We start from the raw sequence: 72,089 nt of genomic DNA, 5'->3' as shown, positions 1-72,089 counted from the left end.
TGACTATTGACCTCACCACATATACAGTGGGTACGGAAAGTATTCAGACTCCTTTTCATTTTTCACACTTTGTTTCATTGCAGCCATTTGGTAAATTCAAAAAAGTTCATTTTTTCTCATTAATGTGCACTCTGCACCCATCTTGACTGAAAAAAGCAGAAATGTAGTAATTTCTGCAAATTTTTAAAAAAAGAAAATCTGAAATATCACATGGTCATAAGTCTTCAGCCCCTGGCCCCCTTTGCTCAGTATTGAGGAGAAGCCCCTTTTGAGCTCGTACAGCCATGAGTCTTCTTGGGAAAGATGCAACAAGTTTCTCACCCCTGGATTTGGAGATCCTCGGCCATTCTTCCTTGCAGATCCTCTCCAGTTCCGTCAGGTTGGATGGTGAACGTTGGTGGACGACCATTTTCTGGTCTCAGTTGGGTTTACGTCAGGGATCTGGCTGGACCAGTCAAGAATGGTCACAGAGTTGTTCTGAAGCCACTCCTTTGTTATTTTAGCTGTGTACTTAGGGTCATTCTCTTGTTGGAAGGTGAACTTTCGGTCAAGTCTGGGTTCCAGAGCACTTTGGAAGAGTTTTTCATCCAGGATATCTCTGGACTTGGCCGCATTCATGTTTCCATCAATGACAACCAGTCGTCCTGTCCCTGCAGCTGAAAACCACCCCCATAGCATGATGCTGCCACCACCATGTTACACTGTAGGGATTGTATTGGGCAGGTGATGAGCAGTGCCTGGTTTTCTCCACATATACCGCTTAGAATTATCACCACAAAGGTCTATCTTCGTCTCATCAGACCAGAGAGTCTTATTTCTCATAGTCTGGAAGTCCTTCATGTGTTTTTTAGCAAACTCTATGTGGCTTTCATATGTCTTGCACTGAGGAGAGGCTTCCGTTGGTCCATTCTGCCATAAAGGCCTGACTGGTGGAGGCTGCAGTGATAGCTGACTTTGTGGAACTTTCTCCCCTCTCCCTACTGCATCTCTGGAGCTCAGCCACAGTAATCTTGGGGTTCTTCTTTATCTCTCTCATCAAGGCTCTTCTCCCACGATTGCTCAGTTTGGCTGGACGGCCAGGTCTAGGAAGACTTCTGGTGGTCCCAAACTTCTTCCATTTAAGGATTATGGAGGCCACTGTGCTCTCACGAACCTTGAGTACTGCAGAAATTCTGTGGTAACCTTGGCCAGATCTGTGCCTTGCTACAATTCTGTCTCTGAGCTCCTTGGCCAGTTCCTTTGGCCTCATGATTCTCATTTGGTCTGACATGCACTGTGAGCTATGAGGTCTTATATAGACAGGTGTGCACCGCTCCAAATCAAGTCCTATCAGTTTAATTACACACAGCTGGACTCCAATGAAGGAGCAGAACTATCTCAAGGAGGATCACAAGGAAATGGACAGCAGGTGACTTATATATGAGTGTCTGAGAAAAGGGTCCGAATACTTATGACCATGTGATATTTCAGTTTTTCTTTTTTAGAAAATTTGCAAAAGTTTCTACATTTCTGTTTTTTTTCAGTCAAGATGGGGTGCAGAGTGTACATGAATTAGAAAAAAATGAACTTTTTTTTTTTAATTTACCAAATGGCTGCAATTAAACAAAGAGTGAAAAATATAAAGGGGTCTGAATACTTTCTGTACCCACTGTACACTTGGGTTGCTGGGTACAGGTAATATTTGGTTAAAGTTCGCCACTTTCTTGCTAATTACTCGCCTTTGTCGTGTTTCTGCTTATTGCGCTGCAGATCATGGAGTTACATTCGGTGATGCCCGGCTTGTTAGGAGCGAGCCGGTGATCGAGCACCTGACCGCGTCCAGATGTGGCGCTGTCATTCTGGAGACATGAAACAAATGAGGCTCCTCTCCCTCCATATGTGGCATCTGGCTCACCTGCACATGCAGCATTTCGCTGCTACGACAGACCCTCGTAAATCTACAATTTCCCAGACGCTCCTTCATCACAAACCTGTGTCTTATCCTGGTGGTTCCTGACCTGCCTTGGTGGGGTGCAGACAATCTTGTACAATCTTGTACAGTGTCGGTGTGGGGTGACAAAGGCCCACCAATAACATTGACTGTGGGGGCAAATATTATACTACCTTCGTTCACAAATTTACCTATATTTCTATATAATAATAAACTGGGTAGCGTGGTTAATGAATGCTGAGATGCTGATTTTTTCTGTACAATCAAGTGAATTATGGCAAGTAAGGCCCATACAGTGGGGTTGGGGGCCCAGATCTACACAAGGGCCCACCGAGGGATTCCCCTGTTACCCCGTGAGCCAGACCGAGCCTGATCTTGTATGTCTTTCATGGTTTGGCAAGATAGAAATGTACTGAAACATACAGTATTGGGTGTCACACACTGAGAGCTACATCGAGATAGGAGCAGGACTCTTAGCAGCACAGAGTATTTCAGGAGAGGAGACTTTTCATCACGTAAATGGTGTTCCTGCTCACCCCGAGGTGCCAAAGGGTCCAGCCCAAAAAGCAGAGTCCTTATAAAGTTGAGGCTTATTTGCAGAAGAACTAGCTGTTATGATGTCTCCCATACACAGCACATGCAGACATGAGGGAAGCATCAGCATGTACTAAGCAATCTAGCTGTGAATCCAGCATTGGAGAGATAAAACACTTGCTAAGAATCAGCATCATGGAAGATATTATGCAGCAGAACTGAGGAATGAAGATGTGAATGCAACACTCGGTTACAGAAAACACTAACAAGAAAGCAGCGTCATAGAGAGCAGTATACAACAGTACTGATAAGTGCCTTCTCCTCTCATATCAGCTAAAGTCTGTGCCTCATTCTTCCAGCAGAAGATTGACAACATCAGAGAAAGCTTCAGCCTACAGTCCCCACAGCCCTTCCTCATAACTACTCAGCCCTCTTCCTACAAAACCAGAGTCTCCGCCATTACAGAAAATCAACTTTCCTCTCTCCAAATCACATCTCACCACTTGTTCACTTGACCCGATCCCGTCACACCCCATCTCAAACCTCACCACAGTCCTCATCCCAACCCTAACCCATCTCTTCAACCTATCAACTGGTGTTTTCCCATCAAGCTTTAAACTTGCCTCAATCACACCCATCCTCAAAAGCCCTCCCTTCACCCAACCTCTATGTCTAGCTATCGCCCCATATTACTTCTCCCCTATGCCTCAAAACTACAGGAACAACATGTCCATCTTCAACTGTCATCCCACCTCTCCTCCTGCTCCCTCTTCGACCGCTTACAATCTGGTTCCCAACTGCATCATTCAACCATAATTGCCATGACTAAAGTCAACAATGACCTTCTAACCACCAAAGCCAAGTGATACTACTCTGTCCTCCTCCTCCTCCTGGAGCTTTCCTCTGCCTTCAACACAGTGGACCATTCCCTATTGCTACAGACCCTCTCATCTCTTGGCATCACAGACTTGGCCCTATCCTGGATCTCGTCATACCTAACAGACCGGACATTCAGCGTCTCCCACTCACACACTACCTCCTCACCTCGCCCCCTATCTGTTGGTGTCCTCCAAGGTTCAGTTTTAGGATCCCTGCTCTTCTCCATCTACATTTTCACCCTGGGACAGCTCATAGAGTCCCACAGTTTTCAGTATCACCTTTATGCTGATGACACGCAGATCTACCTCTCTGGACCCCATATCACCTCCCTACTAGCCAAAAAAAAACCAGAGTCTTTCCGCTATTTCATCATTCTTCTCTGTTCTATTTCTAAATCTCACTCTCCCCAGTCCCAAAAGCTGGCTGCCTCAGGGTAACCCTGCACTCTGATCTCTCCTTCAAACCACATATCCAAGTCCTTTCCACCCCCTGCCGACTACAACTCAAAAATATTCCTTAACCAAGAATCTGCAAAAACCCTAGTCCATGCTCTCATCATCTCCCACCTTGACTACTGTAACCTCCTGCTCTGTGGCCTCTAACACTCTCGCACCTCTCCAATCTATCCTAAACTCAGCTGCCCGAGTAATCCACCTGTCCCCCTCTATTCCCCGGCCTCTCCCCTCTGTCAATCTCTTCACTTGCTCTTCCTTACCCAGAGACTCCTGTTCAGAACACGAACCATAACATACAAAGCCATCCACAACCTGTCTCCTCCATACATCTGTGACCTCGTCTCCCAGTACTTACCTGCATGCAACCTCCGATCCTCACAAGATCTCCTTCTCTACTCCCCTCTTATCACAATCACATCTAAGACTTCTCCCATAGATCGCCCTTACTCTGGAACTTTGTACCCCAACATATCAACCTTGTATTGTTAATGATTATTGTCCTTGTTTTTTATTATGCACACCCCTCCTGACATATAGTCTCTAGCTCAGAAACAGGGAGGCCACACCCCGGCTTGCACAGAATGCAACAATATACGTAGAGAAAAAAAAACACAAAAATTGAACTTAACTTGAGTTGGTACACATGGAGAGTTTAAACGCATGTTCACATTGGCCACAAAACATTAAAACCTACAAGAGAAAAGAGAAAAAAGTAAGCAAAAACCCTGATGTAACTAAGTAAAAAAGCAAAAGTGCATTTAAATAAGAGTTTTTAGTAATACTGTTTTTGATTAAAAAAATAGCAAAAAAGCCATCCCACCGCGTCAAGGTAACTCTGATAGGGACAGTCCTATGTGACTAATATTAAAACCTTATGTATCAATGTTGACCTCAGTGTGAATAGGGGCAGACAAAAAGGACTGGGCCCAACCAGTGACACACCAGACTGGGGAAGCCTTATATAGTCTCTAGCTCAGAAACAGGGAGGCCACACCCCGGCTTGCACAGAATGCAGCAATACAGAGATAGGACTATCCCTATCAGAGTTACCTTGACCACTCCTCACATGTAAAGTGCCATGGAATAAATGGCAGCAGGGCCGTATTTAGAGTTTCTGCTGCCCTAGGCACTTTTAGTGCTGCCTCCCCCATTGGTGAGTATGACACTATCGGCAGTGACTTTGGCAAAAATTGCTGATGTGAAAGTAGCCTTTTGCAGCAGATCCGGCAATTTTTCCACATCTGCCACGTAACAAATCACTTACGGCAACTACGTTCAGCCTCATTTATTCCCTATGGCACTTGCGGACATGTGCGGCACTTGCGGTTTTGCCGTGATCCTGCAAATGCGGTACTTACAGCAATGGAAAAAAAACACTGCTAGCAGTGTTTTTTGTCTCACCGCAAGTGCAAAACCACAAGTGCCGCACATGTTCGCCAGTAGCCATCACTACCTGTCCCTGCACCTTGCTAGCTCATCCCTAACCATCCCTCTCTGACCTAAAACTACACTATAAAGCTTTACAAAAACAATTTACTAACTGACATATTCCTACGATAATAAGGCTCCAGGCTACGGTGAAGACTGGGACGGGCCGTCTCCGGGTCTCCATTTTCTTGCTGTGCACACCCTCAGTCCCTGCCTCACTGCCTGTGCACAGACCTCCCTCCAACGGACCCGGTAACCACCGCTCGCAGTAGCAAACCGGAAGACATGTATCTAGGTTTTCTGGCACCAGGGGCAAGAATTCATTTTGGCGCCCCACTTCCCAAGGACATATGCGATTTGCACACTTAGTCATGTACCCACGAGCTCCTCTCCCTAATGCTCTCAATGTTCAGTGAAAAACAGAGAGAAGCGGGAAGAGAAGCTCGTTGTCACAGGACCAGAAGTATGAAAGTCACATATGAGTGAAGGGTCCAATGATGAGTACTGGAACCTGCAGAGCTGAATCCTGACATCGCAACTTCTGAATTCTCACAACTCATGCACTGCACATGGAGCGCCCCCAGACACAGGGCTACGCGTTTCGGTACCGGGCCTCTCTGGTTCGGTTCTGAGGCTGTCACGGTGGCTAGACCCGGTCCGCGACCCTGCTAAGGGGCGTCCAATAAAGGTGGTGCAGTCCGTCAGGGGTTCGTTACGCCACCTGTGGTGTTCGGTCAGGGTGACCGACGCTGCTGTGGGGTCTGCTGGGGTGATGGAATGGCAGCCGGATGGTATACCTTCCCACAGGTGAAGTATGTCCCCAGGGCTTCCCAAATAGGTGGATGGTGATGGTGTGAGGTGCGGGCAATAACGAGGACACAAGGTTGCAGTCTCTTTACCTCTTTACTGAAGACTTCAGGATCCTCAATCCAGAGCATGTTTAACAGGGCTATCAGAGACGGGTCGGTCCGATGGGCACTTCCAGAGTTTCCCTCGCAGATGGAAATCGTTGCCCACCACTAGCGCCTGTGTGTTGTAGTTCTACCCTGCTGAGCATTCAGAATAGTCTTCACAACTGCTGTTCTCGTTTGTTCGTTCTCTACAGCTCTCTCTCTCTCGTTAGTTCCAGATGTTGCTAGTTTCTTGTCCCCCAGTATGTTTTGGCTACGACACACCCGTATGACGGGAAGGCTTGGAGGTCTTCCGGAACCCTAGAGACGCCCCTCTCCCAATGTTGCCCCCTATGTCTTCTTAGGAAATTTAAGGTAGACAGCCAACCTATAATTAACTGTCCGGCAGAGTTTGAAGTAAGGCCTGGAGTCAATTACTCCCGCGGTGTTCCGGCCACCGGCTACGCGCCTCAGTAGGATGTTGCCTCGGTCTCACGGCACGACTCCTACTGGTACTCCTTTTTGCTTGATCTCGTTTACACTGTTCCACAATATCCTTCCCTTCGTGTCTCTTTCTTAGGATACCGCCGCAAGGTAGTGCAGGCGCAGTTCCGTTACGTTCTGCTCTGTTCGCTAGGCACCTGCCAGGTTCCCACGACTGACAGGGACCCCCCTGTGTCTTCTCCCTGCAACACCCCCTGCCACGGGATGTTGCCTCAATCCAACCCAGTCAGCTTCTGACTAACTTCCTCCCCAGCCCCTAGTTTTACCAGTGTGAGGAGTGGCCCAATAAATAAAGCCTTTTTCTCCCCCTAGTGGCCGGAGTATGAAGTGTAATGTGTTCTGGTGATACCTGGTCAGAAGAACTCCTTTAGTGCCATCAGACGTACCCTCACTCCCCTTAGTGGCAGAGTGTCATACTGCAACGACCAGATCTCTGGGGCGCTGCACACACTTTTAGGATTCTCCCTTGCCGGTGGACAGTCATGTCAGCACAAGCATACGATTTGTATACTTCTGCCCACGTTCCGACTAGACGTGCCTGGCCTCACTCAGTTCATTTTCATTGAGTGAGGCCACACATGTCTAGTCAGCACGTGACCGCATGTATGTAAATCACCTGCACGAGAGAATCCTGACAGCGTGCAGGGCGCACTGTGAAAATTCAGAAGTCTGCAGTCACAAAGAACCTGCAGCCTCATTACAAACCTGGACATCCCCTTTAATGCTCCTAACATAAATAAAAACACGAGAGTTAGTCAGTATCACAAATAACATTTACATCCAGGTACCTTATAGATGATGTTGTCTCTGGAGCCGTTCTTCTTTTCTTCATCTTGTCCAGACCCCATGATGAGTTGTCTCATCCACAGCCGTCTCTGCAGACTTCCATCTTCTCCATTCTTTTGCAGAAAATCTCCACATGATGCCCCTAAAGATATAAGTGTCATTATAATGCTCCTGAATAAAAAATTGCCCCTCTCTATATTGTCTGCACAAAATATGACCCCCACATTGTCCCTCTTATGGTACATGCTCTTCACACTGACCTCTCCTTTCCATACCGGCCCCCTCTTCACACTGTCCTCTCACACTATGTGTCCCTTATAGGGCCCAGTATTTATACTGTTCTCTCATCACACTCCTCCTTGGTATACTATCCCCTCCTGGCTGTGCCCTTACACTGTCCCTCCATGCTACGCCCCCACTACTCAGTTTCTATTCTGTGCCCACTCACTTTTCTGCCCCCATACTGTCTCCTCACACTGTCTCCTCTCACATACCCCCTGTTCACCATACTGTCTCCTCATATATTTACCCCTTCACTTTCTATACTGCCTGCTCACCTGACTACCCATACTGTGTCTGCACACATCCCATCAAACTTACTCCCCGTACTCTGCCCACATCCATTTTTCACATCGCTACTCATACTGTGTCCGCATATATTCCCCCATTCTCTCCCCATACTGTCTGCACCCATCCCCCCATATTGTTTCCCCATATATGCTCCCCATTCCCCCATACTGTTTCCTCATACATGCCCCCCATTCCCCAATACTGTATCCTCATACATGCCCCCCATCCTCCCATCCTGTATGCATGGCTCGGTTCCCTCATCCTCCCATCTTGTATGCATGGCTCGGCTCCCTCATACTCCCATCTTTTATGCATGGCTCGGCTCCCCCATCCTCCCACCCTGTATGCATGGCTCCCCCATCCTCCCACCCTGTATGCTTGGCTCTCCCATCCCCCATCCTGTATGCATGGCTCGGCTCCCTCATCTTCCCATCTTTTATGCATGGCTCGGCTACCTCATAAGGGCAGGGTCCTCGCCCCTCTGTATCAGTCCGTCATTGTTAGTTTGTTTACTGTATGTGATATTTGTAACTTGTATGTAACCCCTTCTCATGTACAGCACCATGGAATCAATGGTGCTATATAAATAAATAATAATAATAATACTCCCATCTTTTATGCATGGCTCGGCTCCCCCATCCTCCCACCCTGTATGCATGGCTCCCCCATCTTCCCACCCTGTATACATGGCTCCCCCATCCACACACCCTGCATGCATGGCTCCCCATCCTCCCACCCTGTATGCATGGCTCCCCCATCCACCCATCCTGTATGCATGGTTCCCCCATCCTCCCATCTTGTATGTATGGCTCCCCAATCCTCCCATCCTGTATGCATGGCTCCCCCATCCTCCCACCCTGTATGCATGGCTCGGCTCCCCCATCCTCCCATCTTGTATGCATGGCTCGGCTCCCCCATCCTCCCACCCTGTATGCATGGCTCCCCCATCCTCCCACCCTGTATGCTCGGCTCCCCCATCCTCCCACTCTGTATCCTCGGCTCCCTCATAAAGACTATTGCAATTTGAATTTTACTGGGGTGTCGGGATGGGATTATGGGCTCATGTCATGATCTATGGACTTGGACTATAGTTAGTGGGTTGACATTATGGTTCATTGAGTGGGATAGGGACTGCCCCTCGGACTAGGACTATGGCTCATACACTAAAGGCTGTGTCTTATGACTTGACACTGGGACAGCGTTTGGACTATGGATTATAGAGTAAAAGCTGTTAATAATATAATAATTGTCACGATTCACACCGTGACTGTCACCCCTACGTCACTGATCGGGGTGACTTTAGGCCAACAGATGGCTATCACATGTGCAGGGGGGCTTATCTTAGTTATCCCTCCACTGCTAACAATGTGATGAAAGCAAACACAAGGCTATTGGCCTATCAGTTTACAGCAGGGGCTTATTTTAGTTATCCCACTGCTCTGCAATATAACATGAACTTCAGGGATTTATGTATATCCCACTTTACAGTTCCGCTTGAAAACTTGCAGCTCTCTGGCGCCCCCCTTACCCTCAGGTCAGATTAGGTATTGCACCTAGGGCAGGGGTGTCAAACTGCATTCCTCGAGGGCCTCAAACCATGCGTGTTTTCAAGATTTCCTTAGCATTGCACAAGGTGCTGGAATCATTCTCTGCAGGTGATTAAATTATCACCTGTGCGATGCAAGGAAATCCTGAAAACATGACCTGTTTGCAGCCCTCGATGAATGCAGTTTGACACCCCTGACCTAGGATAATTAGTCGCCAGAAAGGCTGCCTGCTTTGTACTGGCTATTGGGCACGCTGCGATATAACTACTCCCACTCAGGCAGGAACAATAATTATCAACGTCGCCGTCGCTACAACGACTCCCAAAGGCACAGAACAAGGTATGCTGCCACCAGCTTCGATTAACGGGTCCGAAGCTAACCCAAAACAGTAGCGTAGTTCCCTTCAAAAGACTTAGGGTACGTTTTAGAGCAGGAAGAACGAAAACTAGTAATTTGAATACTTTACTCCGAAATATTAGGCAGTGTTTTATCAAAATATTACAAGGATGTTACAAAAGAGACAATTGAAAATATGTACCAGGTAATTATAAAATAACAGGGGTTAAATGAGAAGTTAACACTTACATGTGGTCAGGTCATTTCAGGCAAAACCATGCTGGTAGGCGGAACCCCAAATGTCCTAGGGCATCAGGAGGTCTGGATAGGAACAGCTCCTCACGTAAGACTAAAGGCTGGGTTAAGTGTAGAGACTTATAAACTGCAGCCTCGTGACATCACTAAAGGGGTTGAGTTAACGTTGCCCTCCCCTCTCAGTTGTACAGTTTTCTCCAACAATTCTTATAATTCTTGTATTTTCGTTCTCGAACATGTCAGAATCATCACACACCCAGCATCCATCTTATTTTAAAATTGGCTTTCTAATGAGACCCAATTTGAGCTCGTTGGGACACCCAGTTCCAGAGAAATCCGTACTCTGTACCTGTTGGAATTAGAAGCTCGCGCTTGCAGTGGCTGACAGATCCGCCGATGGAAATTCGCAACATGGACTTATTATTTTCCTAGCCCAAATCGGTGGCCCAATATCTCACTATAACAGGACAAAGAACCGCATGTCTTGAGAGGGATATCAGACCAGTTTTAGCTGGTACAATTGTCTATTGCAACCACAGCGGTCGTATAAATTCTTTAGGTGGGGGGAATGAGTAAGTTGCCCAGAGTCAGGAATTTGAAGCTAGAAGCAATAAAAACCTCTTCTACACACAGCAGAAACACAGAGATGGTTTTTTTTTAGCCCGCAGCATGGCTGCTCACAGGCAAAGCTACAAAATCATATTACATTTCATACAATATCGTGACAATAATATTAATAATAATGATAATTTTATTTATATAGCACCAACATATTCAGCAGCGCTTTACAAATTATAGAGGGGACTTGTACAGACAATAGGCATTACAGCATAATAGAAATCACAGTTCAAAATAGAAAACAAGAGGAGTGAGGGCCTTGCTCGCAAGCTACAAACTATGAGGAAAAGGGGAGACATGAGAGGTGGATGGTAACAATTGCTTTTGTTGTTCAGACCAGCCATAGTGTAAGGATCGGGTGTTCATGTAAAGCTGCATGAACCAGTTAACTGCCTAAGTATGTAGCAGTACAGACACAGAGGCTATTAACTGTATAAAGTGTATGAGAACATGATGTGAGGAACCTGATTATGGTTTAAGTTTTTTTTTTTTTAATGGGCCAAATGGCTGTTGCTTATTAGCTGGTACATCGACGATGTTTTATGGATTTGGACTGTGGCTCATAGACTGACTTGAGACTTGGACCATGTGCCTTGAGGACTCGGTTTAAGGAAGACTTTAATCTCTTTCTTGCTAATTATAGCACGTTAATCTTTGCGTAATATTGAAATTGTAACACTAAAATGGAGAAGTTGTGGAATAATGGAGATAACAGGATGGAGACATCACCGAACTTCAAATGATGGAAAATGAAAATAATATTTCTAATGCTCTGGATGTCTCCAGTCTGGAGTCCAAGCCTCGTGCATAAATCCCAACACTTCCGGCCTCAGATGCTATCACTGAAGTTACTAATTGTCATCTCAGGAAGGTTCTGGCTGAATGTACAAATAAAAGGGGCCCGCTGCTGGCAGCTCCTGCATAATCACAGCAATGACATCTCCGATGTGCCTGCTGGAGACCAGTCCGGACACACGGCTGCCACGGGATCAGATTTTGGGTAGCCTGCATCGAGAGCAGCTATACATACCTCGCATCTATACAGACCGAGTGCCCAAAGCCTAGAGATAGAAGCAGGGCGGCACCGACAGACATACAAGCCACAGGAGAACAGACTGTGCCACCACTGCCAGCAGGTGGCCCTGGAGGAAAAGGCACACTTCCTGCAGCACTGCAAGAAATACTCAGCAGTGAGGGCCTCACATGTCCAGAGACTCTCCACTCACTTCCTGGACATCCTATCCATGAATGAGGAGAGGAAACTCTGCATCCTACTAGGGAAAGGGGAATCAGTGGTGGAGATGACCGCCTCATATGTCACCACATGTCATAAGCTGAGCGGAACACAACCCTCGAATGGACTATTGCTGCCCAAAGTGTGCCCGCCAACATCCCATCCCCATAACCCCAGTCCCCTACACGGTATCACTTATTTTTTCTTGCTTTGGAAACACTATTTGTATTTTGGTCCTGAGAATAAAGACTATTGTAATTTTAATTTTACTGGGGTTTTGGGCTGGGATTATGGGCTCATGTCATGATCTATGGACTTGGACTATAGTTAGTGGGTTGACATTATGGTTCATTGAGTGTGATAGGGACTGCGCCTAGGACTAGGACTATGGCTCATACACTAAAGGCTGTGGTTTATGACTTGGCATTTTAGACTATGGATCATAGAGTAAAGGCTGTTAATAATTGTAACAACTCTGCTGGCATCACGGCATAGCCTCTCATCTCTCACACTATCTTACCCACTGCTCCAGGTCATGATGTGGTTTCTGTTTCTTGCCAGCTCCATATTCTGTGCCTCTGCTCTCTGCATGCTTCTTGGCTGTGTGCATAGGGGGGCAGCGCCTGAACTCTCTGGTTCTTATAGGAATCAGGTGCACCTGTCTAATCTGTTCCTGACCAATTACCAAGAGGCCTCCAGTATTTAGTGCAGCTCCACCCAGTGGACTGGGCCTGTGCAATGTGTTAGCTCAGTTTGTGTTTAGTTTCTGAGTTTGCCAGGCCTTGCTCTGTGTTACTCCCTCTCTAGAGGCTTTTCTCAGTGTTCTTGCCTTGATCTTGTTGTCCGCCCTCCAGGAGGCAGAATATCCCGGTCCCTGTGTATTTGTTCTTGTACCTTGTCTTGTTCCACTACCTTGTCTGAAATTTGTCCTATCTCTGTCTCCTCGTCTGTGGCTTCCTTCCCTGCTGTGTCCTTCCTTGTGTTCTCAGTCTGCTTATGCTCCGCACTCTTGCGGCTCTATCTGCTCTGTACCCTTGTGACTTTGCCTTGGCTCCGCTCTCTTGCAGCTTTGCCTCTGCTCCACACTCCTGAGGTTCTGCTCTGTTCTACTCTACTCTGCTGCTGCAGAGACCTCTTGCTGCAGCTCCTCTCCGCATTCCTTGCAGTTCTGCTCTGCTTAGTTTCTGTTGCTGCTCCATCTCCTGCTGCTCTACCATTCCTATCCGCAGCCTTGTGGTTCTCTCCTGTGTGAACAGGTCCCAACCTGTTCCTTCCCACTCCATTCCTTCCTGCTTGTTTCCGTACCTGCATATTTTGTGTGAACAGGTCCCAACCTGTTCTTTCACTCTCCATTCCTTCCTGCTTGTTTCCGTACCTGCACCTCCTGTGTGAACAGGTCCCTACCTGTTCCGTCATACACCACACAAACCTGCCCTGTGTCTATGCAGTTTCTGCCAGCCCTGTGTCTCTGCTGTGCCTTCCAGCCCTGTGTCTCTGCCCTGCCTGCCAGCTCTGTGTCTCTGCTGTGCCTGTCAGCCCTGTGTCTCTGCCGTGCCTGCCAGTCCTGTGTCTGTGCTAGCTCTGTGTCTCAGCCGTGCCAGCCTACTCATCTGAATCTCATCTGTGCTCATCTGCTAGTCTTGCCTGATGCCCGCACCAATCCTGGTGTTCCTGATTCCAAAGTGGGATCAGCAGCCACAGCCAGACCCCACCCTGGAGTAGCACCAGGCAGCTGCCTGCCGCACAAGCCTGACCTCACCATCAGAGGCTCCAGTGAAGACCAAGGCAGCTGTCATAATCACGCCCCTTCCAGGGTAGTCTGGTTTGTGGCAAAGTGGGGCCACAAAGCCCCCGAGCTCACGCCCACCAATCAGGGCATGAGCATGACAGTTTGCACAAGCCATGGCCTCCACTGTATCCCATGTCCAACCGCTCGCAGAGCATGATGAACTTTCTTTCTACCCATATGAGCAACCTGAAAAATTTGTTCCACCAAGGGTGGTTCAGATTGTGGAGACTTCTGACTCAATCATTGTCTCTAATGCTCTTTTCAAGCAACTTCAGGCCTATGAGGAGGAGCACGACCCAGCAGACCCGCCTAGATTCTATGGGAATCCTGAAGAATGCCAAGGGTTCCTGAAACAGTGCTTGCACTACATCCTGCAGAATGCAGCTTGTTTCCCCTCTGACCAGGTCAAGGTGGGTTACATCATGTCCTACCTGGCCAAAGATGCTCTAATATGGATCACTCCCCTCTGGGAAGCAGGGGATCCTATCGTCATGAACCTAGGGGCCTTCCTGTTGGCGTTCCGTATAGTCTTTGACATACATCGTCCTTCTGCTCCTGTGAGGTCTTCCCATTCTAGATCCAAGAGGTGCTCCAGACGGGCGAAACCCGTGAAGAAACCTCCACGTCAACCATGATCGTCTGTGATCCTCCAGTTCCTCTACTCGTTAAGGCAGCTACCCGAGTGAAGCCTAAGAAGGTTGTTGAGAGTGGGCTCGCAAAGCAGCAGCCTGAAATCAGCCATAAGAAGGGCATACGGTGTGGCTGCAGCTGTGAGGAACACTTGGATGGCCTCTGTCCAGGGGATTCAAAGCTAAAAAAAACCTTGGGTCAGTAGGAGAGGCTGCCCATGGTGAGAATAACTCCCTTCCGTTCAAGTCTGTGTCTGTTCCGGTGCCTTGTGGGAGCTTTGGCCCTGCAGATGTAGTCAAGCTGCTAACCAGATGGAGTCTAAGTGTGGTTCCTGTTCCACTGCTCCAGAATCCTGTGAAGGTGATTGGTGATTGCCGAGCCCTACTTATGAACAGTCCAGTGTTGAAGGGACAACTACAGCCCCAAATTGGAGCATTATATTTGAAGAAATTTCTTTTCCACTTGTTGACCAGCCTGACACATCAGTCGTTTTGAGCTGGATACTCTGCTGCCCGTTCCGGTCTGAAGACCCAGCATGGTTCTGCGTTTGGAACTGTCAAGTCTCCAGAGTTTTCTTGTTCCTGAACTGCAAGGTCAATCTACAGTGTTGACATTCTCTCCACCTAATCAGCTGGCTATTGAGTCACAGTATGCTGACCTTACTGAAGTAAACGAAGCAGTGGTACCCTCTCCGCACACCTCCAGTGACAATACCAGTGACCAGTTCCCAGGAACATCCCCGTTGCTTAAAATTTTTTCTCTGAACTATGGGTAGAAGATGCTTCTTGTAAAGACGCCTTCAGACTCCATGTGGCAGGTAGATGAAGAAGTTGAAGCAGAAGCTCTTGTATCTCTATTTTTCACCAATCCAGAGGAAGAGATGGTCCAGTTTTGTCAGAGTAACAGGCTGATGGGGCTTCCTGAATGTATGCCTTCTGCTTCCAAGTGGCTACTTGATACTAAGACAGAGACTTACTCATCCTCTAATCCGGAAGAGGAGGTCCAGTTTTTTCAGGGTTCCAGGCTGAAGATGTTTTCTGTATGTATGCCTCCAGCTTCCATCTGGCTATTGGGTGAAGATCCCAAGACAGAAGTGTTCTCATCTCTGCTTTCCACCAGTCTAAAGGAGGAGGTTCAATTTTCTTGTGATGATGGGCTTAAGTTGGATCCAGTGAAGGTGTCTTCAGTTTCCAAAGAATCGGATTATGTTGAGGTCAATTCAGAAGCTTCCAAGTCCCTGCTTTCAGTCAACCAGGTGAAAGAAGCCCTGTCCCTTGTATCTTCTGTGTGGGAAGCTGATCTTGCTGGACTCAAAGAAACTGGGCAACCTGAGATCTATAATGTCTCATCTACCTCATTCTACCAGAGGAATGTTGTGATGGTTCTGACTATGTGTGCTCCTATCCTTCTACAAGTTATTCTGGCGGGCTTGAAGAAGAGGGGCTGTAAAGGGGGGGTACTGTAACAACTCTGCTGGCATCACGGCATGGCCTCTCAGCTTTCACACTATCTTACCCACTGCTCCAAGTCATGATGTGGTTTCTGTTTCTTGCCAGCTCCATATTCTGTGCCTCTGCATGCATCCTGGCTGTGTGCATAGGGGGCGGCGCCTGAACGCTCTGGTTCTTATAGGAATCAGGTGCACCTGTCTAATCTGTTCCTGACCAATTACAAAGAGGCCTCCAGTATTTAGTGCAGCTCCACCCAGTGGACTGGGCCTGTGCAATGAGTTAGCTCAGTTTGTGTTTAGCTTCTGAGTTTGCCAGGCCTTGCTCTGTGTTACTCCCTCTCTAGAGGCTTTTCTCAGTGTTCTTGCCTTGATCTTGTTGTCCACCCTCCAGGAGGCAGAATATCCTGGTCCCTGTGTCTTTTTTCTTGTACCTTGTCTTGTTCCACTACCTTGTCTGAAACTTGTCCTATCTCTGTCTCCTTGTTGGTGGCTTCCTTCCCTGCTGTGTCCTTCCTTGTGTTCTCAGTCTGCTTATGCTCCGCTCTCTTGCGGCTCTGCCTGCTCTGTACCCTTGTGACTTTGCCTGTTCTCCGCTCTCTTGCAGCTTTGCCTTTGCTCCGTACTCCTGCTTATCTGCTCCATTCTACTCTGCTCTGCTGCTGCATAGACCTTTTGCTGCAGCTCCTCTCTGCATTCCTTGCGGTTCCGCTCTGCTTAGCTTTTGCTGCTGCAGACCTCTTGCTGCAGCTCCTCTCCGCATTCCTTGCAGTTCCGCTCCGTCTAGTTTCTGTTGCTGCTCCATCTCCTGCTGCTCTACCATTCCTATACGCAGCCTTGCGGTTCTCTCCTGTGTGAACATGTCCCAACCTGTTCCTTCACTCTCCATTCCTTACTGCTTGTTTCCGTACCTGCATCTTCTGTGTGAACAGTTTCCTACCTGTTCCTTCATACTACATATCCGTGCCTGCACCTCCTGTGTGAACAGGTCCCTACCTCTTCCTTCATATACCACACCAACCTGCCCTGTGTCTCTGCCGTTCCTGCCAGCCCTGTGTCTCTGCCGTGCCTGCCAGCCCTGTGTCTCTGCCGAGCCCGCCAGTCCTGTGTCTCTACCAGCTCTGTGTCTCAGCCGTGGCAGCCTACTCATCTGAATCTCATCCGTGCTCATCTGCTAGCCCTGCCTGATGCCCGCACCAATCCTGGTGTTCCTGATTCCAAAGTGGGATCAGCAGCCACAGCCAGACACCACCCTGGAGTAGCACCTGGCAGCTGCCTGCTGCACAAGCCTGACCTCACTATCAGAGGCTCAAGTGAAGACCAAGGCAGCTGTCATAGTCACACTCCTTCCAGGGTAGTCTGGTTTGTAGCACAGTGGGGCCACAAACCCCCCGAGCTCATGCCCACCAATCAGGGCGTGAGCGTGACAATAATATAATAATAATAATTTATATAGCGCCAACATATTACGCAGCGCTTTACAAATTATAGAGGGGACTTGTACAGACAATAGACATTACAGCATAACAGAAATCACAGTTCACAATAGATAACAAGAGGAATGAGGGCCCTGCTGCTCGCAAGCTTACAAACTATGAGGAAAAGGGGAGACACGAGAGGTGGATGGTAACAAATGCTTTCGTTGTTCGGACCGGCCATAGTGTAAGGCTCAGGTGTTCATGTAAAGCTGCATGAACCAGTTAACTGCCTAAGTATGTAGCAGTACAGACACAGAGGCTATTAACTGTATAAAGTGTATGAGAACATGATGCGAGGAACCTGATTATGGTTTAAGTTTTTTTTTTTTTTGAATGGGCCAAATGGCTGTTGCTTATTAGCTGGTACATCAACGATGTTTTATGGATTTGGACTGTGGCTCATAGACTGACTTGAGACTTGGACTAGGTGCCTTGAGGACTCGGTTTGAGGAAGACTTTAATCTCTTTCTTGCTAATTATAGCACGTTAATCTTTGCGTAATATTGAAATTGTAACACTAAAATAGAGAAGTTGTGGAATAATGGAGATAACAGGATGGAGACATCACCAAACTTCAAATGATGGAAAATGAAAATAACATTTCTAAAGCTCTGGATGTCTCCAGTCTGGAGTCTGAGCCTCGTGCATAAATCCCAACACCTCCGGCATAGGATGCTATCACTGAAGTTACTAATGGTCATCTGAGGAAGGTTCTGGCTGAATGTACAAATAAAAGGGGCCCACTGCCGGCAGCTCCTGCGTAATCACATCAATGACATTTCCGATGTGCTAGATGGAGACAAGTCCGGAGACACTGCTGCCACGGGATCAGATTTTGGGTAGCCTGCATCGAGATAGTGGAAAGAGAGTGGACAAAGAGCATACAGATAGGGCTTATCGAAGCAACAAGTTCAATAAATAATGTTCATGTCGGTCTATAAAAGGACTCAAACTGCGGATGCTGGGAATTAACATATTAGGTGGATTCATAACTGGCTTAGTGATCGGACTCAAAGAGTGGTTGTAAATGGCTGCACATCCAGTTGGAAGAATGTCTCAAGTGGTGTACAACAGGGCTCTGTCCTGAGCCCTGTATTGTTACACTAATTGTTACATTATACACTAATTAAATTTGCTGATGACACAAAGCTAGGAGGGATAGCTAATACTAGAGAAGAGAGAGAGAGGATTCAAAAAAATATAAGTAACCTGGAGCAGTGGGCAGCAACTAACAGAATGGTTTTTAACAGGGAAAAATGCAAAGTACTACATCTGGGCAATAAAAAAGAAAAAAGCATATGCAGAATGGGAGGAATAGGGCTAAGCAACAGCACATGTGAAAAAGATTTGGGTATACTAATAGATCACAGACTGAACATGAGTCAACAGTGTGATGCAGCAGCAAAAAAGGTAAATTCAATCCTAGGATATATTACCAGAAGCATACAGTCTAGATCACGTGAAGTCATTCTTGCCCTCTACTCCTCTATGGTCAGACCTCATCTGGAATACTGTATCCAGTTTTGGGGACATTTTAAAAAAAGACATCAACAAACTGGAGCAAGTTCAGAGAATAGTGGTCTGCAAACCATGTCCTATGAGGAACGGTTACAGGATTTGGGAATGTTTAGCTTGCAAAAAAGAAGACTGAGAGGAGACTTAATAGCTGTCTACAGATATCTCAAGGGCTGTCACATTGTAGACAGGTCATCTTTATTCTCATTTGCGCAAGAAAAGACTAGAAGCAATGGGATGAAACTGAATGGGAGGAGACACAGATTAGATATTATTAGAAAAAACTTTTTGACAGGGTGATCAATGAGTGGAACAGGCGGCCACGAGAGGTGGTGAGTTCTCGTTCAATGGAAGTTTTCAAACGGAGGCTGGACAGACATCTGTCTTGGATGACGTAGTGAATCCTGCTTTAAGCAAGGGGGTTGGACCAGATGACCCACGAGGTCCCTTCCAACTCTACCATTCTATGATTCTATGATAACCTGATTGGGGCCGTGCATTCAAGGGAACTAGAGCAGCACAAGAGAAATCTTAGAGACCAAAGTGGCGTTTTGGATTATGAAGGATATTAGTTTTAGATCTTTAGCAGAAAATATAGCACAGGCAGGTGGTAGACAGAGACAAGGAGCAGATATACGGGGTTCAACATTGGGGACAGCTCTGTGGGCAATGGTGATAAGATTATACTGTATCTTATAGTGGACAAGCAAGGAATTCAGTGACAGGCACAAGAAGGAGACAGTGCAGTGACTGTCATAGGGTGGAGGCAGTACAGTGACTGGTACCTGGTAGTGGCAGTGTAGTGACTGGCATAGGGTGGAGGCAGTGAAGTGACTGGCACACAGTGGGGGCAGTGCAGTGACTGGTACAGGGTGGAAGCAATGAAGTGACTGGCACAGGGTGGTGGCAGTGCAATGACTGGCATAGGGTGGAGGCAGTGCAGTGACTGGCACAGGGTGAAGGCAGTGCAGTGACTGACACAGGGTGGAGGCAGTGCATTGACTGGCACAGAGTGAAGGCAGTGCAGTGACTGGCACAGGGTGGAGACAGTACAGTGACTGGCACAGGGTGGAGGCAGTGCAGTTACTGGTACAGGATGGAGGCAGTGCAGTTACTGGTACAGGGTGGAGGCAGTGCAGTGACTGGTACAAGGTGACAGCAGTACAGTGACTGGCATAGGGTGGAGGCAGTCTACTGACTGATACAGGGTGGAGGCAGTACAGTGATTGGCACAGGGTGGAGGCAGTACAGTGACTGGCATAGGTTGGAGGCAGTGCAGTGACTGGTACAGGGTGGAGGCAGTACAGTGACTGGCTTAGGGTGGAGGCAGTGCATGACCAGTACATGGTGGAGGCTAGGAGTGAGTGGTACAAGGTGACAGCAGTGCAGTGACTGGTACAGGGTGCAGTGACTGGCATAGGGTGGAGGCAGTGAAGTTACTGTCACACAGTGGGGATAGTGCAGTGACTGGTACAGAGTGGAGGCAGTGCAGTGACTGGTACAGAGTGGAGGCAGTGCAGTGACTGGTACAAGGTGACAGCAGTGCAGTTACTGGTACAAGGTGACAGCAGTGCAGTGTCAGGACATGGTGTGCCTATGAGGGGGTAGTGGGAAGATAATGTGTATTTATAGAATATAATTGGCACCATTTATCGGTGTCCTTTCGTGCCCGTTGCTTTCATCATCAGCAGAATACGGGTTGGTAGAAAAATGTAAAACATTAGAATCCAGAATCTCATAGAAGAGATAAGACGTAATAACGAGCGCTCGGCTAATTATCCAGCGTTGCTTCGTTTACAACCACTTTCCCTTTTTTCTCCTTTTTTTCTTCTCTCTTTTGCTCATATCCCCCACATTAATATCACCGATACAAAGCCATTAAGAATCTCCCCCGTTCCCTCCTCGATATCTCCGCAGCGCCGCTCTTCATTATCTCAGAATGGGAAAAACCGCGCAATTTCCATAGATCACCAATACAGAAAAGCGCCTCGTAAACAGGCAGGACGTTGATGGAGTTAATTAATACCAAGGGTAAATGGAAAGCCCTCGGTCCGCGGGAGACGTGGCGACAGCGCGGGACGTCGCCGATCTCAAGGTGCATCATTATCCCTATAGATCACGTCGTATTTATCGGCGCCGTCCGCTCTCGCCTCTGTCTGCGGTAATGAGGTGAGAACGTCCTGACAACATCCTCCATCATCAAAATGATATTAGTATTAAATAGTCAATCAAATAATTTAAAGTGCTCGTCGCGGCGGAGGAGACATTCATTTCTTTTATTCCTGCCCTTAAATAATAATAAAAAGATGAAGTCAATTCCTCTGGGTTCTTTTCATAATGGCGTCCCCTCTCCTGGCAGCCCACCTCACCCCGCTCCTAATCTTCCCTCTCCCCCCCTGCGGCCATTAGCATCTCTCCTTGTCGGCGTGACAGTTACCTTTTATAATGAAATTATCAGGAATAATGGGGGCGCTCCGGGAGAATGCTGAGACGCCTGAAATGAAATGCTGCGCGGTTATGAATTTTGATAGTTAGTCAATACCTGCGCCTGTTTCAATTAAAAACTAGCAAAATAAATTGGGGTCTGATGGGCAGTGTTTCAGAGCCCATAAAATCCAGGCAGAGGGAGCGCAGCGTCGTCGTACCGCCACGTCTTTATGTCTTTCATTAGGACAGTAAAAAAAAAAAACTTCTGTAGTGACTTTACAATGATCTGCTAATGTGCATCCAACAGGGAAGCGTCTGATGGTCCGGAATGAGAGAAACTGTGGAGCGTGGTTAAAGGGGTTTCCTGAGGGGTTCAAAATTGGGATGATAAAATAAGCATTTACAAATGTAGTTATAGACACATGCCAATGCTACCATAATAAGGAAACTGACCAAGACAGCTATAAAACCAGTGATTCCAGAAAGTTTCAACTGATGGTGGTCCTGGTACTGTATTCATGTACTGATGGTCTTATTGATGTATTCTTGTACTTGTGATGGTTCTGGTGATGCATTCCTGTTTTGATGGTAGTTCTGGTGATTAATTTAGATATTGAGTGGTTCAGGCTATATATTTATGTACTAAGTAGTTCAAGTGATATATTCATGTACGGATGGATGTTCTAGTGATGCATTCCTAACTTATCATGGTTATGTTAATGTATTCCCGTTCTCATTATGATTCTGGTGATATACAACTGTATTGATGATAGCTCTTGTGCTGTATTCATGTACTGATAATGGTTTTAGTGAAGTATTTCTACTTAAGATTATTCTGGTGCTGTATTCATATATTGATGGAGGATTTGGTGATGTATTCATGTACTGATGAAGGTTCTGGTGATGTATTCATGTTGTGATCATGTTATGGTGATATTTTACACAAATAAACTGAGTGCAATAGCGAGCAACAGGTAAAAAACTAACCAGGCTTGTACCTGCCCGTGCCTGCCTTTATACCAACCGTGTTTGCCGTACCAGCCTGCACTTGCTGTGCTCCCTGTATAACAGCCATACCAGCCTAAACCTGCCATGCTCACTTGTATATCAACTATACCAGACTGCACCTGCCATGCTCACCGGTATATCAGCCGTACCAGCCTGTACATACCACTCGGTACCTGCCATGCTCACCTGTACACCAGCCTGCACTTGCCATGCTCACCTGTACACCAGCCATACCAGCCTGCACCTGCTGTGCTCGCCGATATATTAGCCATACAAGCCTGTACCTGCTAGTGCCTACCTGTATACCAGCTGTACCAACCTGCACCTGACGTGCTCACCGATATATCAGCCATACCAGTCTGCAACTGCCAGTGCCTACCTGTATACCAGCCTACACCTGCTGTGCTCACCTATATACTATCCATACCTGCCATGCTCACTTGTATATCAGCCTGCACCTGCCATGCTCACCTGTATACCAGCCTGCACCTGCCATGCTCACCTGTATACCAGTTGTACCAGCCTGCACCTGCCATGCTCACCTGTATACCAGTTGTACCAGCCTGCACCTGCCATGCTCACCTGTATACCAGTTGTACCAGCCTGCACCTGCCATGCTCACCTGTATACCACAGTATACCAGTTGTACCAGCATGCACCTATTGTGCTCACCTGTATAGCAGCCATACCAGCCTGCACCTGCCATGCTCACCTGTACACCAGCTGTACCAGCCTGCACCTACTGTGCACACCTGTACCAGCCTGCACCTACTGTGCACACCTGTATATCAGCCGTACCAGCCTGTGCTCGTCAGTGCCTACCTGTATACCAGCTGTACCAGCTTGCACCTGCCAGAACCTGCCTGTATACCAGCCGCTCCTACCAGCACCTTCAGTTCCTGTGTCCCTGCCTATGCCAGCTGTATTCTCCTTCTGGGCTGTTCCAGCTATCAGTCCCTTGGGGGGTCAGATGCCGTACGTCCATGATCTGTCCTGGTGCCATACGTGCATGATCAGGTGCTCTAGCGAATAGTCAGATGCTCACCTAGTTACACCTGTCCGAGCTCTCCTCGGACCACGGCTCAGTGGTTCCACCACACCCGTCACATCCTGTACTGTTGCACCCTCTATAGGAACCTCTGCTCCCCCATTGATACCTCTACATTTTTGATAACTACCTTTGCATCCCTATATCTACATCTTCTCCCCGTTATCCTTGTCTTGACCTCCAATGTCTGAACCTGCAACATGTGGTAACCCTTCATTAAGTCTTCTACAACAAGAGGAACGACACTGGTCAAGGATGTGACAATATTGGGTCTACGGGGTGTGCAGAAGACATCTCTATGGAGGACCGTCCTGGGCACAGTGACTTTCGGCAGTGGCCGTGTCCTCCAGACCTCGGCACATGTCTGTCGGGGAGCAGATCAGATAGTGGAAGCATTGAATGACTGGACGCTGGATGTGTTGTGTCTAGACTGAGAGGCTGATAGACGCGGCTGACAACAGAGAATTTCTCCTCTTCCCGCTTAGAGATGAGACGTATCCAGAAGTGATGCTTAGCGGAAAGACCCTCCAGGGAGGAACCTGACACCGCTGATAACGAGGGGGCACCAGCGCTAAGTGTTTGGGTGCCGCTCGCTCCTAGAATTCAGTGTATTGAGCAGATCCAGAGGATAAAACAAGGAACCCAAAACTTTCTTTTCTCAGGGCTGAAATATTTTAGGCAACTTTCTTATTGTAACAACATAATTCTATGAGATTAACTCCAAAACCAGAAAAGCAAATGCAGACGAATACCGTTCCCTCACAAGAACATCGTTATCGTCCATCCTGAATCTCTGCAACAACAAGATTCTACAAATTACTCATTTCATGTTACCAGATGATCCGAGGGCAAGTCTGTACACAAAAGTTCATGCAACAAATGGCACAAACAATGAAGAGCAGCCATTAACACCCTCAGTTAGGGCCGCGAGGTCACATGCAAGGGTCCAGCAACAATGTAGCATAATGATCATCACAATAAGATAATAAATCATCAGGTACAAGGAAGCAAAGGACGACTGCCGGGAAGAAAATACATCAACCATACATTGTCTCATTGTCCAGTCTAATAAAGGTGCAACCCTGTGTAAACCATAAATCGTGAAAATCACGCTGAAGTCGTGAAGACGGACGCCACCCCACCGTAGATCTGGAGTGTGAGCTAGATCTCGCGGAATGATGCTGATGCCATATAAACACACCATTATTCTGATCGCCCTGCCCAGTCTTCATTGTATATTGCTTGATATCATCCTCAGTCATTAGTCGTTTCCATCTCCTGTGCTCCATGGGATCCCTAGATCATTGATGTTTTTGGTCAACTTACAAGAATTCACTATCACGTTCTGATTCATCAAGATGACGGTTATCTATACCAGGGAGTCTCCAGTCCACGGGCTGTTTACGTCATTTGCTCTGGCTCTAAGGCAGAAATCCAGGGGTCATAGTGCTTGGGCCACCAACTCTGGTTTTCTGGTTGCCGGCCCTTTAATTATTCCGTAGAGTGAGCACACACTCATGCAGCACTACTACTAAACTCTGCGGTATAAGCAACGCTGGATGATATTCGTCAAGACATTCTTTGTCTGTGAAATTAGGGTGCTGTGTGCTCCTTCGTTCCTATGATGGATGCAGCTGTGACGTTGACTCCTAGGTGATGTAAATACAGCAGTCTCAGTGTCTCCCATGTGACGTATATACAGCTGTCTCGATGTATCCTATGTGATGTAAATACAGCAGTCTCAGTGTCTCCCATGTGACGTATATACAGCTGTCTCGATGTATCCTATGTGATGTAAATACAGCAGTCTCAGTGTCTCCTATGTGACGTATATACAGCTGTCTCAATGTATCCTATGTGATGTAAATACAGCAGTCTCAGTGTCTCCTATGTGACGTGTATACAGCTGTCTCGATGTATCCTATGTGATGTAAATACAGCAGTCTCAGTGTCTCCTATGTGACGTATATACAGCTGTCTCGATGTATCCTATGTGATGTAAATACAGCAGTCTCAGTGTCTCCTATGTGACGTATATACAGCTGTCTCGATGTATCCTATGTGATGTAAATACAGCAGTCTCAGTGTCTCCTATGTGACGTATATACAGCTGTCTCGATGTATCCTATGTGATGTAAATACAGCAGTCTCAGTGTCTCCTATGTGACGTATACACAGCTGTCTCGATGTATCCTATGTGATGTATATACAGCAGTCTTGGTGTCTCCTATGTGACGTATGCACAGCTGTCTCGATGTATCCTATGTGATGTAAATACAGCAGTCTCAGTGTCTTCTATGTGACGTATATACAGCTGTCTCGATGTATCCTATGTGATGCAAATACAGCAGTCTCAGTGTCTTATGTGATGTATATACAGCTGTTTTGATGTATCCTATGTGATGTACAGTGGGGGAAATAAGTATTTGATCCCTTGCTGATTTTGTAAGTTTGCCCACTGACAAAGACATCAACAGTCTATAATTTTAAGGATAGGTTAATTTTAACAATGAGAGATAGAATATCAAAAATAAAATCCCCCAAAAATCACATTTTATAAATTTTAGTACTTTAATGGCTTAAAAAATAAACAAAACCAATTCTTCACCTGCTGTTGATTTGTTCATTCTGCCTCCCAAAGATCGCAGTAAAACTCATTGCACGTTTCTGCTGCGCTCTGCACTGAGCGCTTACACCGGTGTTTCCGTGTAAATCTCTGAAATTTGTGATTCAGATGGAACCCCTGGCAGGAGATTCCTTATAATGATGCAGATCAAGTAACTGTGGACGCCATAGGACCTGTGATCCGGTGGTTTCCGCCTTTTTAGGATTGCACAAAAGTGCCGTCGGCCAGTTGTGTGCACTTCTGAAAAGAAGGACACCGCGGAATAGAGGCCAGACAGAGTCCAGAGTAATTCTTCTGCCTCATTATAGTGAATGGATCCCTCAGAGTTTCATCTGAATCATGTCGCTCATAGATTGAGATGAAAACCCCAATATAAGTGCTCAGCGGATAAATGTGATATCAAACGTTATGTAAAATGTTCTTAACAAAAGCGTCAACTCAGTCCTCGCCCCTTCAAATGGCTCCTCAAGAAATTCTGAAAATTCTGCACTCCCAAATCCAAATGCCACCTCTCTTCTGAGCCCCAGTGTGCCTAAACCACATATAGCGTCCACATGTTTGGCATTTTTGAAACGATGAGAGCCCGCCTAACTTACAGGTGCATGTCTCCAGAAGTATGAGCTGGGCACAATGTACTGGTCACTACAACGTACTGGTCACTACAACGTACTGGTCACTACAACGGCAGTTTGCAATTTTCACTCAGCAACATTCATTGCTGCTTGTTTCTGGAAAACATCCATGGAGTCAAAATCATCACTACACCTGTAGATAAATTCCCAAAGGGGTGTAATTTCCCAAATGGGGTCACTCAAGAGTGGATTCTGCTCTTCTAGCTATTAGGAGCTCTGAATATGGAGTCCGCAAACTCTTCAAGGAAAATCTGAGCTCCAAGAGGCAAATAGCGCTCTGTTCCTCCCGAGTCTCTCCATTTCGCTAAGCAGCACTATACAGTCACATATGGGTTATTTCCACTTTCAATAGAAATTGCGGGACAAATTAAGGTGCCACTTTTACCCACTTCTTGTGCGAAAATGCAAAATTTGGGGCTAAAACTAAATTTTGGTGGTAACAGTGTAATTATTATTTTTTCTTCTTCCCAATGGTATACAATTCTGTGTCATACCTGTGGTGTCAATATGATCACCGCACCCCTAGATGAATTAATTGAGAAGTGTAGTTTGTAAAATGGGGTCACTTATGGGGGGTTTCTGCTGTTCTGGCACCTCATGGGCTCTCTCAGTGGGTCATGGCACCTGCAAATCATAAGAGTAAAATCTGGCGCTCCTTGCCTTCTGAGCTCTACACTGCGCCTGAAAAATATTTCCAGATTAAATGTAGGGTATTGGCGCCCTAGATGAATTCACTGGGGAGTGTAGTTTGTAAAATTAGTTCCCATATAGGGGTTTCTGTTTTTCTGTCACCCCAGGGGCTCTGCCAATGTGACATTGCCCCCTCAAAACATTCCAGCAAAATCTGAAATGCAATATGGCACCTATTCTTATCTGAACTTTGAAATGTGCCTCAAAAGTAGTATTCCCCCACATATGGGGTATGTGTGTACTCAGGAGAAATTGCACAACAAACTGTCTGGTGCAATTTCTCCTGTTACCCTTGTGAAGATAAAAAATTGGGGACTAAAATAAAATGTTTGTGGGGAAAACATGATTTTTTTATTTTCACGGTTCAACGTTATAAACTTCTGTGAAGCATCCGGGGGTTCAAGGTGCTCACCACACATCTAAATACATTCTTTGAGGGGTCTAGTTTCCAAATGGGGTCACTTGTGGGGGATTTTTACTGTTTATGCACATCAGGGGCTCTCCAAATGTGACATGGCGTCCGCTAATTTTTGTAGCAAATTTAGCATTAAAAAAGTCAAATGACGCTCCTTCACTTCTGAGCTCAGCCGTGTAACCAAACAGTAGTTTTCCCCCACATATGGGGTATCAGCATGCTCAGGAGAAATTGCACAACAAATTTAGTGGTCGATTTTTTTGTAAAAATCAAAAAATTGGGTCAAAATTAAATTTTATGTGAAAAAAAGTTAAATGTTCCTTTTTTTTCTACATTCCAAAAATTCCTGTGGAGCACCTGAAGGTCTAATAAACTTCTTGAATGTGGTTTTGAACACCTCGGGGAGTGCTATTTTTAGAATGGTGTCACTTTTGGGTATTTTCTATCATATATACCCTTTACAATCACTTCAAATGTGAGGTGGTCCCTAAAAAAATGATTTTGTACAGTTTGTTAAAAACAAATTAGAAATTGCTGGTGAAATTTTAACCCTTATAACTTCCTAACAAAAAAAATGTTTCAAATATTATGCTGATTTAAAGTAGACATGTTATGTGTTAACTGTTTTGTGTGACATTTCTCACTGATTTAAGGGCATAAGAATTCACCGTTTGAAAATCGCAAAATTTCAGTTTCAATAAATTTTACCACTAACATGACGTACAATATGTCACGAAAAAAATCTCAGAATCAGTGGGATCTATTGCAGCGTTCCAGAGTTATTACCTCATAAAGTGACAGTGATCAGAATTGTTCAAATTGGCCTGGATATTAACGTGCAATCCACCTTGGGGGATAAAGAGGCTAAGACTAGTGAAGAGCGAATATTTCAATGTTTGGTTCAGATAATGATCGCCCAATTTGCAATATTCGACGATTAATTCATCAAATATTTGCCAAACATTACCAAACGCCATTCACGTCAATGGGAGGCAAAAACAAATGAATGCACAACACCTTATAACGGCCCCAAATGCTGCCAAAATACATCACATGAGGGACAGACACCAGGAAAGTGGCCTCAAATCACCCACAGTACAGATTGTAGCATGGCACTGCAGCAATCAGCCAGGCATGGGGTATCGGGGTCTGGGACAGCATTTACAGCTTTCAATTGAATTAAAAATCCCCCTAGTCCACCTCAAAAATGCAAAGTTGGGGGCCTTAGAACAATGATGGGTGGCCCGCATGGCGAAATATTGGTACAAGATCGCCTACCAGGCCAGGGCTGAGAACACCCACGCTGATGTCCTCTCGAGGGTAACTCATTAGCGACCCGAACGTGACTGAGATGAAGAGCTGGAGGCGGAAGAGATTCCTGGTTTTCGTGACTTTGCCAGATCATTGGTGGCAATTCAGGGACAGATCGAAGGGGCATCTAGAGAACAGGTGCTGTGGCTGGCCCTGGGATGACTGGGTGCCTGTTGTGAATTCCGTTCTTGGTTGTAAGTAGTATATTTGCGAGTTCTGCTCTTGGGCTCCTTCTGTGGTCTTTAGTGGTATGGCTGCTTCTTGGATTTAGCTTCTCTGAGATTATCAATCCTGTGTCTTTTCGTTTGGCCCTTCCAGCTTCTTTTTCCATCCACAATGTTTTCCATAGATCTTTGTTGCGGAGATATGTGAAGCCCGTTGTTCCATCTGTTGATCCTCCTGCCCCGGTGTTGGTTGGGGGGGAGTTGGAATATATGGTTGAGAAAATTTTGGATTCTCGTTTTTCAAGGCGGAAGCTTCAGTATCATGTCAAGTGGAAGAGTTATGGCCAGGAGGATAATTCTTGGGTTGTTGCCTCTGATGTTCATGCCGCCGAGTTGGTTCGTGCTTTTCATTTGGCTCGTCCTGATCGGCCTGGGGGCTCTGGTGAGGGTTCGGTGACCCCTCCTCAAGGGGGGGGGGGTACTGTTGTGAATTCCGTTCTTGGTTGTAAGTAGTATTTTTGTGAGTTCTGCTCTTGGGCTCCTCCTGTGGTCTTTAGTGGTATGACTGCTTCTTGGATTTGGCTTCTCAGCTGTTTCCTTTGATTGTCTTTTGGACTCGGCTATATTAGGCTGGCCTTAGCCCTCATTCAATGCCAGTTGTCAATTGTCTCTGCCTGGAGTCATTGCTTTTTGGATTGTCCTGACACTCTGACCAAGTTCTGCAAAGCTAAGTCCTTCCATGTCCTTTGCAGTTCACTTATTGTGGACTTGTTGTTTTGTACTGTCTTGTTTTTGCTCATTTGTCCAGTTTATCAGTATGGATCTATTTAGCTAAACTGGAAGCTCTGGGCAGCAGAGTTTGCCCTCCACACCTTTAGTTAGGTGTGGAGATTTTTGCATTTCTCTGCGGTGGACTTTTTCTAGTTTTTTCTACTGACCGCACAGAGCTCTTTTCTGTCCTTTCCTTTTTAGCTAGAAGTGGCCTCCTGTGCTCAATCTTGTTTCATACTACGTATGTCATTTCCTTCTCCTCTCACAGTCAATACTTGTGGGGGGCTATCTTTCCTTTGGGGATTTTCTCTGAGGCAAGATAGTTTTCCTGCTTCTATCTTTAGGGGTAGTTAGCTCTTAGGCTGTGACGAGTTGCCTAGGGAGCGTTAGGAGCAATCCACGGCTGCTTCTAGTTGTGTGTTGAGCTTAGGGTCTGTGGTCAGTATAGATACCACCTGCTCAGAGCTGGTCTCATGTCGCTCCATAATCACTAGATCATAACAGTACAACTGGCCAAAATTGAACTGAATGCCTCTCAAAAGAAGGAAAAGAAAAGGAATTTTGAGTCATTTTTTTTTCTTGGGTTTGTTTTGTGTTTTTTTTTCCTCTTTCTGGGTGATTCTGGATTTGGATGCAGGCATGGATGTTCAAGGGTTATTTTCTCGTGTGGATCAGCTTGCTGCAAGAGTACAGAATATCCAAGATTTTGTTGTTCAGACTCCGGCCTTAGAGCCTAGAATTCCTACTCTGGATTTGTTTTACGGGGATAGATCTAAGTTTCTGAACTTTAAAAATAATTGCAAATTGTTTTTTGCTCTGAAACCCCGTTCCTCTGGTGATCCCATTCAGCAAGTAAATATTGTTATTTCTCTGCTACGTGGCGATCCTCAGGACGGGGCATTCTCTCTTGAGTCAGGGAATCCGGCATTGCTTAATGTAGATGCATTTTTTCAATCGCTCGGATTATTGTATGACGAACCTAACTCTGTAGAGCATGCTGAGAAAACCCTGTTGGCCTTGTCAGGGTCAGGAAGCGGCAGAATTATACTGCCAGAAATTTAGAAAATGGTCTGTGCTCACTGGATGGAATGAGGACGCTCTGGCAGCAATTTTCAGGAAGGGTCTTTCTGAAACCCTTAAAGATGTTATGGTGGGGTTTCCCACGCCTATTGGTTTGAGCGAATCTATGTCTCTAGCCATTCAGATTGATCGACGCCTGCGCGAACGCAGGGTGGTGCACCATATGGCAGTGTCCTCTGAGCAGAGTCCTGAGCCCATGCAATGTGATAGGATTTTGACTAGAGCGGAACAGAGGGGATACAGACGTCAGAATAGGCTGTGTTTTTACTGTGGTGATTCAGCTCATGTTATTTCTGATTGCCCTAAGCGTATTAAGAGAGTCGCTAGGTCTGTTACCATTAGTGCTATACAGCCTAAATTTCTCCTGTCTGTGACCCTGATTTGCTCATTGTCGTCCTTTTCTGTCAAGGCATTTGTGGATTCAGGCGCTGCTCTGAACTTAATGGACTTAGAATTCGCCAGGCGCTGTGGTTTTTCCTTGCAGCCTTTGCAGAGTCCCATACCCTTGAGGGGTATTGATGCTACACCATTGGCCAAGAATAAACCTCAGTATTGGAATCAGCTGATTATGTGCATGACTCCTGCACATCAGGAAGAATGCCGTTTTCTGGTGTTGCATAATTTACATGATGATGTTGTGCTGGGTTTTCCATGGTTACAGGAACATAATCCGGTGCTGGATTGGAAATCAATGTCTGTGACTAGTTGGGGTTGTCAAGGGGTACATAGTGACGTTCCTTTGATGTCAATTTCCTCTTCCCCTTCTTCTGATGTTCCTGAATTTTTGTCGGATTTCCAGGATGTATTCGATGAGCCCAAGCCCAGTTCCCTTCCTCCACATAGGGACTGTGATTGTGCTATTAACTTGATTCCTGGCTGTAAGTTCCCTAAGGGCCGACTTTTCAATCTGTCTGTGCCAGAGCATGCCGCCATGCGGAGCTATGTTAAGGAGTCTTTGGAGATAGGGCATATTCGGCCGTCTTCGTCACCATTGGGAGCGGGATTCTTTTTTGATGCCAAGAAGGATGGCTCCTTGAGACCGTGTATTGATTATCGTCTTCTTAATAAGATCACGGTCAAATTCCAATACCCCTTGCCTTTGCTCTCTGATTTATTTGCTAGGATTAAGGGGGCTAGTTGGTTTACCAAGATTGACCTTCGAGGGGCATATAATCTTGTTCGTATTAGAAAGGGTGACGAATGGAAAACTGCTTTAATACGCCCGAAGGCCATTTTGAATACCTGGTGATGCCTTTCGGGCTTTCTAATGCTCCTTCTGTGTTTCAGTCCTTTATGCATGATATTTTCCGCAATTATCTTGACAAATTCTTGATTGTGTATTTGGATGATATTTTGATTTTTTCCGTTGATTGGGAGTCTCAGGTGAAGCAGGTCAGGATGGTGTTCCAGATCCTTCGTGATAATGCTCTATTTGTGAAGGGGTCTAAGTGCCTATTTGGAGTTCAGAAGGTTTCTTTTTTGGGGTTTATTTTTTCCCCTTCATCTATAGAAATGGATCCTGTTAAGGTCCAAGCCATTCATGACTGGATTCAACCCACATCTGTGAAGAGGCTTCAAAAATTTTTGGGCTTTGCTAATTTTTATTGCCGTTTCATTGCTAACTTCTCTAGTGTGGTTAAACCCCTGACCGATTTGACTAAGAAAGACGCTGATGTGACTAACTGGTCCTCTGAGGCTGTTGAGGCTTTTCAGGAACTTAAACGCCGATTTACTTCTGCCCCTGTCTTGGGTCAGCCGGCTGTTTCTCTTCCTTTTGAGGTTGAGGTTGACGCTTCTGAGATTGGGGCAGGGGCCGTTTTGTCACAGAGGAATTCTGATGGTTCCTTGATGAAGCCATGTGCCTTCTTTTCTCGGAAGTTTTCGCCTGCGGAACGCAATTATGATGTCAGCAATCGGGAGTTGTTGGCTATGAAGTGGGCATTTGAGGAGTGGCGACATTGACTTGAGGGAGCCAAGCACCGCATTGTGGTCTTGACCGATCATAAGAATCTGATTTACCTTGAGTCGGCCAAGCGGCTGAACCCTAGACAGGCTCGGTGGTCCCTGTTTTTCTCCCGTTTTGATTTTGTGGTCTCGTATCTTCCTGGATCTAAGAATATTAAGGCGGATGCTCTCTCTAGGAGTTTTTTGACTGATTCCCCTGGTGTCCTTGAGCCGGTTGGCATTCCAAGGGAAGGGGTGATTTTATCTGCCATCTCCCCTGATTTACGGCGGGCGCTTCAGGAGTTTCAGGCTGATAAGCCTGACCGCTGTCCTGTGGGGAAGCTGTTTGTTCCTGATAGATGGACAAGTAAGGTAATTTCTGAGGTCCATTGTTCTGTGTTGGCCGGTCATCCTGGAATTTTTGGTACCAGAGATTTGGTTGCTAGGTCCTTTTGGTGGCCTTCCTTGTCGCGGGATGTGCGTGCTTTTGTACAATCTTGTGGGACCTGTGCACGGGCTAAGCCTTGCTGTTCCCGTGCTAGTGGGTTGCTTTCACCTTTGCCCATTCCGGAGAGGCCTTGGACGCATATTTCCATGGATTTTATTTCAGATCTTCCGGTGTCCCAGAGGATGTCTGTTATCTGGGTGGTTTGTGACCGGTTCTCTAAAATGGTTCATTTGGTACCTTTGCCTAAGTTGCCTTCCTCCTCTGATTTGGTTCCATTGTTTTTTCAACATGTGGTTCGTTTGCATGGCATTCCGGAGAATATTGTGTCTGATAGAGGTTCCCAGTTTGTTTCCAGGTTTTGGCGGGCCTTTTGTGCTAGGATGGGTATTGATTTGTCTTTTTCTTCGGCGTTCCATCCTCAGACAAATGGCCAAACTGAGCGAACTAATCAGACCTTGGAGACCTATTTGAGATGCTTTGTGTCTGCTGATCAGGATGATTGGGTGACTTTTTTGCCGTTGGCCGAGTTCGCCCTTAATAATCGGGCCAGTTCGGCTACTTTGGTTTCGCCTTTCTTTTGTAATTTTGGTTTCCATCCTCGTTTTTCTTCAGGGCAGGTTGAGCCTTCTGATTGTCCTGGTGTGGATTCTGTGGTGGACAGGTTGCAGCGGATTTGGACTCATGTGGTGGACAATTTGACGTTGTCCCAGGAAAGGGCTCAGCGTTTTGCTAACCGCCGTCGGTGTGTTGGTCCTCGGCTTCGTGTGGGGGATTTGGTCTGGTTATCCTCTCGTCATGTCCCTATGAAGGTTTCTTCCCCTAAGTTCAAGCCTCGGTTTATTGGTCCTTATAAGATCTCTGAGATTATCAATCCTGTGTCTTTTCGTTTGGCCCTTCCAGCTTCTTTTTCCATCCACAATGTTTTCCATAGATCTTTGTTGCGGAGATATGTGAAGCCCGTTGTTCCATCTGTTGATCCTCCTGCCCCGGTGTTGGTTGGGGGGGAGTTGGAATATGTGGTTGAGAAAATTTTGGATTCTCGTTTTTCAAGGCGGAAGCTTCAGTATCATGTCAAGTGGAAGAGTTATGGCCAGGAGGATAATTCTTGGGTTGTTGCCTCCGATATTCATGCCGCCGAGTTGGTTCGTGCTTTTCATTTGGCTCGTCCTGATCGGCCTGGGGGCTCTGGTGAGGGTTCGGTGACCCCTCTTCAAGGGGGGGGGGTACTGTCGTGAATTCCGTTCTTGGTTGTAAGAAGTATATTTGTGAGTTCTGCTCTTGGGCTCCTCCTATGGTCTTTAGTGGTATGGCTGCTTCTTGGATTTAGCTTCTCAGCTGTTTCCTTTGATTGTCTTTTGGACTCGGCTATATTAGGCTGGCCTTAGCCCTCATTCAATGCCAGTTGTCAATTGTCTCTGCCTGGAGTCATTGCTCTTTGGATAGTCCTAACACTCTGACCAAGTTCTGCAAAGCTAAGTCCTTCCATGTCCTTTGCAGTTCACTTATTGTGGACTTGTTGTTTTGTACTGTCTTGTTTTTGCTCATTTGTCCAGTTTATGAGTATGGATCTATTTAGCTAAACTGGAAGCTCTGGGCAGCAGAGTTTGCCCTCCACACCTTTAGTTAGGTGTGGAGATTTTTGCATTTCTCTGCGGTGGACTTTTTCTAGTTTTTTCTACTGACCGCACAGAGCTCTTTTCTGTCCTTTCCTTTTTAGCTAGAAGTGGCCTCCTGTGCTCAATCTTGTTTCATACTACGTATGTCATTTCCTTCTCTTCTCACAGTCATTACATGTGGGGGGCTGTCTTTCCTTTGGGGATTTTCTCTGAGGCAAGATAGTTTTCCTGCTTCTATCTTTAGGGGTAGTTAGCTCTTAGGCTGTGACGAGTTGCCTAGGGAGCGTTAGGAGCAATCCACGGCTGCTTCTAGTTGTGTGTTGAGCTTAGGGTCTGCGGTCAGTATAGATACCACCTGCTCAGAGCTAGTCTCATGTCGCTCCATAATCACCAGACCATAACAGGTGCCACTTCAACAGACAGATAAGGAAATCGCTCAGCTGCAACAGTGGGTGGCCCTGAAGCAACTTCCCAGCCAGCGAGAAAGAGAGAGATGCTCTGTCTCCAGGGGATTCTGAGACAGTGGGAGAGGCTCCAGTTGGAAGATGTTTTTGCTGCGAGAATTGGGGGTCACTTGGCAAGTACTGCTCCAGGAAAAGTTGATCGGAGTAGTAGCTACTGAGGCCCATGAGAGAGGGGCTCACTTCGGTCCAGAGAAGACATTTCAGTGGTTGCAGAAGCCACCCACGACTGAAGGCTGCACGTAGGCTAGCCAAAAATGTCAGAGCTGTGAGCTGAACATTGTCTAGTGATGACCAACCATTTCTCAAAGTTTGCAGTAGTGACCCTGATCCGAGACTAGACTGCTGAATCAGCTGCACAGGCCATTTACCGGGATTTCATCCGGGTGTACGGTTGCCCAAAGAGGATCTGCTCTGACCAGGGCACCTGAATCCAAGGCCGAGTGATGGAAGAGTTTCACTGTTTATACCACATGGAGAAGTCGAGAACTACTCCTTGTCATCCTCTGAGGAATGGGGCCTGTGAACGCTTTAATCAGACGCTGATCCAGATGCTTTGAACTTGGAGGAAGATCGGAAGATACGATGGCATGAGTTAGTATGGGTATACAATAATCGAGTGCATAGTATGACGGGACTCACTCTGTATACCTTGCTGTTCTGGCGAAAGGGGCGAGAGATCACCGTGCTGGGGTTGGACCCAGAAGAGGACTACCAACGGACAGGGGTGTCTTCCTGGGTTTGAGAACGACATCGACTGCAGACCCTCTGCCTGCCTGAATGGGCAAGAGGAGCGCCGACCTGGGTAGTTTACTGTAGCATGTTGCAGCCCTGCGTGTCTAAAGGGCCGGGGGATGGAAGAGAATCACCAAAAGTTATCAAGTCGCTCACATCGACGGTTCTCGACTTTGACGAACAAGAGATGCCGGCCTCACCCCCAAACATCAACAGTTCATTGTCTACTGCCCCCAGGGAAGTGAGCACTGAAGTGCCAATGCTTGAAGCTACAGGTGCGACAGACTCATCAGATCCAAGTAGTTCTTTACCTCCTGGATTATGCCGATCTGAGCGAACAATGGCTGGAGTGCCCCCCACCCGCTATGAGCAAGATCAATTCATTTGGCAACGAATCATTCAAGAAGTGAAAGAACGTGAACGTCTGGTGAAGGAGCTCTCGCCCTTGGAATGGTGAGTTAAAGGAGAACGGGGTGAGAAGACTGGGCTGTGGGAGCTGGGGCCGAGCCTATTGTTGCAGAGGGGAAGGAAATTAAGAATGGAGGAGACCCATGACCTGCAGAAAGGGGCGTGGTGAGTCAGAGGAAGAAAAGGGAATCTGTGTGGGAAGCGAAAGGGGGTTCCCGACAGAGAAAGGCAAGAGTGCGCACCTGTGTCGCGCTGCCAGTGGCGTTAGGCCGCTCAACAGCAAAAGGGGACAAGTGCAGGAAGGACCCGGGAGCGTTAACCCTCAGCCCTTTAACTGTATGTCCCTTGTTTTCTCCCTGTGAGGAGTTTATCCCTGTGTTGATAAAGTGAATAATTGTTTAACCCTTGTACCTGTGTAACAATACGACATGACATACTGTGTCAGGGCTCGTTGCCTGTTAACTGGCATGGACAAAAAACTCTGTATCGATGCAAGTCGATGACCATAGGGGTGCGAATGACGGAAATGAGCACACAGCTTCCATGCTTTCTGCAGCAGCTCACCTAGGCCAGGATAGTGGCGGAGAAAAGGCTGTACCACCAGGATGAGAATGTGAGCCATGCAAGGCACGTGTGTGAGATTGCCTCGCTGTAGCGCCGCCACCAGGATCACACCGTTATCAGACACTGCCTTCCCTGGGTGCAGGATCAGCAGAGAAAGCCATTTACCTAACTCAGCCTGGAAAGATGATCAATTTTAACACAGCATGATTGTGTTGAGCCCTGGCTGTGCAATACGGAGGTGGTGGAGATTCGCTCAGCACTGTTGGAACACGTGTCTCGTTAAGGCAGAGGTTGTGGGCACAGGTGGAGGCCCTAGAGGAGATAGAGGAGGCAGAAGCAGTGGATCAAGTGTTAAATGTAGAGGTTTGTCCTGCAAGCCTTAGGGATTCCAAGACTTGTGGAGCAGCGCCTGTCCCCACGGCCACCAGAGTCACCCAGTGCCCAGTCAGCTGGATGTAATGCCGTTGGCCATTCTTGCTCGTCCAAGTGTCTGTGGTGAAATGCACCCTCACAGACAGAGATTTAGTCAAGGAACGGGTGATGTTGTCTGTGACATGCTAGTGTAGCGCAGGCACAGCTTTCTTAGAGAAGTAATGGCGACTGGGTAATTGGTACTGTGTTACTGCGACGGCCATCAGCTTTTGGACACCGTCTGTATCTACCAGGCGGAAAGGTAGCATTTCCATGGCCAACAGATTGGAGGTGGTGGAGTTCAACCTCTTAGCTTTGTCATTCATAGGAAGAAACAATCGTTTATGTGACCACAACTGTGGATCCGAGGGCTGGCTGCAGTGGTGAGAGAGGGCAGAGTACGGTGAATTTATACAAACTGCTGGACCGTGAGTGAGGTGCAGGCGGAGATGTTACTATGGATTGAGAAAGTTGTAGTGTACTCATTCTCTGATAAGGGTCTAAAAGAGCAGGCATGTCTGCTTTCACCACAGCTGATGGTGGGTCTCAGTCAGCATGACTGGAGATGGTAAAGAACCCCGGCGTTCGGCTCCGTCCCCGACCACCTCCCACTCTGTCACATGGTTCAGATCCTGTTTGTTACCTGGTTAGTAACCCGGCGCTTTGCTCAGCTCCCTTGCTGCTGTGTGCAGCTCTCCCAGTAATACCCGGAAGCTGTAAAATTAGTATTATAGTAGATATATTCTTGTACATAGGAGCAGTATTATAGTAGTTATATTCTTGTACATATGAGCAGTATTATAGTAGTTATATTCTTGTACATAAGAGCAGTATTATAGTAGTTATATTCTTGTACATAGGAGCAGTATTATAGTAGTTATATTCTTGTACATAGGAGCAGTATTATAGTAGTTATATAGTTATATTCTTGTGCATAGGAGTAGTATTATAGTAGTTATATTCTTGTACATAGGAGCAGTATTATAGTAGTTATATTCTTGTACATAAGAGCAGTATTATAGTAGTTGTATTCTTGTACATAGGGGCAGTATTATAGTAGTTATATTCTTGAACATGGGAGCAGTACTCTAGTAGTTATATTCTTGTACATAGGAGCAGTATTATAATAGTTATATTCTTGTACATAGGGACAGTATTATAGTAGTTATATTCTTGTACATAGAGGCAGTATTATAGTAGTTATATTCTTGTATATAGGAGCAGTATTATAGTAGTTATACTCTTGTACATAGGAGCAGTATTATAGTAGTTATATTCTTGTACATAAGAGCAGTATTATAGTAGTTATATTCTTGTACATAGGGGCAGTATTATAGTAGTTATATTCTTGTACATAGGGGCAGTATTACAGTAGTTATATTCTTGTATATAGGAGCAGTATTAAAGTAGTTATATTCTTGTACATAGGAGCAGTATTATAGTAGTTATATTCTTGTACATAGGAGCAGTATTATAGTAGTTATATTCTTGTACATAGGAGCAGTATTATAGTAGTTATATTCTTGTACATAGGGGCAGTATTATAGTAGTTATATTCTTGTACATAGGGGCAGTATTACAGTAGTTATATTCTTGTATATAGGAGCAGTATTATAGTAGTTATATTCTTGTACATAGGAGCAGTATTATAGTAGTTATATTCTTGTACATAGGGGCAGTATTATAGTAGTTATATTCTTGTACATAGGGGCAGTATTACAGTAGTTATATTCTTGTATATAGGAGCAGTATTATAGTAGTTATACTCTTGTACATAGGAGCAGTATTATAGTAGTTATATTCTTGTACATAGGAGCAGTATTATAGTAGTTATATTCTTGTACATAGGAGCAGTATTATAGTAGTTATATTCTTGTACATAGGAGCAGTATTATAGTAGTTATATTCTTGTACATAGGAGCAGTATTATAGTAGTTATATTCTTGTACATAGGGGCAGTATTATAGTAGTTATATTCTTGTACATAGGGGCAGTATTACAGTAGTTATATTCTTGTATATAGGAGCAGTATTATAGTAGTTATATTCTTGTACATAGGAGCAGTATTATAGTAGTTATACTCTTGTACATAGGAGCAGTATTATAGTAGTTATATTCTTGAACATAAGAGCAGTATTATAGTAGTTATATTCTTGTACATAGAGGCAGTATTATAGTAGTTATATTCTTGTACATAGGGGCAGTATTACAGTAGTTATATTCTTGTACATAGGGGCAGTATCATAGTAGTTATATTCTTGTATATAGGGGGCAGTATTATCTATATATATAATTGCCTAAGGGTTTTTCCGTCTGTCTGTCTGTCTGTCTGTCTGTCTGTCTGTCCTGGAAATCCCGGCTCTCTGATTGGTCGAGGCCGCCAGGCCTCGACCAATCAACAACGGGCACAGCGACGATGATGTCATAAAGGACGTAGACATCTCACGTTTCTGATTCAGCGACGGGCACAGTATCGAAGTAGATGTCATAATGGTTGCCATGGCGACGATGATGTCATAAAGGTTGCCTCGACCAATCAGCGACGGGCACAGTCTGCCGCGAATTCTGGAATCATCATTGTCCATATACTACGGGGACATGCATATTCTAGAATACCCGATGCGTTAGAATCGGGCCACAATCTAGTAGTAGTTATATTCTTGTACATAAGAGCAGTATTATAGTAGTTATATTCTTGTACATAGGAGCAGTATTATAGTAGTTATATTCTTGTACATATGAGCAGTATTATAGTAGTTATATTCTTGTACATAAGAGCAGTATTATAGTAGTTATATTCTTGTACATAGGAGCAGTATTATAGTAGTTATATTCTTGTACATAGGAGCAGTATTATAGTAGTTATATAGTTATATTCTTGTACATAGGAGTAGTATTATAGTAGTTATATTCTTGTACATAGGAGCAGTATTATAGTAGTTATATTCTTGTACATAAGAGCAGTATTATAGTAGTTGTATTCTTGTACATAGGGGCAGTATTATAGTAGTTATATTCTTGTACATGGGAGCAGTATTCTAGTAGTTATATTCTTGTACATAGGAGCAGTATTATAATAGTTATATTTTTTACATAGGGACAGTATTATAGTAGTTATATTCTTGTACATAGGGGCAGTATTATAGTAGTTATATTCTTGTATATAGGAGCAGTATTATAGTAGTTATATTCTTGTACATAGGAGCAGTATTATAGTAGTTATACTCTTGTACATAGGAGCAGTATTATAGTAGTTATATTCTTGTACATAAGAGCAGTATTATAGTAGTTATATTCTTGTACATAGGGGCAGTATTATAGTAGTTATATTCTTGTACATAGGGGCAGTATTACAGTAGTTATATTCTTGTATATAGGAGCAGTATTAAAGTAGTTATATTCTTGTACATAGGAGCAGTATTATAGTAGTTATATTCTTGTACATAGGAGCAGTATTATAGTAGTTATATTCTTGTACATAGGAGCAGTATTATAGTAGTTATATTCTTGTACATAGGGGCAGTATTATAGTAGTTATATTCTTGTACATAGGGGCAGTATTACAGTAGTTATATTCTTGTATTTGGGAGCAGTATTATAGTAGTTATATTCTTGTACATAGGAGCAGTATTATAGTAGTTATATTCTTGTACATAGTGGCAGTATTATAGTAGTTATATTCTTGTATTTGGGAGCAGTATTATAGTAGTTATATTCTTGTACCTAGGAGGCAGTATTATATTAGTTATATTCTTGCACTATATTGATAATTTTATATTTCTATGTGATCTGTACATTTTTGTGTGGTGAATGAAAGGCGGTATTATTTCTTAGAGCAGAGCAATGCTTTTTTCTTTATTCCTCGTACTCCTCTGATGTCTTCTGTGGTCTGATATTTCGGTGCAGTTTTTCGGCCGCTGTCCTTGGTGCTGATCGCAGATATATCTGACACTGTGTTACACTCACTTTCCATCTTCTGCCTTCACTTTCCATAAGTCGTCAGTATGGACACGGGTTTATTTGGCACTATGGGGCTGCATTTATGTTTTATAGTAATTATTGTATCTGTTGGCTTCTACGCATTGTATATGGTGGGCTATGCTTTCTTCCTTTGATGTTTTGGGTGTTTCCTTTTTCCCAATTTGTCTCCAGGGTCTGACATTTTGGAGCTCATGTGTCTTCCATGGACGGAGGGCATCTTCCCTACATGTGCATGGATTCCTGCGTCATTCCCTGTGGTTTGTGGATGGAGCAGCTCTTGGAAGTTGATCCAACGATTCCACATTGAAGCCACAAGGAATCTTCACTCCTGAGACCCCTGCGTTTCCCAGGACGGAGCCTGTGCCCCCATTAGCGGTGAGGAGCCGGAGCGCCGCGTTCAGGATCATCTTAATTTGCTGTAGGTGACTGCTCCATTATGGAGGTGACAGCCGCCGCCGCCGTCGCTTTCCGCACTTGTCACAATTTCGTTTTCCCACAAATTGAATTTTTACTTTTTCCACTTTAAAGCCTTCTTTGAAAAATGACTTGTGGGAATCTGAGACCCGAGATTTCCTGAGTAATGGCCGAGAAGCCGCCCCTCCGGGGTCACCGACTGCCGGCGACGGGTGCAGACGTGAGCGCTGACACCGCGTACAACTACACATGTGCTCTGCATGCGGTGCGAGCGAAAGTCTGCACACCCCGGGAACTTCTCCACGTTACAGCCACAAACTTACATGTATTTTATTGGGATTTAATGAAACAACAAAAAGTAGCAAATAGAAATGACGATATAAAGGGGCCGTGCATAAGTGTGCACCCCCCAAATCACTGAGTGCACCCCCCTACTCTGCAGTCACTGCCGCAGCCTTATGGGGTCTTCTGCCTGTACCATATGTTATCTGTGGTGTTACATAGGACTGCAGGTGACATCTACTACATTATCTGTACTCAGAGAGTGATCACTGTGTTATCTGTGGTGTTACATAGGACTGCAGGTGACATCTACTACATTATCTGTACTCAGAGAGTGATCACTGTGTTATCGGTGGTGTTACATAGGACTGCAGGTGACATCTCCTACATTATCTGTACTCAGAGAGTTATCACTGTTATCTGTGGTGTTACATAGGACTGCAGGTGACATCTACTACATTATCTGTACTCAGAGAGTGATCACTGTGTTATCTGTGGTGTTACATAGGACTGCAGGTGACATCTACTACATTATCTGTACTCAGAGAGTGATCACTGTGTTATCTGTGGTGTTACATAGGACTGCAGGTGACATCTCCTACATTATCTGTACTCAGAGAGTTATCACTGTTATCTGTGGTGTTACATAGGACTGCAGGTGACATCTACTACATTATCTGTACTCAGAGAGTTATCACTGTGTTATCTGTGGTGTTACATAGGACTGCAGGTGACATCTACTACATTATCTGTACTCAGAGAGTTATCACTGTGTTATCTGTGGTGTTACATAGGACTGCAGGTGACATCTACTACATTATCTGTACTCAGAGAGTTATCACTGTGTTATCTGTGGTGTTACATGGGACTGCAGGTGACATCTACTACATTATCTGTACTCAGAGAGTTATCACTGTGTTATCTGTGGTGTTACATAGGACTGCAGGTGACATCTACTACATTATCTGTACTCAGAGAGTGATCACTGTGTTATCTGTGGTGTTACATAGGACTGCAGGTGACATCTACTACATTATCTGTACTCAGAGTTATCACTGTTATCTGTGGTGTTACATAGGACTGCATGTGACATCTACTACATTATCTGTACTCAGAGAGTTATCACTGTGTTATCTGTGGTGTTACATAGGACTGCAGGTGACATCTACTACATTATCTGTACTCAGAGAGTTATCACTGTGTTATCTGTGGTGTTACATAGGACTGCATGTGACATCTACTACATTATCTGTACTCAGAGAGATATCACTGTGTTATCTGTGGTGTTACATAGGACTGCAGGTGACATCTACTACATTATCTGTACTCAGAGAGTTATCACTGTGTTATCTGTGGTGTTACATAGGACTGCAGGTGACATCTGCTACATTATCTGTACTCAGAGAGTTATCACTGTGTTATCTGTGGTGTTACATAGGACTGCAGGTGACATCTGCTACATTATCTGTACTCAGAGAGGGATCACTGTGTTATCTGTGGTGTTACATAGGACTGCAGGTGACATCTGCTACATTATCTGTACTCAGAGAGTGATCACTGTGTTATCTGTGGTGTTACATAGGACTGCAGGTGACATCTACTACATTATCTGTACTCAGAGAGTTATCACTGTGTTATCTGTGGTGTTACATAGGACTGCAGGTGACGTCTACTACATTATCTGTCCTCAGAGAGTTATCACTGTGTTATCTGCAGTGTTACATAGGACTGCAGGTGACATCTACTACATTATCTGTACTCAGAGAGTTATCACTGTGTTATCTGTGGTGTTACATAGGACTGCAGATGACATCTACTACATTATCTGTACTCAGACAGTTATCACTGTATTATCTGCAGTGTTACATAGGACTGCAGGTGACATCTACTACATTATCTGTACTCAGAGTTATCACTGTTATCTGTGGTGTTACATAGGACTGCAGGTGACATCTACTACATTATCTGTACTCGGAGAGTTATCACTGTGTTATCTGCAGTGTTACATGGGACTGCAGGAAACATCTGCTACATTATCTGTACTCAGAGTTATCACTGTTATCTGTGGTGTTACATAGGACTGCATGTGACATCTACTACATTATCTGTACTCAGAGAGTTATCACTGTGTTATCTGTGGTGTTACATAGGACTGCAGGTGACATCTACTACATTATCTGTACTCAGAGTTATCACTGTTATCTGTGGTGTTACATAGGACTGCATGTGACATCTACTACATTATCTGTACTCAGAGAGTTATCACTGTGTTATCTGCAGTGTTACATGGGACTGCAGGAAACATCTGCTACATTATCTGTACTCAGAGAATTATCCCTGTGTTATCTGTGGTGTTACATGGGACTGCAGGTGACATCTACTACATTATCTGTACTCAGAGAGTTATCCCTGTGTTATCTGTGGTGTTACATAGGACTGCAGGTGACATCTACTACATTATCTGTACTCAGAGAGTTATCCCTGTGTTATCTGTGGTGTTACATAGGACTGCAGGTGACATCTACTACATTATCTGTACTCAGAGAGTTATCACTGTGTTATCTGTGATGTTACATGGGACTGCAGGCAACATCTGCTACATTACCTGTACTCAGAGAGTTATCCCTGTGTTATCTGTGGTGTTACATAGGACTGCAGGTGACATCTACTACATTATCTGTACTCAGAGAGTTATCACTGTGTTATCTGTGGTGTTACATAGGACTGCGAGTGACATCTGCTGCATTATCTGTACTCAGAGTTATCACTGTGTTATCTGTGGTGTTACATGGGACTGCAGGTGACATCTACTAAATCATCTGTACTCAGAGAGTTATCACTGTGTTATCTGTGGTGTTACATGGGACTGCAGGCGACATCTGCTACGTTATCTGTACTCAGAGAGTTATCACTGTGTTATCTGTGGTGTTACATAGGACTGCAGATGACATCTACTACATTACCTGTACTCAGAGAGTTATCACTGTGTTATCTGCAGTGTTACATAGGACTGCATGTGACATCTCCTACATTATCTGTACTCAGAGAGTTATTACTGTTATCTGTGGTGTTACATAGGACTGCAGGTGACATCTACTACATTATCTGTACTCAGAGAGTTATCTCTGTGTTATCTGTGGTGTTACATAGGACTGCAGGTGACATCTACTACATTATCTGTACTCAGAGAGTTATCTCTGTGTTATCTGTGGTGTTACATAGGACTGCAGGTGACATCTACTACATTATCTGTACTCAGAGAGTTATCACTGTGTTATCTGTGGTGTTACATAGGACTGCAGGTGACATCTACTACATTATCTGTACTCAGAGAGATATCACTGTGTTATCTGTGGTGTTACATAGGACTGCAGATGACATCTACTATATTATCTGTACTCAGACAGTTATCACTGTGTTATCTGCAGTGTTACATGGGACTGCAGGCAACATCTGCTACATTATCTGTACTCAGAGAGTTATCCCTGTGTTATCTGTGGTGTTACATGGGACTGCAGGTGACATCTACTACATTATCTGTACTCAGAGAGTTATCCCTGTGTTATCTGTGATGTTACATAGGACTGCAGGCGACATCTGCTACATTACCTGTACTCAGAGAGTTATCCCTGTGTTATCTTCTGTGATGTTACATAGGACTGCAGGTGACATCTACTACATTATCTGTACTCAGAGAGTTATCCCTGTGTTATCTGTGGTGTTACATAGGACTGCAGGTGACATCTACTACATTATCTGTACTCAGAGAGTTATCACTGTGTTGTCTGTGGTGTTACATGGGACTGCAGGTGACATCTACTAAATCATCTGTACTCAGAGAGTTATCACTGTGTTATCTGTGGTGTTACATGGGACTGCAGGCGACATCTGCTACATTATCTGTACTCAGAGAGTTATCACTGTGTTATCTGCGGTGTTACATAGGACTGCAGGTGACATCTACTACATTATCTGTACTCAGAGAGATATCACTGTGTTATCTGTGGTGTTACATAGGACTGCAGGTGACATCTACTACATTATCTGTACTCAGAGAGTTGTCCCTGTGTTATCTGTGGTGTTACATGGGACTGCAAGCGACATCTACTACATTATCTGTACTCAGAGATTTATCACTGTGTTATCTGTGGTGTTACATGGGACTGCCGGTGACATCCTGTGTATTATCTGTGCAGTCTGTGTCCGGCGTTCTTCCTTCGGTGGCATCCCGGCTCCTCTCCTGATTAGCGCCGTAGGTGGGACATGATGCTCTGCGGTGTAGTGACGTCACCGGACCCCTAGTCAATAGGATTATTGGGGATGTTACGTGTAGGGGACACATCGCTCGGCTCTGCTGCCCCCGGACATTCTCTGCATCCAGTGTGCACAGGCTCTTACTCCTATAGAGAGCGACAATCTCGGCCCCGCACGCTCCGCGCCTCCGGACGCCATTTATTGCTGATGCTTCCAGACTGCAGGTGTCACATTACCGGCCCGGACTTTCATTTCAGCCGTCACCTCCTGATGGTCCTTGGGAATCCTCACTGGTGATGTCAGTGTTGGTCCTTCATTATGACTGTGCACAACAAGGGTAACGTCTGCTGTTTATTTCACACATCTTTCCGAATCTCCTGAATATCACATAGTTCAATATAAGTGCAGCTACATCACAGAAAAGTGTGTGAAATCACAGGGAAACATAGCAAAAGTCAGAAAGAGCCCGATACCTGTGAGAACCATATCATAAAGCCCATTCTATAAAATATCTTGTCTGCAGCCACCACTAGGGGGAGCTCCCTGTATACAGAGATACATGATAAGATCCTGTCTGCAGCCACCACTAGGGGGAGCTCCCTGTATACAGAGATAGATGATAAGATCCTGTCTGCAGCCACCACTAGGGGGAGCTCCCTGTATACAGAGATACATGATAAGATCCTGTCTGCAGACACCACTAGGGGGAGCTCCCTGTATACAGAGATACATGATAAGATCCTGTCTGCAGCCACCACTAGGGGGAGCTCCCTGTATACAGAGATACATGATAAGATCCTGTCTGCAGTCACCACTAGGGGGAGCTCCCTGTATACAGAGATATATGATAAGATCCTGTCTGCAGTCACGACTAGAGGGAGCTCCCTGTATACAGAGATACATGATAAGATCCTGTCTGCAGTCACCACTAGGGGGAGCTCCCTGTATACAGAGATACATGATAAGATCCTGTCTGCAGACACCACTAGGGGGAGCTCCCTGTATACAGAGATACATGATAAGATCCTGTCTGCAGACACCACTAGAGGGAGCTCCCTGTATACAGAGATACATGATAAGATCCTGTCTGCAGTCACCACTAGGGGGAGCTCCCTGTATACAGAGATACATGATAAGATCCTGTCTGCAGACACCACTAGGGGGAGCTCCCTGTATACAGAGATACATGATAAGATCCTGTCTGCAGCCACCACTAGGGGGAGCTCCCTGTATATAGAGATACATGATAAGATCCTGTCTGCAGTCACCACTAGGGGGAGCTCCCTGTATATAGAGATACATGATAAGATCCTGTCTGCAGACACCACTAGGGGGAGCTCCCTGTATACAGAGATACATGATAAGATCCTGTCTGCAGCCACCACTAGGGGGAGCTCCCTGTATATAGAGATACATGATAAGATCCTGTCTGCAGTCACCACTAGGGGGAGCTCCCTGTATATAGAGATACATGATAAGATCCTGTCTGCAGTCACCACTAGGGGGAGCTCCCTGTATACAGAGATACATGATAAGATCCTGTCTGCAGTCACCACTAGGGGAAGCTCCCTGTATACAGAGATACATGATAAGATCCTGTCTGCAGCCACCACTAGGGGGAGCTCCCTGTATACAGAGATACATGATAAGATCCTGTCTGCAGCCACCACTAGGGGGAGCTCCCTGTATACAGAGATACATGATAAGATCCTGTCTGCAACCACCACTAGGAGGAGCTCCCTGTATACAGAGATACATAATAAGATCCTGTCTGCAGTCACCACTAGGGGGAGCTCCCTGTATACAGAGATACATGATAAGATCCTGTCTGCAGCCACCACTAGGGGGAGCTCCCTGTATACAGAGATACATAATAAGATCCTGTCTGCAGCCACCACTAGGGGGAGCTCCCTGTATACAGAGATACATGATAAGATCCTGTCTGCAGTCACCACTTGGGGGAGCTCCCTGTATACAGAGATACATGATAAGATCCTGTCTGCAGTCACCACTAGGGGGAGCTCCCTGTATACAGAGATACATGATAAGAATCTGTCTGCAGCCACCACTAGGGGGAGCTCCCTGTATACAGAGATACATGATAAGAATCTGTCTGCAGCCACCACTAGGGGGAGCTCCCTGTATACAGAGATACATGATAAGATCCTGTCTGCAGTCACCACTTGGGGGAGCTCCCTGTATACAGAGACACATGATAAGATCCTGTCTGCAGTCACCACTAGGGGGAGCTCCCTGTATACAGAGATACATGATAAGATCCTGTCTGCAGCCACCACTAGGGGGAGATCCCTGTATATAGAGATACATGATAAGATCCTGTCTGCAGCCACCACTAGTGGGAGCTCCCTGTATACAGAGAAACATGATAAGATCCTGTCTGTAGCCACCACTAGGGGGAGCTCCCTGTATATAGAGATACATGATAAGATCCTGTCTGCAGCCACCACTAGGGGGAGCTCCCTGTATATAGAGATACATGATAAGATCCTGTCTGCAGCCACCACTAGAGGGAGCTCCCTGTATACAGAGATACATGATAAGATCCTGTCTGCAGTTACCACTAGGGGGAGCTCCCTGTATACAGAGATACATGATAAGATCCTGTCTGCAGCCACCACTAGGGGGAGCTCCCTGTATATAGAGATACATGATAAGATCCTGTCTGCAGCCACCACTAGAGGGAGCTCCCTGTATACAGAGATACATGATAAGATCCTGTCTGCAGTCACCACTAGGGGGAGCTCCCTGTATACAGAGATACATGATAAGATCCTGTCTGTAGCCACCACTAGGGGGAGCTCCCTGTATATAGAGATACATGATAAGATCCTGTCTGCAGCCACCACTAGGGAGAGCTCCCTGTATAGAGATACATTATAAGATCCTGTCTGCAGTCACCACTAGGGGGAGCTCCCTGTATATAGATATACATGATAAGATCCTGTCTGCAGCCACCACTAGAGGGAGCTCCCTGTATACAGAGATACATGATAAGATCCTGTCTGCAGTCACCACTAGGGGGAGCTCCCTGTATACAGAGATACATGATAAGATCCTGTCTGTAGCCACCACTAGGGGGAGCTCCCTGTATATAGAGATACATGATAAGATCCTGTCTGCAGCCACCACTAGGGAGAGCTCCCTGTATAGAGATACATTATAAGATCCTGTCTGCAGTCACCACTAGGGGGAGCTCCCTGTATATAGAGATACATGATAAGATCCTGTCTGCAGCCACCACTAGGAGGAGCTCCCTGTATACAGAGATACATGATAAGATCCTGTCTGCAGCCACCACTAGAGGGAGCTCCCTGTATACAGAGAAACATAATAAGATCCTGTCTGCAGTCACCACTAGGGGGAGCTCCTTGTATACAGAGATACATGATAAGAATCTGTCTGCAGCCACCACTAGGGGGAGCTCCCTGTATACAGAGATACATGATAAGAATCTGTCTGCAGCCACCACTAGGGGGAGCTCCCTGTATACAGAGACACATGATAAGATCCTGTCTGCAGTCACCACTTGGGGGAGCTCCCTGTATACAGAGACACATGATAAGATCCTTTCTGCAGTCACCACTAGGGGAGCTCCCTGTATACAGAGATACATGATAAGATCCTGTCTGCAGCCACCACTAGGGGGAGATCCCTGTATATAGAGATACATGATAAGATCCTGTCTGCAGCCACCACTAGGGGGAGCTCCCTGTATAGAGATACATGATAAGATCCTGTCTGCAGTCACCACTAGGGGGAGCTCCCTGTATACAGAGATACATGATAAGATCCTGTCTGCAGCCACCACTAGGGGGAGCTCCCTGTATATAGAGATACATGATAAGATCCTGTCTGCAGCCACCACTAGAGGGACCTCCCTGTATACAGAGATAAATGATAAGATCCTGTCTGCAGTCACCACTAGGGGGAGCTCCCTGTATACAGAGATACATGATAAGATCCTGTCTGCAGCCACCACTAGGGGGAGCTCCCTGTATAGAGATACATGATAAGATCCTGTCTGCAGTCACCACTAGGGGGAGCTCCCTGTATACAGAGATACATGATAAGATCCTGTCTGCAGCCACCACTAGGGGGAGCTCCCTGTATATAGAGATACATGATAAGATCCTGTCTGCAGCCACCACTAGAGGGAGCTCCCTGTATACAGAGATACATGATAAGATCCTGTCTGCAGTCACCACTAGGGGGAGCTCCCTGTATTCAGAGATACATGATAAGATCCTGTCTGCAGTCACCACTAGGGGGAGCTCCCTGTATAGAGATACATGATAAGATCCTGTCTGCAGCCAAAACTAGGGGGAGCTCCCTGTATATAGAGATACATGATAAGATCCTGTCTGCAGCCACCACTAGGGGGAGCTCCCTGTATAGAGATACATGATAAGATCCTGTCTGCAGTCACCACTAGGGGGAGCTCCCTGTATTCAGAGATACATGATAAGATCCTGTCTGCAGTCACCACTAGAGGGAGCTCCCTGTATACAGAGATACATGATAAGATCCTGTCTGCAGCCACCACTAGGGGGAGCTCCCTGTATACAGAGATACATGATAAGATCCTGTCTGCAGTCACCACTAGGGGGAGCTCCCTGTATACAGAGATACATGATAAGATCCTGTCTGCAGTCACCACTAGGGGGAGCTCCCTGTATTCAGAGATACATGATAAGATCCTGTCTGCAGTCACCACTAGAGGGAGCTCCCTGTATACAGAGATACATGATAAGATCCTGTCTGCAGCCAGCACTAGTGGGAGCTCCCTGTATACAGAGTTACATGATAAGATCCTGTCTGCAGTCACCACTAGAGGGAGCTCCCTGTATACAGAGATACATGATAAGATCATGTCTGCAGTCACCACTAGAGGGAGCTCCCTGTATATAGAGATACATGATAAGATCCTGTCTGCAGCCACCACTAGAGGGAGCTCCCTGTATACAGAGATACATGATAAGATCCTGTCTGCAGTCACCACTAGGGGGAGCTCCCTGTATTCAGAGATACATGATAAGATCCTGTCTGCAGTCACCTCTAGAGGGAGCTCCCTGTATACAGAGATACATGATAAGATCCTGTCTGCAGTCACCACTAGGGGGAGCTCCCTGTATTCAGAGATACATGATAAGATCCTGTCTGCAGTCACCACTAGAGGGAGCTCCCTGTATACAGAGATACATGATAAGATCCTGTCTGCAGTCACCACTAGGGGGAGCTCCCTGTATATAGAGATACATGATAAGATCCTGTCTGCAGCCACCACTAGAGGGAGCTCCCTGTATACAGAGATACATGATAAGATCCTGTCTGCAGTCACCACTAGGGGGAGCTCCCTGTATACAGAGATACATGATAAGATCCTGTCTGCAGCCACCACTAGGGGGAGCTCCCTGTATATAGAGATACATGATAAGATCCTGTCTGCAGCCACCACTAGAGGGAGCTCCCTGTATACAGAGATACATGATAAGATCCTGTCTGCAGTCACCACTAGGGGGAGCTCCCTGTATTCAGAGATACATGATAAGATCCTGTCTGCAGTCACCACTAGAGGGAGCTCCCTGTATACAGAGATACATGATAAGATCCTGTCTGCAGCCACCACTAGGGGGAGCTCCCTGTATATAGAGATACATGATAAGATCCTGTCTGCAGCCACCACTAGTGGGAGCTCCCTGTATACAGAGAAACATGATAAGATCCTGTCTGTAGCCACCACTAGGGGGAGCTCCCTGTATATAGAGATACATGATAAGATCCTGTCTGCAGCCACCACTAGAGGGAGCTCCCTGTATACAGAGATACATGATAAGATCCTGTCTGCAGTCACCACTAGGGGGAGCTCCCTGTATACAGAGATACATGATAAGATCCTGTCTGCAGCCACCACTAGGGGGAGCTCCCTGTATATAGAGATACATGATAAGATCCTGTCTGCAGCCACCACTAGAGGGAGCTCCCTGTATACAGAGATACATGATAAGATCCTGTCTGCAGTTACCACTAGGGGGAGCTCCCTGTATACAGAGATACATGATAAGATCCTGTCTGCAGCCACCACTAGGGGGAGCTCCCTGTATATAGAGATACATGATAAGATCCTGTCTGCAGCCACCACTAGAGGGAGCTCCCTGTATACAGAGATACATGATAAGATCCTGTCTGCAGTCACCACTGGGGGGAGCTCCCTGTATACAGAGATACATGATAAGATCCTGTCTGTAGCCACCACTAGGGGGAGCTCCCTGTATATAGAGATACATGATAAGATCCTGTCTGCAGCCACCACTAGGGGGAGCTCCCTGTATAGAGATACATGATAAGATCCTGTCTGCAGTCACCACTAGGGGGAGCTCCCTGTATACAGAGATACATGATAAGATCCTGTCTGCAGCCACCACTAGGGGGAGCTCCCTGTATATAGAGATACATGATAAGATCCTGTCTGCAGCCACCACTAGGAGGAGCTCCCTGTATACAGAGATACATAATAAGATCCTGTCTGCAGTCACCACTAGGGGGAGCTCCCTGTATACAGAGATACATGATAAGATCCTGTCTGCAGCCACCAATAGAGGGAGCTCCCTGTATACAGAGACACATGATTAGATCCTGTCTGCAGTCACCACTTGGGGGAGCTCCCTGTATACAGAGACACATGATAAGATCCTGTCTGCAGTCACCACTAGGGGGAGCTCCCTGTATACAGAGATACATGATAAGATCCTGTCTGCAGCCACCACTAGGGGGAGAGCCCTGTATATAGAGATACATGATAAGATCCTGTCTGCAGCCACCACTAGGGGGAGCTCCCTGTATAGAGATACATGATAAGATCCTGTCTGCAGTCACCACTAGGGGGAGCTCCCTGTATACAGAGATACATGATAAGATCCTGTCTGCAGCCACCACTAGGGGGAGCTCCCTGTATATAGAGATACATGATAAGATCCTGTCTGCTGCCACCACTAGGGGGAGAGCCCTGTATATAGAGATACATGATAAGATCCTGTCTGCAGCCACCACTAGGGGGAGCTCCCTGTATAGAGATACATGATAAGATCCTGTCTGCAGTCACCACTAGGGGGAGCTCCCTGTATACAGAGATACATGATAAGATCCTGTCTGCAGCCACCACTAGGGGGAGCTCCCTGTATACAGAGATACATGATAAGATCCTGTCTGCAGCCACCACTAGAGGGACCTCCCTGTATACAGAGATAAATGATAAGATCCTGTCTGCAGTCACCACTAGGGGGAGCTCCCTGTATACAGAGATACATGATAAGATCCTGTCTGTAGCCACCACTAGGGGGAGCTCCCTGTATATAGAGATACATGATAAGATCCTGTCTGCAGCCACCACTAGGGGGAGCTCCCTGTATAGAGATACATGATAAGATCCTGTCTGCAGTCACCACTAGGGGGAGCTCCCTGTATACAGAGATACATGATAAGATCCTGTCTGCAGCCACCACTAGGGGGAGCTCCCTGTATATAGAGATACATGATAAGATCCTGTCTGCAGCCACCACTAGAGGGAGCTCCCTGTATACAGAGATACATGATAAGATCCTGTCTGCAGTCACCACTAGGGGGAGCTCCCTGTATTCAGAGATACATGATAAGATCCTGTCTGCAGTCACCACTAGAGGGAGCTCCCTGTATACAGAGATACATGATAAGATCCTGTCTGCAGTCACCACTAGGGGGAGCTCCCTGTATACAGAGATACATGATAAGATCCTGTCTGCAGCCACCACTAGGGGGAGCTCCCTGTATATAGAGATACATGATAAGATCCTGTCTGCAGCCACCACTAGGGGGAGCTCCCTGTATAGAGATACATGATAAGATCCTGTCTGCAGTCACCACTAGGGGGAGCTCCCTGTATACAGAGATACATGATAAGATCCTGTCTGCAGCCACCACTAGGGGGAGCTCACTGTATATAGAGATACATGATAAGATCCTGTCTGCAGCCACCACTAGAGGGAGCTCCCTGTATTCAGAGATACATGATAAGATCCTGTCTGCAGTCACCACTAGAGGGAGCTCCCTGTATACAGAGATACATGATAAGATCCTGTCTGCAGTCACCACTAGGGGGAGCTCCCTGTATACAGAGATACATGATAAGATCCTGTCTGCAGCCACCACTAGGGGGAGCTCCCTGTATATAGAGATACATGATAAGATCCTGTCTGCAGCCACCACTAGGGGGAGCTCCCTGTATAGAGATACATGATAAGATCCTGTCTGCAGTCACCACTAGGGGGAGCTCCCTGTATACAGAGATACATGATAAGATCCTGTCTGCAGCCACCACTAGGGGGAGCTCACTGTATATAGAGATACATGATAAGATCCTGTCTGCAGCCACCACTAGAGGGAGCTCCCTGTATAGAGATACATGATAAGATCCTGTCTGCAGTCACCACTAGGGGGAGCTCCCTGTATACAGAGATACATGATAAGATCCTGTCTGCAGCCACCACTAGGGGGAGCTCACTGTATATAGAGATACATGATAAGATCCTGTCTGCAGCCACCACTAGAGGGAGCTCCCTGTATTCAGAGATACATGATAAGATCCTGTCTGCAGTCACCACTAGAGGGAGCTCCCTGTATACAGAGATACATGATAAGATCCTGTCTGCAGCCACCACTAGGGGGAGCTCCCTGTATATAGAGATACATGATAAGATCCTGTCTGCAGCCACCACTAGGGGGAGCTCACTGTATATAGAGATACATGATAAGATCCTGTCTGCAGCCACCACTAGGGGGAGCTCCCTGTATATAGAGATACATGATAAGATCCTGTCTGCAGCCACCACTAGGGGGAGCTCACTGTATATAGAGATACATGATAAGATCCTGTCTGCAGTCACCACTAGGGGGAGCTCCCTGTATTCAGAGATACATGATAAGATCCTGTCTGCAGTCACCACTAGAGGGAGCTCCCTGTATACAGAGATACATGATAAGATCCTGTCTGCAGCCACCACTAGGGGGAGCTCCCTGTATATAGAGATACATGATAAGATCCTGTCTGCAGCCACCACTAGGGGGAGCTCCCTGTATACAGAGATACATGATAAGATCCTGTCTGCAGTCACCACTAGGGGGAGCTCCCTGTATTCAGAGATACATGATAAGATCCTGTCTGCAGTCACCACTAGAGGGAGCTCCCTGTATACAGAGATACATGATAAGATCCTGTCTGCAGCCACCACTAGTGGGAGCTCCCTGTATACAGAGATACATGATAAGATCCTGTCTGCAGTCACCACTAGAGGGAGCTCCCTGTATACAGAGATACATGATAAGATCATGTCTGCAGTCACCACTAGAGGGAGCTCCCTGTATATAGAGATACATGATAAGATCCTGTCTGCAGCCACCACTAGAGGGAGCTCCCTGTATACAGAGATACATGATAAGATCCTGTCTGCAGTCACCACTAGGGGGAGCTCCCTGTATTCAGAGATACATGATAAGATCCTGTCTGCAGTCACCACTAGAGGGAGCTCCCTGTATACAGAGATACATGATAAGATCCTGTCTGCAGTCACCACTAGGGGGAGCTCCCTGTATATAGAGATACATGATAAGATCCTGTCTGCAGCCACCACTAGAGGGAGCTCCCTGTATACAGAGATACATGATAAGATCCTGTCTGCAGTCACCACTAGGGGGAGCTCCCTGTATACAGAGATACATGATAAGATCCTGTCTGCAGCCACCACTAGGGGGAGCTCCCTGTATATAGAGATACATGATAAGATCCTGTCTGCAGCCACCACTAGAGGGAGCTCCCTGTATACAGAGATACATGATAAGATCCTGTCTGCAGTCACCACTAGGGGGAGCTCCCTGTATTCAGAGATACATGATAAGATCCTGTCTGCAGTCACCACTAGAGGGAGCTCCCTGTATACAGAGATACATGATAAGATCCTGTCTGCAGCCACCACTAGGGGGAGCTCCCTGTATATAGAGATACATGATAAGATCCTGTCTGCAGCCACCACTAGGGGGAGATCCCTGTATACAGAGATACATGATAAGATCCTGTCTGCAGTCACCACTAGGGGGAGCTCCCTGTATTCAGAGATACATGATAAGATCCTGTCTGCAGTCACCACTAGAGGGAGCTCCCTGTATACAGAGATACATGATAAGATCCTGTCTGCAGCCACCACTAGGGGGAGCTCCCTATATAGAGATATACATGATAAGATCCTGTCTGCAGCCACCACTAGGGGGAGCTCCCTGTATACAGAGATACATGATAAGATTCTCTCTGCAGCCACCACTAGGGGGAGCTCCCTGTATACAGAGATACATGATAAGATCCTGTCTGCAACCACCACTAGGGGGAGCTCCCTGTATACAGAGATGCATGATAAGATCCTGTCTGCAGCCACCACTAGGGGGAGCTCCCTATATAGAGATATACATGATAAGATCCTGTCTGCAGCCACCACTAGGGGGAGCTCCCTGTATACAGAGATACATGATAAGATTCTCTCTGCAGTCACCACTAGGGGAGCTCCCTGTATACAGAGATACATGATAAGATTCTCTCTGCAGCCACCACTAGGGGGAGCTCCCTGTATACAAATACATAAGATCCTGTCTGCAGCCACCACTAGGGGGAGCTCCCTGTATACAGAGATACATGATAAGATTCTCTCTGCAGTCACCACTAGGGGAGCTCCCTGTATACAGAGATACATGATAAGATTCTGTCTGCAGCCACCACTAGGGGGAGCTCCCTGTATACAGAGATACATGATAAGATCCTGTCTGCAGCCACCACTAGGGGGAGCTCCCTGTATACAGAGATACATGATAAGATTCTCTCTGCAGTCACCACTAGGGGAGCTCCCTGTATACAGAGATACATGATAAGATTCTGTCTGCAGCCACCACTAGGGGGAGCTCCCTGTATACAGAGATACATGATAAGATTCTGTCTGCAGTCACCACTAGTGGGAGCTCCCTGCATACAGAGATACATGATAAGATACTGTCTGCAGTCACCACTAGAGGGAGCTCCCTGTATACAGAGATACATGATAAGATACTGTCTGCAGTCACCACTAGGGGGAGCTCCCTGTATACAGAGATACATGATTAGATCCTGTCTGCAGTCACCACTAGAGGGAGCTCCCTGTATACAGAGATACATGATAAGATCCTGTCTGCAGTCACCACTAGGGGGAGCTCCTTGTATACAGAGATACATGATAAGATCCTGTCTGCAGTCACCACTAGGGGGAGCTCCCTGTATACAGAGATACATGATAAGATCCTGTCTGCAGTCACCACTAGGGGGAGCTCCCTGTATACAGAGATACATGATAAGATCCTGCCTGCACCCACCACTAGGGGGAGCTCCCTGTATACAGAGATACATGATTAGATCCTGTCTGCAGTCACCACTAGTGGGAGCTCCCTGCATACAGAGATACATGATAAGATCCTGTCTGCAGTCACCACTAGAGGGAGCTCCCTGTATACAGAGATACATGATAAGATACTGTCTGCAGTCACCACTAGGGGGAGCTCCCTGTATACAGAGATACATGATAAGATCCTGTTTGCAGTCACTACTAGTGGGAGCTCCCTGTATACAGAGATACATGATAAGATACTGTCTGCAGTCACCACTAGAGGGAGCTCCCTGTATACAGAGATACATGATAAGATCCTGTCTGCAGTCACCACTAGGGGGAGCTCCCTGTATACAGAGATACATGATAAGATCCTGTCTGCAGTCACCACTAGGGGGAGCTCCCTGTGTACAGAGATACATGATAAGATCCTGTCTGCAGTCACCACTAGGGGGAGCTCCCTGTATACAGAGATACATGATAAGATCCTGTCTGCAGCCACCACTAGAGGGAGCTCCCTGTATACAGAGATACATGATAAGACCCTGTCTGCAGCCACCACTAGGGGGAGCTCCCTGTATACAGAGATACATTATAAGATCCTGTCTGCAGCCACCACTAGAGGGAGCTCCCTGTATACAGAGATACATTATAAGATCCTGTCTGCAGCCACCTCTAGGGGGAGCTCCCTGTATTCAGAGATACATGATAAGATTCTGTCTGCAGACACCACTAGGGGGAGCTCCCTGTATACAGAGATACATGATAATATTCTCTCTGCAGCCACCACTAGGGGGAGCTCCCTGTATACAGAGATACATGATAAGATTCTCTCTGCAGCCACCACTAGGGGGAGCTCCCTGTATACAGAGATACATGATAAGATCCTGTCTGCAGCCACCACTAGGGGGAGCTCCCTGTATACAGAGATACATGATAAGATCCTGTCTGCAGCCACCACTAGGGGGAGCTCCCTATATTGAGATATACAAGATAAGATCCTGTCTGCAGCCACCACTAGGGGGAGCTCCCTGTATACAGAGATACATGATAAGATTCTCTCTGCAGTCACCACTAGGGGAGCTCCCTGTATACAGAGATACATGATAAGATCCTGTCTGCAGCCACCACTAGGGGGAGCTCCCTGTATACAGAGATACATGATAAGATTCTCTCTGCAGCCACCACTAGGGGGAGCTCCCTGTATACAGAGATACATGATTAGATCCTGTTTGCAGTCACCACTAGGGGAAGCTCCCTGTATACAGAGATACATGATAAGATCTTGTCTGCAGTCACCACTAGGGGGAGCTCCCTGTATACAGAGATACATGATAAGATCCTGTCTGCAGTCACCACTAGGGGGAGCTCCCTGTATACAGAGATACATGATAAGATCCTGTCTGCAGCCACCACTAGAGGGAGCTCCCTGTATACAGAGATACATTATAAGATCCTGTCTGCAGCCACCTCTAGGGGGAGCTCCCTGTATTCAGAGATACATGATAAGATTCTGTCTGCAGACACCACTAGGGGGAGCTCCCTGTATACAGAGATACATGATAATATTCTCTCTGCAGCCACCACTAGGGGGAGCTCCCTGTATACAGAGATACATGATAGGATTCTCTCTGCAGCCACCACTAGGGGGAGCTCCCTGTATACAGAGATACATGATAAGATCCTGTCTGCAGCCACCACTAGGGGGAGCTCCCTGTATACAGAGATACATGATAAGATTCTGTCTGCAGCCACCACTAGGGGGAGCTCCCTGTATACAGAGATACATGATAAGATTCTCTCTGCAGCCACCACTAGGGGGAGCTCCCTGTATACAGAGATACATGATAAGATCCTGTCTGCAGCCACCACTAGGGGGAGCTCCCTATATATAGATATACATGATAAGATCCTGTCTGCAGCCACCACTAGGGGGAGCTCCCTGTATACAGAGATACATGATAAGATTCTCTCTGCAGTCACCACTAGGGGAGCTCCCTGTATTCAGAGATACATGATAAGATTCTGTCTGCAGCCACCACTAGGGGGAGCTCCCTGTATACAGAGATACATGATAAGATTCTGTCTGCAGCCACCACTAGAGGGAGCTCCCTGTATACAGAGACACATGATAAGATCCTGTCTGCAGCCACCACTAGTGGGAGCTCCCTGTATACAGAGATACATGATAAGATCCTGTCTGCAGTCACCACTATAGGGAGCTCCCTGTATACAGAGATACATGATAAGATCATGTCTGCAGTCACCACTAGAGGGAGCTCCCTGTATATAGAGATACATGATAAGATCATGTCTGCAGTCACCACTAGGGGGAGCTCCCTGTATACAGAGATACATGATAAGATCCTGTCTGCAGTCACCACTAGTGGGAGCTCCCTGCATACAGAGATACATGATAAGATCCTGTCTGCAGTCACCACTAGAGGGAGCTCCCTGTATACAGAGATACATGATAAGATACTGTCTGCAGTCACCACTAGGGGGAGCTCCCTGTATACAGAGATACATGATAAGATCCTGTTTGCAGTCACCACTAGTGGGAGCTCCCTGTATACAGAGATACATGATAAGATACTGTCTGCAGTCACCACTAGAGGGAGCTCCCTGTATACAGAGATACATGATAAGATCCTGTCTGCAGTCACCACTAGGGGGAGCTCCCTGTATACAGAGATACATGATAAGATCCTGTTTGCAGTCACCACTAGGGGAAGCTCCCTGTATACAGAGATACATGATAAGATCCTGTCTGCAGTCACCACTAGGGGGAGCTCCCTGTATACAGAGATACATGATAAGATCCTGTCTGCAGTCACCACTAGGGGGAGCTCCCTGTATACAGAGATACATGATAAGATCCTGTCTGCAGCCACCACTAGAGGGAGCTCCCTGTATACAGAGATACATGATAAGACCCTGTCTGCAGCCACCACTAGGGGGAGCTCCCTGTATACAGAGATACATTATAAGATCCTGTCTGCAGCCACCTCTAGGGGGAGCTCCCTGTATTCAGAGATACATGATAAGATTCTGTCTGCAGACACCACTAGGGGGAGCTCCCTGTATACAGAGATACATGATAATATTCTCTCTGCAGCCACCACTAGGGGGAGCTCCCTGTATACAGAGATACATGATAAGATTCTCTCTGCAGCCACCACTAGGGGGAGCTCCCTGTATACAGAGATACATGATAAGATCCTGTCTGCAGCCACCACTAGGGGGAGCTCCCTATATAGAGATATACAAGATAAGATCCTGTCTGCAGCCACCACTAGGGGGAGCTCCCTGTATACAGAGATACATGATAAGATTCTCTCTGCAGTCACCACTAGGGGAGCTCCCTGTATACAGAGATACATGATAAGATCCTGTCTGCAGCCACCACTAGGGGGAGCTCCCTGTATACAGAGATACATGATAAGATTCTCTCTGCAGCCACCACTAGGGGGAGCTCCCTGTATACAGAGATACATGATAAGATCCTGTTTGCAGTCACCACTAGGGGAAGCTCCCTGTATACAGAGATACATGATAAGATCCTGTCTGCAGTCACCACTAGGGGGAGCTCCCTGTATACAGAGATACATGATAAGATCCTGTCTGCAGTCACCACTAGGGGGAGCTCCCTGTATACAGAGATACATGATAAGACCCTGTCTGCAGCCACCACTAGGGTGAGCTCCCTGTATACAGAGATACATTATAAGATCCTGTCTGCAGCCACCTCTAGGGGGAGCTCCCTGTATTCAGAGATACATGATAAGATTCTGTCTGCAGACACCACTAGGGGGAGCTCCCTGTATACAGAGATACATGATAATATTCTCTCTGCAGCCACCACTAGGGGGAGCTCCCTGTATACAGAGATACATGATAAGATTCTCTCTGCAGCCACCACTAGGGGGAGCTCCCTGTATACAGAGATACATGATAAGATCCTGTCTGCAGCCACCACTAGGGGGAGCTCCCTGTATACAGAGATACATGATAAGATTCTGTCTGCAGCCACCACTAGGGGGAGCTCCCTGTATACAGAGATACATGATAAGATTCTCTCTGCAGCCACCACTAGGGGGAGCTCCCTGTATACAGAGATACATGATAAGATCCTGTCTGCAGCCACCACTAGGGGGAGCTCCCTATATAGAGATATACATGATAAGATCCTGTCTGCAGCCACCACTAGGGGGAGCTCCCTGTATACAGAGATACATGATAAGATTCTCTCTGCAGTCACCACTAGGGGAGCTCCCTGTATTCAGAGATACATGATAAGATTCTGTCTGCAGCCACCACTAGAGGGAGCTCCCTGTATACAGAGACACATGATAAGATCCTGTCTGCAGCCACCACTAGGGGGAGCTCCCTGTATACAGAGATACATGATAAGATCCTGTCTGCAGTCACCACTATAGGGAGCTCCCTGTATACAGAGATACATGATAAGATCATGTCTGCAGTCACCACTAGAGTTAGCTCCCTGTATATAGAGATACATGATAAGATCATGTCTGCAGTCACCACTAGGGGGAGCTCCCTGTATACAGAGATACATGATAAGATCCTGTCTGCAGTCACCACTAGTGGGAGCTCCCTGTATACAGAGATACATGATAAGATACTGTCTGCAGTCACCACTAGAGGGAGCTCCCTGTATACAGAGATACATGATAAGATCCTGTCTGCAGTCACCAGTAGGGGAGCTCCCTGTATACAGAGATACATGATAAGATCCTGTCTGCAGTCACCACTAGGGGGAGCTACCTGTATACAGAGATACATGATAAGATCCTGTCTGCAGTCACCACTAGTGGGAGCTCCCTGTATACAGAGATACATGATAAGATCCTGTCTGCAGTCACCACTAGAGGGAGCTCCCTGTATACAGAGATACATGATAAGATACTGTCTGCAGTCACCACTAGGGGGAGCTCCCTGTATACAGAGATACATGATAAGATACTGTCTGCAGTCACCACTAGAGGGAGCTCCCTGTATACAGAGATACATGATAAGATCCTGTCTGCAGCCACCACTAGGGGGAGCTCCCTGTATACAGAGATACATGATAAGATCCTGTTTGCAGTCACCACTAGTGGGAGCTCCCTGTATACAGAGATACATGATAAGATCCTGTCTGCAGTCACCACTAGAGGGAGCTCCCTGTATACAGAGATACATGATAAGATCCTGTCTGCAGTCACCACTAGGGGGAGCTCCCTGTATACAGAGATACATGATAAGATCCTGTTTGCAGTCACCACTAGGGGAAGCTCCCTGTATACAGAGATACATGATAAGATCCTGTCTGCAGTCACCACTAGGGGGAGCTCCCTGTATACAGAGATACATGATAAGATCCTGTCTGCAGTCACCACTAGGGGGAGCTCCCTGTATACAGAGATACATGATAAGATCCTGTCTGCAGCCACCACTAGAGGGAGCTCCCTGTATACAGAGATACATGATAAGACCCTGTCTGCAGCCACCACTAGGGGGAGCTCCCTGTATACAGAGATACATTATAAGATCCTGTCTGCAGCCACCTCTAGGGGGAGCTCCCTGTATTCAGAGATACATGATAAGATTCTGTCTGCAGACACCACTAGGGGGAGCTCCCTGTATACAGAGATACATGATAATATTCTCTCTGCAGCCACCACTAGGGGGAGCTCCCTGTATACAGAGATACATGATAAGATCCTGTCTGCAGCCACCACTAGGGGGAGCTCCCTATATAGAGATATACATGATAAGATCCTGTCTGCAGCCACCACTAGGGGGAGCTCCCTGTATACAGAGATACATGATAAGATTCTCTCTGCAGTCACCACTAGGGGAGCTCCCTGTATACAGAGATACATGATAAGATCCTGTCTGCAGCCACCACTAGGGGGAGCTCCCTGTATACAGAGATACATGATAAGATTCTCTCTGCAGCCACCACTAGGGGGAGCTCCCTGTATACAGAGATACATGATAAGATCCTGTTTGCAGTCACCACTAGGGGAAGCTCCCTGTATACAGAGATACATGATAAGATCCTGTCTGCAGTCACCACTAGGGGGAGCTCCCTGTATACAGAGATACATGATAAGATCCTGTCTGCAGTCACCACTAGGGGGAGCTCCCTGTATACAGAGATACATGATAAGATCCTGTCTGCAGCCACCACTAGAGGGAGCTCCCTGTATACAGAGATACATGATAAGACCCTGTCTGCAGCCACCACTAGGGGGAGCTCCCTGTATACAGAGATACATTATAAGATCCTGTCTGCAGCCACCTCTAGGGGGAGCTCCCTGTATTCAGAGATACATGATAAGATTCTGTCTGCAGACACCACTAGGGGGAGCTCCCTGTATACAGAGATACATGATAATATTCTCTCTGCAGCCACCACTAGGGGGAGCTCCCTGTATACAGAGATACATGATAAGATTCTCTCTGCAGCCACCACTAGGGGGAGCTCCCTGTATACAGAGATACATGATAAGATCCTGTCTGCAGCCACCACTAGGGGGAGCTCCCTGTATACAGAGATACATGATAAGATTCTCTCTGCAGCCACCACTAGGGGGAGCTCCCTGTATACAGAGATACATGATAAGATCCTGTCTGCAGCCACCACTAGGGGGAGCTCCCTGTATACAGAGATACATGATAAGATCCTGTCTGCAGCCACCACTAGGGGGAGCTCCCTATATAGAGATATACATGATAAGATCCTGTCTGCAGCCACCACTAGGGGGAGCTCCCTATATAGAGATATACATGATAAGATCCTGTCTGCAGCCACCACTAGGGGGAGCTCCCTGTATACAGAGATACATGATAAGATTCTGTCTGCAGCCTCCACTAGGGGGAGCTCCCTATATAGAGATATACATGATAAGATCCTGTCTGCAGCCACCACTAGGGGGAGCTCCCTGTATACAGAGATACATGATAAGATTCTCTCTGCAGTCACCACTAGGGGAGCTCCCTGTATACAGAGATACATGATAAGATTCTCTCTGCAGCCACCACTAGGGGGAGCTCCCTGTATACAAATACATAAGATCCTGTCTGCAGCCACCACTAGGGGGAGCTCCCTGTATACAGAGATACATGTTAAGATTCTGTCTGCAGCCACCACTAGGGGGAGCTCCCTGTATACAGAGATACATGATAAGATCCTGTCTGCAGCCACCACTAGGGGGAGCTCCCTGTATACAAATACAGTTAGGGCCAGAAATATTTGGACAGTGACACAATTTTCGCGAGTTGGGCTCTGCATGCCACCACATTGGATTTGAAATGAAACCTCTACAACAGAATTCAAGTGCAGATTGTAACGTTTAATTTGAAGGGTTGAACAAAAATATCTGATAGAAAATGTAGGAATTGTACACATTTCTTTACAAACACTCCACATTTTAGGAGGTCAAAAGTAATTGGACAAATAAACATAACCCAAACAAAATATTTTTATTTTCAATATTTTGTTGCAAATCCTTTGGAGGCAATCACTGCCTTAAGTCTGGAACCCATGGACATCACCAAACGCTGGGTTTCCTCCTTCTTAATGCTTTGCCAGGCCTTTACAGCCGCAGCCTTCAGGTCTTGCTTGTTTGTGGGTCTTTCCGTCTTAAGTCTGGATTTGAGCAAGTGAAATGCATGCTCAATTGGGTTTAGATCTGGAGATTGACTTGGCCATTGCAGAATGTTCCACTTTTTGGCACTCATGAACTCCTGGGTAGCTTTGGATGTATGCTTGGGGTCATTGTCCATCTGTACTACGAAGCGCCGTCCAATCAACTTTGCAGCATTTGGCTGAAACTGGGCTGAAAGTATATCCCGGTACACTTCAGAATTCATCCGGCTACTCTTGTCTGCTCTTATGTCATCAATAAACACAAGTGACCCAGTGCCATTGAAAGCCATGCATGCCCATGCCATCACGTTGCCTCCACCATGTTTTACAGAGGATGTGGTGGGCCTTGGATCATGTGCCGTTCCCTTTCTTCTCCAAACTTTTTTCTTCCCATCATTCTGGTACAGGTTGATCTTTGTCTCATCTGTCCATAGAATACTTTTCCAGAACTGAGCTGGCTTCTTGAGGTGTTTTTCTGCAAATTTAACTCTGGCCTGTCTATTTTTGGTATTGATGAATGGTTTGCATCTAGATGTGAACCCTTTGTATTTACTGTCATGGAGTCTTCTCTTTACTGTTGACTTAGAGACAGATACACCTACTTCACTGAGAATGTTCTGGACTTCAGTTGATGTTGTGAACGGGTTCTTCTTCACCAAATTAAGTATGCGGCGATCATCCACCACTGTTGTCATCGGTGGACGCCCAGGCCTTTTTGAGTTCCCAAGCTCACCAGTCAATTCCTTTTTTCTCAGAATGTACCCAACTGTTGATTTTGCTACTCCAAGCATGTCTGCTATCTCTCTGATGGATTTTTTCTTTATTTTCAGCCTCAGGATGTTCTGCTTCACCTCAATTGAGAGTTCCTTTGACCGCATGTTGTCTGCTCACAGCAACAGCTTCCAAATGCAAAACCACACACCTGGAATCCACCCCTGACCTTTTAACTACTTCATTGATTACAGGTTAACGAGGGAGACGCCTTCAGAGTTAATTGCAGCCCTTAGAGTCCATTGTCCAATTACTTTTGGTCCCTTGAAAAAGAGGATGCTATGCATTACAGAGCTATGATTCCTAAACCCTTTCTCCGATTTGGATGTGGAAACTATCATATTGCAGCTGGGAGTGTGCACTTTCAGCCCATATTATATATATAATTGTATTTCTGAACATGTTTTTGTAAACAGCTAAAATAACAAAACTTGTGTCACTGTCCAAATATTTCTGGCCCTAACTGTACATAAGATCCTGTCTGCAGCCACCACTAGGGGGAGCTTCCTGTATACAGAGATACATGATAATATCCTGTCTGCAGCCACCACTAGGGGGAGCTCCCTGTATACAGAGATACATGATAAGATCCTGTCTGCAACCACCACTTGGGGGAGCTCCCTGTATACAAAGATACATGATAAGATCCTGTCTGCAGCCACCACTAGGGGGAGCTCCCTGTATACAAATACATAAGATCCTGTCTGCAGCCACCACTAGGGGGAGCTTCCTGTATACAGAGATACATGATAATATCCTGTCTGCAGCCACCACTAGGGGGAGCTCCCTGTATACAGAGATACATGATAAGATCCTGTCTGCAACCACCACTTGGGGGAGCTCCCTGTATACAGAGATACATGATAAGATCCTGTCTGCAGCCACCACTAGGGGGAGCTCCCTGTATACAGAGATACATGATGAGATCCTGTCTGCAGCCACCACTAGGGGGAGCTCCCTGTATACAGAGATACATGATAAGATTCTCTCTGCAGTCACCACTAGGGGGAGCTCCCTGTATACAGAGATACATGATAAGATTCTCTCTGCAGCCACCACTAGGGGGAGCTCCCTGTATACAGAGATACATGATAAGATCCTGTCTGCAACCACCACTAGGGGGAGCTCCCTGTATACAGAGATACATGATAAGATTCTGTCTGCAGACACCACTAAGGGGAGCTCCCTGTATACAGAGATACATGATAAGATCCTGTCTGCAGCCACCACTAGGGGGAGCTCCCTGTATACAGAGATACATGATAAGATCCTGTCTGCAGCCACCACTAGGGGGAGCTCCCTGTATACAGAGATACATGATAAGATTCTCTCTGCAGTCACCACTAGGGGAGCTCCCTGTATACAGAGATACATGATAAGATTCTCTCTGCAGCCACCACTAGGGGGAGCTCCCTGTATACAAATACATAAGATCCTGTCTGCAGCCACCACTAGGGGGAGCTTCCTGTATAGAGATATACATGATAAGATCTTGTCTGCAGCCACCACTAGGGGGAGCTCCCTGTATACAGAGATACATGATAAGATTCTCTCTGCAGTCACCACTAGGGGAGCTCCCTGTATATAGAGATACATGATAAGATTCTCTCTGCAGCCACCACTAGGGGGAGCTCCCTGTATACAAATACATAAGATCCTGTCTGCAGCCACCACTAGGGGGAGCTTCCTGTATACAGAGATACATGATAATATCCTGTCTGCAACCACCACTAGGGGGAGCTCCCTGTATACATTGATACATGATAAGATCCTGTCTGCAGCCACCACTAGGGGGAGCTCCCTGTATACAGAGATACATGATGAGATCCTGTCTGCAGCCACCACTAGGGGGAGCTCCCTGTATACAGAAATACATGATAAGATCCTGTTTGCAGCCACCACTAGGGGGAGCTCCCTATATAGAGATATACATGATAAGATCCTGTCTGCAGCCACCACTAGGGGGAGCTCCCTGTATACAGAGATACATGATAAGATTCTCTCTGCAGTCACCACTAGGGGGAGCTCCCTGTATACAGAGATACATGATAAGATCCTGTCTGCAGTCACAACTAGGGGGAGCTCCCTGTATACAGAGATACATGATAAGATTCTCTCTGCAGTCACCACTAGGGGGAGCTCCCTGTATACAGAGATACATGATAAGATCCTGTCTGCAGTCACCACTAGGAGGAGCTCCCTGTATACAGAGATACATGATAAGATTCTCTCTGCAGTCACCACTAGGGGGAGCTCCCTGTATACAGAGATACATGATAAGATCCTGTCTGCAGCCACCACTAGGGGGAGCTCCCTGTATACAGAGATACATGATGAGATCCTGCCTGCAGCCACCACTAGGGGGAGCTCCCTGTATACAGAAATACATGATAAGATCCTGTCTGCAGCCACCACTAGGGGGAGCTCCCTATATAGAGATATACATGATAAGATCCTGTCTGCAGCCACCACTAGGGGGAGCTCCCTGTATACAGAGATACATGATAAGATTCTCTCTGCAGTCACCACTAGGGGGAGCTCCCTGTATACAGAGATACATGATAAGATCCTGTCTGCAGCCACCACTAGGGGGAGCTCCCTGTATACAGAGATACATGATAAGATCCTGTCTGCAGCCACCACTAGGGGGAGCTCCCTGTATACAGAGATACATGATAAGATTCTCTCTGCAGTCACCACTAGGGGGAGCTCCCTGTATACAGAGATACATGATAAGATTCTCTCTGCAGCCACCACTAGGGGGAGCTCCCTGTATATAGAGATACATGATAAGATCCTGTCTGCAACCACCACTAGGGGGAGCTCCCTGTGTACAGAGATACATGATAAGATCCTGCCTGCAGTCACCACTAGGGGGAGCTCCCTGTATACAGAGATACATGATAAGATCCTGTCTGTAGCCACCACTAGGGGGAGCTCCCTGTATACAGAGATACATGATAAGATTCTCTCTGCAGTCACCACTAGGGGGAGCTCCCTGTATACAGAGATACATGATAAGATCCTGTCTGCAGTCACCACTAGGAGGAGCTCCCTGTATACAGAGATACATGATAAGATTCTCTCTGCAGTCACCACTAGAAGGAGCTCCCTGTATACAGAGATACATGATAAGATTCTCTCTGCAGCCACCACTAGGGGGAGCTCCCTGTATATAGAGATACATGATAAGATCCTGTCTGCAACCACCACTAGGGGGAGCTCCCTGTATACAGAGATACATGATAAGATCCTGTCTGCAGCCACCACTAGGGGGAGCTCCCTGTATACAGAGATACATGATAAGATTTTCTCTGCAGTCACCACTAGGGGGAGCTCCCTGTATACAGAGATACATGATAAGATCCTGTCTGCAGCCACCACTAGGGGGAGCTCCCTGTATACAGAGATACATGATAAGATTCTCTCTGCAGCCACCACTAGGGGGAGCTCCCTGTATACAGAGATACATGATAAGATTCTCTCTGCAGCCACCACTAGGGGGAGCTCCCTGTATACAGAGATACATGATAAGATTCTCTCTGCAGCCACCACTAGGGGGAGCTCCCTGTATACAGAGATACATGATAAGATTCTCTCTGCAGCCACCACTAGGGGGAGCTCCCTGTATACAGAGATACATGATAAGATCCTGTCTGCAGTCACCACTAGGGGGAGCTCCCTGTATACAGAGATACATGATAAGATCCTGTCTGCAGCCACCACTAGGGGGAGCTCCCTGTATACAGAGATACATGATAAGATCCTGTCTGCAGCCACCACTAGGGGGAGCTCCCTGTATACAGAGATACATGATAAGATCCTGTCTGCAGTCACCACTAGGAGGAGCACTCTGTATACAGAGATACATGATAAGATTCTCTCTGCAGTCACCACTAGGGGGAGCTCCCTGTATACAGAAATACATGATAAGATTCTCTCTGCAGCCACCACTAGGGGGAGCTCCCTGTATACAGAGATACTTGATAAGATCCTGTCTGCAGCCACCACTAGGGGGAGCTCCCTGTATACAGAGATACATGATAAGATCCTGTCTGCAGTCACCACTAGGGGGAGCTCCCTGTATACAGAGATACATGATAAGATCCTGTCTGCAGCCACCACTAGGGGGAGCTCCCTGTATACAGAGATACATGATAAGATCCTGTCTGCAGCCACCACTAGGGGGAGCTCCCTGTATACAGAGATACATGATAAGATTCTCTCTGCAGTCACCACTAGGGGGAGCTCCCTGTATATAGAGATACATGATAAGATCCTGTCTGCAGCCACCACTAGGGGGAGCTCCCTGTATACAGAGATACATGATAAGATTCTCTCTGCAGTCACCACTAGGGGGAGCTCCCTGTATACAGAGATACATGATAAGATCCTGTCTGCAGCCACCACTAGGGGGAGCTCCCTGCATACAGAGATACATGATAAGATTTTCTCTGCAGTCACCACTAGGGGGAGCTCCCTGTATACAGAGATACATGATAAGATCCTGTCTGCAGCCACCACTAGGGGGAGCTCCCTGTATACAGAGATACATGGTAAGATCCTGTCTGCAGTCACCACTAGGGGGAGCTCCCTGTATACAGAGATACATGATAAGATTCTCTCTGCAGCCACCACTAGGGGGAGCTCCCTGTATATAGAGATACATGATAAGATCCTGTCTGCAACCACCACTAGGGGGAGCTCCCTGTGTACAGAGATACATGATAAGATCCTGCCTGCAGTCACCACTAGGGGGAGCTCCCTGTATACAGAGATACATGATAAGATCCTGTCTGCAGCCACCACTAGGGGGAGCTCCCTGTACACAGAGATAAATGATAAGATTCTCTCTGCAGTCACCACTAGGGGGAGCTCCCTGTATACAGAGATACATGATAAGATCCTGTCTGCAGTCACCACTAGGAGGAGCTCCCTGTATACAGAGATACATGATAAGATTCTCTCTGCAGTCACCACTAGGGGGAGCTCCCTGTATACAGAGATACATGATAAGACTCTCTCTGCAGCCACCACTAGGGGGAGCTCCCTGTATATAGAGATACATGATAAGATCCTGTCTGCAACCACCACTAGGGGGAGCTCCCTGTATACAGAGATACATGATAAGATCCTGTCTGCAGCCACCACTAGGGGGAGCTCCCTGTATACAGAGATACATGATAAGATTCTCTCTGCAGTCACCACTAGGGGGAGCTCCCTGTATACAGAGATACATGATAAGATTCTCTCTGCAGCCACCACTAGGGGAAGCTCCCTGTATACAGAGATACATGATAAGAATCTCTCTGCAGCCACCACTAGGGGGAGCTCCCTGTATACAGAGATACATGATAAGATCCTGTCTGCAACCACCACTAGGGGGAGCTCCCTGTATACAGAGATACATGATAAGATTCTCTCTGCAGTCACCACTAGGGGGAGCTCCCTGTATACAGAGATACATGATAAGATTCTGTCTGCAGTCACCACTAGGGGGAGCTCCCTGTATACAGAGATACATGATAAGATCCTGTCTGCAACCACCACTAGGGGGAGCTCCCTGTATACAGAGATACATGATAAGATTCTCTCTGCAGCCACCACTAGGGGGAGCTCCCTGTATACAGAGATACATGATAAGATTCTCTCTGCAGCCACCACTAGGGGGAGCTCCCTGTATACAGAGATACATG

Source organism: Ranitomeya imitator, chromosome 6 (genome assembly GCF_032444005.1).
Source record: "Ranitomeya imitator isolate aRanImi1 chromosome 6, aRanImi1.pri, whole genome shotgun sequence".
Classification (NCBI taxonomy): Eukaryota; Metazoa; Chordata; class Amphibia; order Anura; family Dendrobatidae; genus Ranitomeya; species Ranitomeya imitator.
Note: the sequence above shows the minus strand (reverse complement) of the source record.